The following is a 72,089-nucleotide window of genomic DNA, read 5'->3' on the forward strand; positions in this document are numbered from 1 at the left end:
AACAAAATTTTACTCCAAGCAGCTCTTATTATTTCTATTAATCAAAGTGTACCAAGTTTTGTTAGAAAATGTTTATGAACATACTTTTATATAGATTTGCTTTATACTGACTAAAAAACAGACATCTGTAATAAAATAAGAAATGGTACAAAGAGCTTTTCTTAATAATACCTTACTTTTAGTATTGCAAAAAAAATTACATGATAAATTTTGCACTAATTATACACTGACCCATAAGGTAGATATGATAATAAATAAATTAATGAAACAGATGATATTCATTAATTTTAGTATGAATTACATTTCATGTTAATGATTTAATTAGTTCCATAAATAAAATTATATGAATTTATTTCTTTTTAATATAAATTACTGGACTATTCTATATACTTGAGTTGCTATTTGTTCAATTAAGGGTATGAATAGCTAATCACACAAGAACTCGGTGAAATTGGTAATTTGATAAACTGAACTACGGCTCCTTTAGTGTGAATAAAAGAAACTTATCTTAATATTACTCATTACATTGTACAGAAAATTAACAACAACTTTCATGATTTAATGCTGTATGAAGATTTAAAAGTTGTATCTATTTATCGGTTAACAAAATTGATTTACAAAGTTTTATGTTTTATATGTGAATGAAACTGCAGAGCAAGGAGTAAAATTTGCCAAAAAAAACAATGATTGCTAAAAAAACCTTGACGCCTAGCAAGAATATTTTTTATAAAACTTTAATAGACACTAGAAGATTTTTCCATCATTTATACACATAAAGTTGGGCTTTATGAAACATTTTATAAAAGTGATCGAATGATCCATTATTTAAAGATATTTTAGAGAGAATATTTTAAATATGTGTTTAGAACATTTCCTTGTATATCGGATTCTCATCGGTTCTGATGGATTTTATTAATTCATAATGTTTGATTCAACTTCGAAGCATCAAGGACTATAAAAGGAGGACTTGGATATAACCTAAAATATCTAAATATAAACCTATTGTAACCAATGTAACAAACACGTTCAAAAATTTTTATTACGTGATGGCCTTTAAATGTGGATGGTTTTACAAGAGGTCTACTTCTTGCAAATGCATTTTTCCTGTAAAAGTAGTTTATATAAGCGAAGCAAGACAACGGAACGGTTTCATCCAGATATAAATGAGATAAAAGATGCTAGGGACAATCGACTATCAGAATTATGCATGATGCTGATTGCTTCATAGAGAATAACAAAATGCATTACATCGGAGAAGGAGCTATGTAGAGGTATGTAGAAACTTTACAGAGGAAAGGAACAGGAAATATAAAATATAAAAACTAATATTTGCATTTTATTTATATCAACACATTGTTGAGTAAAACACTTTAATTATACATTTGTGGTCTCTAGATCTTCAAGAATTTCGGGCTCAAACAAAGATAGTATCTCCATATAGATCGCCCTGATACAGTGATGTTTAGTTCATTTCGAGCTAAATGGTAACAAAAGTCATAATTGGTTTCAGGAATTGATTACGTAGTACTCAACCCCAATCTGGGGATTCTAAATAATTTCCTATCCAAGTTGGAGTTACATAATATACACCTTAATATGCTGTTGAGCCGTTGGTGGAAGACCGGATAACCGCACAGGTTTACTGAGCTTTGTTAACTTTTGTGTAACACAGATTGATCGATACTGTACTTGGATCTAGTTACATGTGGCCAAAAAGATGCGTATTCTATTGTCATTAAGTGTTTGTGCATGGCTGTTTTCTTGCTTCTTGTTAAAATATTTGAGTGATCTAAATCATGATTTGAGTGAGATGAAATGATTTGAGTTTATATAGCATTCTAATGAACGCACGCTTTCTCTCTTAAACAACGCTGAAGTCGATAGCCACTAATAGCATGGAATAATAGAATGTTTTTTACAGCGAGGGTATATATCAAAATTTTAGAGGAGTATACTTGAGTTGTAATATTTCCTTTACCAAACTTTTTCAATAAAATTTCTTTTGTTAATATGGTTGAGTACATCCAATTAAAATATCTAGCAAATCTATATATTTTCGTAATATTTTTAGCTATTTATAGACTTTATGCCATGCACTATTTATGGGGACCAACGGAATGACCTTTAATTATGCTATGTAAAGAGGTGAGTGCTGAGCGCTCACCTCCCTCAATCTCAAAAATGGCTGAATGCCTAAAAAATATTTGAAACTAAAGTTGTGGAAAATTTTATTTCCTAGAATAGTCATTAAAAATACAAATTGTATTAAGCCGCTAAGAAGCAGGACATTGAAAAAAAAGATTTTTGTGACAATTGACCTTTAATATCTTAAGACGAGCACATACTATTTTATGAGACCTTTGAGACAACTTTTTGAATGTCCAAATAAAAGAGCTTTTTTATGAGAGCTTATTATCTCTCATTGCGAAGCATTTTGGCTTATCTGGAATTATATATCGCTGATCAAAGTACATCCAATCACCTATAATAATGTTCACCAAAGAAACAAAAACAAAAGGAGAGGAAACCATGTTGTGAATAAAATAAAAAAATTTATCTCTGCATAAACTAATAGACAAAGATGAGTTTATTTATTTAAATGAATAATTTAAAAAATATATAAAAATAGAAATAGTATAAAATCAATACGTAATGGTAAAAAGAATTATAAAGTGAATTAAAATGGCTTACTAACAGGTGAATTGAAGCCACCAACCTGACACATAGACGGCCCTACTAGAATTATATCCATATATTTTTTAGTTAGCCCTAACGCTCGAAAGATGCATGTATAAGAGAAAAAATACAGCTGAAGCAAAAACTTGTCTTGATGCCGAGTTTTTAGACACTGCTTCAGAAAAATCAACCATCAAGGATTGGTATGCTAAGCTTAGACGTGGTGAAATGAGCATCGAAGGCAGTGAACGTAGTGGAGACCCAAAGGAAGTTGTTACCGTCGAAAACATTAAAAAATCCACAAAATGATTTTGAATGACCGTAAATTGAAATTGAATGAAATAGCAAACACACTAAAGATATCAACTGAACGTGTACATTATGTCATTGGCGAATATTTGGGTATGAGAAAGTTCTGTGCAAAATGGTTACCACCGGAACACACTTTTGACCAAAAACAACGACGAATTGATGATTCGGAGCAGTGTTTGAAGATTATTAAGCGTAATGAACCCGAGTTTTTACGTCGATATATGACAATGGATAAAACAACTCCATCATATCAAACCAAAGACCAATCGACAGTCAGCCGAGTGGATTGCACACGATAAGCCCGCTCCAAAGCGTGGGAAAACGCAACTGTGGGCTGGCAAGATTATAGCGTCTGTATTTTTGGATGCGCATGGAGTAATTTTCATATTTATATATAATTTTCTTGAAAAAGGAAGGACCATCAACAGCGACTATTACATAACGTTATTGGACCGTTTGAAGGACGAAATAAGTCACTGAAAACGATGGCCAAATACATGAACTGGGCTTCGAATTGCTTCCACATCTATCGCTTTCTTCAGATATGGCCCCCAACGACTATTATCTGTTCTCAGATCTCAAAAGAATGCTCGCTGGGAAGAAATTTTCGTCGAATAAAAAAGTGATCGCCGAAACTGAGGCCTATTTTGAAGCAAAGGACAAATCGTACTACAAAAATGGTATCGAAAAGTTGAAGGGTCACCATAATCAGCGTATCACCCTTGAAGCGAATTATGTTGACATATATGAATTCTACTGTTCTCTGCTCTACGATTCTGACTGTTTCTTACAACTAACTATTCTGTTTCTATGCTTGATTATTCTTATTAACATTTTCTTTCATCTTAATTCTGATGCTTGTGATGGTTTTGACTCTTCTTTGGCTAACTCTATTCTGTTTCTCACACTCTGTTCGGCACTTAAATAATTGTGATATTCTTTGCCTACTTCCGATTCTCACTCTCGATGCATCGTCTTTTATCGTTGAAGCTCCTCCCTCAGATTCTAGTTTGAATACCCCTTTCTACATCCCGATTTGCTCAGAATTTCGGACAAGGAAAATATCTTCCAGCTAGGAACTTCTCACACGGATGATCTCGGGCCTTCTTGAAGTTTTATGGTTAGAGCTATCATAAGACTTAGGCCTGGTACCTGAACTCGACAAAGAGCCGATGAGACATCGGTTTGTTGGGTTTTCTACGTACGGTGTCTTTCCTATCTTGGCCTGGCTTCACCAGACATTCGATACAATAAGATATATTACATTTTATCAAGTCATAATTATTTTCCCATGTCACAAATCATACTAAATTAGCTATATGGTCTAATAAATTAGACCACTAAACTATACAAAAGAAACACTATAATTTTCCTAAACATAAAAACTAAAACTCTATTGAAACCATTACTTCGGAGTAATACATTTTTACTTCTATATAAATCGCTGAAAATCAATCCTTCATTTACTTCACCAATACGATATAAAAATAAGTTCAGTTAAAAGGTCAACCGGACATAAATCTTGGTCGAGACCAGAACTAAAAATTGAAGAAGGAGACGGACTCGCCGGCTCACGGCCAATTACAGTTGTGACTAATGACAGTCCCATTTTTCTGGGATGGGGACGTCCCTTCGAGCCTCTCTAATGAAAATATAAAGCGATAAAACAATGAGAGACATTCGCGCCGGTTTAACCGAGCGGAATGATCGTTAACGAGGCTTCCAGAGTTTAAACTGTATTATTTGGATTATGCCGAGCACTCCAGGTAATATCTTGAAAACGGGCCGGTAATATCGAATAGAGCTAAGTAGTCTGCAAACAAATTTCTGGGTATTTCGTTGTTAATCCGGGCGATAACGAGATTACCTTTATATTAATTACGTTTCCAGGAGGTGGCAGGATGCCTGTTTGATAGTTGGCTTTCATTCCCGTTTCGTTAGCGAATGTCTGCAGCTGGAATTCTACGTACTTCCGTGGGTCTTGTCTGGAGATCTCGTGGCACACAACTAACGATTGTCTATATTTAACACACACGGAACAACCAACTTACACCATGACATGCGTGTTTTGATAAATACTTAATTTGTCATTATATTAGGCCTATAAATTAGTTTTGTTTTATTAAAATTTGAAAATGTATTGCAAAATATAAGCAAAATACGTTTAGTTCTTCAGTCAATTGACGCAATCCAGCTCGAAAGAACGATGTAACATATGGGCTGAAAAGTACTCTGCGTAATAAAGAAAACGCGGAAACTCTCTAAAAAATTTACTTTATTCATCAACGTAATCTCCATCAAGAACCACTCAATTATTCCAGCGTCGCTCTAACATTTCAATGGCACTCTTGTACGATTTATCTTTTGCCTCAGAATAGGCCTGAGTTTTAGTAATCAGCTCATGATTTGAACAAGATTTCTTAACGTTGGGTACTTTTTGAGCAGCCACTAGTCTCTGGGAGCTAAATCCCGTGAATACGGTGGATATGAGAGCAATTCGAGCTAACCGACTTATGACACGGTCCGTTTTGATGAAACTAATCTTTTTTCTTTGTCATACGCGGTCGCTTTTTGCAATTTCGGCGTCCAAACTCCCCAATAAGGCTATATAATATTTACTATTGATGGTATTTCCCTTCTCAAAATAGTCGATCGCTAAACGCCGAGGCCATAATCTTTCCAAATGGTCGTTGTGCTTTCGGGTTTTTTTTTCAGATGACGATCTTTTGGATTCCCGAGTGAAATCGCTGATTACCTTTAAATGTGACCAAACGGTGCTCAGAATCATCAACACGTTTTTGTTTCTGGTGAACAGTGAGCACACGTGGCAATATAAAACCAACACGTTCTTTTAATATCTTGACGATGTTAACTAAATCACGCAACTCTACTTTTTAACAATTCAAAACTATAATGCGAATATTTTTGATGTTTTCTGGTGATATCATATCATTTGAACGTCCACTGCGTTCTGCATCATCGGTGTCTCTATAACCGCGTTTGAAGTCAGAAAACCAACGTTTTATTGTTGTTCCTGATGGAGCGGAACACTTTTCAAGCCACTGCTTCGATTGAATGGTATTTTTCCCAACAGCGGAAATTTTCAGCCCTTGTGTAATAATTTGAGGTTTATCTGATCCACGAATTGACCCATTTTTGTATCTTTATAGGAACTGCCCAGAAAAGCCCAGCTCAGAGGGAACACGGCTTACATGTCCAAACAAATAGTCATCAGAAAAAGCAGGCTCTGGAGAATATGGCGGGTGTGGTAGCACTTTCCATTTTAATAGTCCAAAATATGTTTTCACTGGTTTTACAAGATGTTTTCGCTTAGTGCTCCACTCAAACGCACCAATTGTAGTTGATAGCGATCCCTATTGATTGGTGTCATCGAGTAATTTCTTCAAATCCTCGTCTTCAAATCTTTTTGGCTGTCCAGAAAAATCTTTGTTTCCGGTGTCAAAATTATCACTCTTCAAACGTCAAAACCAATGGCACATAGGCGCCATAAGCTTCGTAGAGCTTTCGATGACTTCGCAATATTCCCGCAAATGCGATATACTCTGTACAAGATCAAATATTTTTAGCGCAATGAGAGCATGTTTTTAAACATCTTCAAACACTGCTCCGAATCATCAACTCACCGTTGTTTTTGATCAAAAGTGAGCTCGCGCGGAACCCACTTTGCACAGAGCTTTCTCATACCCAAATATTCGTGAATTATATGATGTACGCGTTTAGTTGATATCTTTAAAGTGTCTGCTATTTCATAATTTCAATTTACGGTCATTCAAAATCATTTTATGGATTTTTTTAATGTTTTCGTCGATAACAACCTCTTTTGGGCGTCCACTGCGTTCACGGTCTTCGGTGCTCATTTCACCATGTCTAAACTTAGCATACCAATCCTTGATGCTTGATTTTCCTGGGGCAGAACTTCCAGGATCCGGAAACTCGGCATCAAGCCAAGTTTTTGCTTTAACTGTACATTTTCCCTTGAAAAAGCAATATTTTACCAACACACGAAATTCCTTTTTATCCATTTTTTTCACAATAACAAAAGTTACTTCACTCAAAATCCTCTAATTCACAAACTGATGATCCAACAGCTGTCAAATTTAAACACGCATCTTTTGAGGGTTAGGGCTAACTAAAAAACATATAGATATAATTCTAGTAGCGCTATCTATGTGTCAGGTCGGGGACTTTTCAATTGACCTGTTATCTTTATTTTATATGCCACTTTTACAAAATTTAAAATTCAAAATACCTTAAAGTCGCTGTAATGATTAGGATTAGTGACATACAGCATCTTCGGTAATGTAAACTACGAACTCTGCTGAAAGAAGACTCAACTAAAATAAAAGCTTGGAGCTCAGCCAGCAAGCTGTAAAATGAATTCGGAAAGGAATTTTGAAAGTGGAGCCTATTTTTTTTAGCCGTTGTAAAGACTTTTTGTTATATTTATGCAACAACAATTATTTAAGTAACCTAAAAAAATTTTATTAAGAATATATATAACTAGCATTAACCGTTATGTATCTTCAACTTGATGGTTCATATTTTATAATGATAAATTAGCTTAGTTATTCTAGATTTTATAACACTAAAACTAGATTCACCAATAAGCGGTAAATGTGTTAAAAGTGACATGTTGATCACAGCCAACAACACAATAAAATACAAATATCCAAAGAAAATAAAACGACATTTCGTAACATGGATATTTGACTTGTTATACAAACAGAAAAAAATTTAAAGGCGTAATCTAGGGGATGTAAGGCATAAATACATTTTGGGTTTAGGTGGATAATATTCGCTCGGTTTGAAAAATTCGGAAGCCATATATTGTGATTATTCGTCGACCTTTTTCATTTCCTGGCAATACTTCCACTGTAAGCCGCGAAAATCCTTTTCGGATTCAACAAACCTGTTGCATTATTTGTGACTCATTTTTTTTTATTAGCATGATGTGTATTTTTTTATGGATGCCCTTCTAAATTACCTTTTTTATTTGGTTCCGAATACGGGACATATAAATTATTAAATTATACATTAATGTTGAATCATATCAGCGTGTAGCTGGATATTATTAATGTACCAATTATGTTGGATATAGTTGATCTGATTATATAATGATGATATATTGCATATACTCTTTATATTGTATATATAAGGTATATCTATAAAGTATATTTGTATTAATTTATTGTATATATGTGAAGTATATATTGTATATACTGTATATATTGAATATTTTGAATATACTGTATATATTGCATACACTGTATATATTGTATATATTGCATACACTTTGTATATTGTATATATTGAATATATTGTGTATATTGTGTATATAGTATATATTGTATATATTGTATATATTGTATATATTGTATATAATGTATATATTGTATATATTGTATATATTGTATATTTTTGAATTGTTAAGGAGAGAAAACAATGTTTTAAATAAAATAGAACTTACTTTCTGCGTAAATTATTGTCTTCTTTGACGAAGTTTGTGTCTTATATATAAGTGTATATAATGAATAATATAAGAATATATAAAATTATAAAAGTGAAATTGCTACATAATTGTGAAAAGAAATATGAATTAAATGGCACTGACTTAATAATTCGTACGTCTGGTTAACACTGATTCCGTCATCGGGCCCAACCGAGGAGTATATATCAACAATCATTATATGCTTTTTATCTGCAGAATGTTTTTACAATTTTGTAAACAGTTTTCTTTAGTATTTGCTTCCATCTAAATTGAATCCATTTTTTCTTATTGCGTCTTCTATCATTTGTTTTATTTTTCTTACATTTCGTAGTTTTCGGTTGATTTATCATTAGACATTCAGACACTTGTTTTTGCATTTGCTCTAATTCGGAACATTTATCATCCTTTTCAATTCCGAAGGGTATAATAGAATTATATAGAGACATGTAAGTAAACAAATTATGTTTGAATTGAAGTATTTTTTAAATTCGATAGTCACTAAAACCAGAATAAGAACTTAGTCCAAAATGGATTAAAACTATAAACATGTTTCTTATAGATTTTCCAATTTAATAGCCTCTAAAAGGAAAATAAAATATTTATTTATTCCATGCCGTGAAATGAAAAATCTAAGAATGTTGCTCGAATGAGCCAAAGAAAAAAAACGCGAAAACGACCGAATCGTTCGCCGATAAAGGCATTGGGCATTGCAATGGAAAACGTTGAAGTTAACTGAAACTCCTCTCTAAATAGCTCCGTTTTGTGACTTTGTTTACTCAGGGGAAAAATCGAAAATTCTCCACTAAAATAAAAATCCGATGTAACTTTTATGAAATGACCGGGTTTTAACGCTCGATGCTCGTTGCTGGTTTATGGGTCCCGCCGAACGATGGCGCTCCGATAAATTATATATGAAAAGAAGGGGTTAAGATTTGCGTTAAAATTTATTTATTCGCCGTCGGAGCTCGTGTAAATCCCATGCAGTGCGTAAAACATCAGCCGGCAGAAATTTTGTAGGGCGCCGAGACAATTCGGCAAGCTGGATAGGACAAAACGTTCATTTTTTTGTATTTTTATTTGTCGAAAGATGAAAATAAAAAAGAACAATAAAAAAAGAAAAGCTGAGGTGTAACTATTTTTTATTTGTAACGTACTCATCAGTCTTTGATTAACAAGTTTTTCTTGAATTAATACTCAATAAATCAATGGTCAAAGTAGAAAAAAGATATTTAGCTTTTATTTATAATATTAAATTTAATAAATTTTCAAAGACTTTTCCTTCTGTTCAAATATTGTTTTTTCAAGTAATATTTCACATTTCATGTTCATTCCAAAAACAATTTATTCATATACATTTCAAGCACTAATTGAATATAAACCAAATGTGTCAGTAATTATTCTCTCTGATTTGTATCAAATTTTTGATTTTCTTTGGTATATGCTAGAATACATTACTCCACAAGCAGGTAAATTGCTCCAGGAAGGAAATAAAAATGGTAAATTTTTGCAAATACCACATTTTATTTAAAAAGGTATTGAATAAAACGAAATAATAAAAATATAATTACTATATGTCCAGCCATTATATTTTTATAAAAACATCATATTACACATGATTTTCTTTATAAATAAATAATTTGACAAATAATTGATTTAATGTTGAAACTATATATAAGGAGGGAAATAAACATTGAACATTTTTAGAATAATAAAAACACCATATTTAAATTAATTTAAATATTTGAACAATTAACAAGATCTCCAAAGACCATATAAATAAATATTTCCATAAAAAAGACCAAAATTATTTAGAACAAACCCAGCCAATATAGTTAAAACCAAATGAAAAAGCCAGCACTATACTGAAAGCAGTAAACTTGTCCTAAATATCTCCAAATATGATCAACTATGATCGTTACTATTCTTGATCAACAAGCCCCATTAATAAATTACCTGGAGCTTTCGATTAACATATTGTAGATTTTCTGGCCTAAAATGAATGGATTGTCGTACATTTAAACTGAAAGAAACCCCAGTTAACACATCATTATTTTTACAAGCTAATAATTTATTTACTTATGCTCTTATATAATAATGCATTGTATTTTCCTTGTCGTTAGATCATTAGCGTCTCGTTGATAGTTTTATATTTTGTTTATTTGATTTAGGTCTAATAATGTATCACTGTACACTGTTCTTGCATCTTAGCAAAATGCTGTCTCACAAAAATCATTTTATTCTCTGTTTTTTTTTTCAAATATTCATTCAAATCTCACCAAATTTTGGCATATGCTGATATCTCGATGTCATTGATAATGATGTCGTGTTATAAATTTGGAAGCTAACTTTCCCACTATAAATAAAATGGATGCTGTTTGAAATTTATAATTTTAAAAAACTTAAGTTTACATTCTACAGTTACTTGTTCTTCCATATTTTAAAATCAATGTATGTTAAACCACGACGAATAACATAACTAATTAATTATTATTACTATAGAATTATTAATGTAACTCAAAATCTAAGTATTCAAGATTTTTGTGTTGTTTTAACTTGATCGACAACACCGATCGACTCGAAAAAAATATTCTATGCAGGAGAGTGCACATGCGCCAAATCCGGAGATTTTGTGGAGTAACGTATTCTGTATATGCTTATTTTCTGTGTACTTTTATTCCGAGAATATACTTCAAAAGCTATTTATTGAATAGACTCTATATGTGACTCCTGAGAACTTTGTTGCTTTCCTCATTGTTTTCCTGTATTTCATATATTTTTTCTCTCTTAGGATCTTGGGATTTTTAGGATTGGCATTTATGATATAGATTTACCAGCTTCATCGGTAATTACTTGCCTGTTTTGCATATATCATTTTATTCTACTGACATTAACCTCAAAACTATAAAAAATTGCGTTCTCCAAAATAATTGAGTTAGAGATTTAAATTTTTTTTGAAAAACACAAGTTTTGTGCCTGAGAACTTGTATCTGCGGAACGCATCACTTTTCTTCTTTTATCAAAAGAAAAAAGCTGTTGAAAATTGTCATTTGCTGATAAAAAGCGGTTTCGACAATTTCAATGTGGTGATTTCAACGTTCAAGACAAAGAAAGTCCTGGTGGACCGAAAACGTTCGAAGAAATAGCAGTAATAATTTGCAGAAAAATATAATGTGCGCTTATTTTCAAATTAATGATTTCAAGCGAAGAGAATGACCCAAAAGATGAGAAGACGGATGCAAAATATGAGAAGATGCAATAGGCAGTTAAAAAATCGAGAAATCTTTAGTGAAATGCTTCTTCAAGGATATGAAGCGAAGTCCTTTCTGCACCGAACAGCAACGGGTGATGAAAAATGGATTTATTTCGAAAATATCGAGCGAAATAATGATGGTTTTCGCATGGCCCATCCACTGCAATGCCAAATCGCTTTGGTCGTATTTTGTGAGGCTAAGTAATGTCGTATAAAAACCTAATAATCAGTTAATACTAATCGATACCGACAACAAATGACTAATTTAAACTGTGCATTAATAGTCAAAGGTCTAAATACATAAAAGACACGATATAGTAATTTTGCAATATAACGTGTGGCTAAACCAGCCAAAGATGTCTTAAGATCACTTGATGGGAAATTCTATCGCACTTACTCTTCAGACCTGGTTCCATTATCGACTTTTTGCGTAAAGGCGACGCATTAAAAGCAGCAAATTTCAAAAAATTTGAAAGATGGCTCGCTGAATGATTGAGCTCAAAGGGGAAAATGTTCTTTTGGAATGACATTCATAAATTGTCTGATAGATGGACAAAATATATAGAATCAGATGGCTAATATTCTAAATAAATAATTGTATACTAACCATTGTAAATAACGTGTTTTCTTTAGCGAAAGGAATTCCAACACACTTGGTATGTGCCGCATTGATCCATAAAAAGTTGCCACTTTTCTGGAATATCCATATTTCCTTTACTATAGAACTAAGAATTCTGGCTGAAAAACTGAACTAATTGATTTACTGAAACTTGTTTTGAGGCCAGCCTTTAACGATTAAGAAGTGCTTGCGCACAATGGAGTGTGGTGATTTATAGTCGAATCGACAACATCCATATATACGGTGAATACATCAAAACTTCCCAAACAATCACATTAGTTTGTTGACGATAGAAAGTCAAAGTAATGGTTTGGTTAGGTACAAGTAGTACATGACGAACGTTTCCTATCCCATCAAACACTTCTCCAACCTCGAAATTTTTCGCATATTGTTGTGACAGGCGGTGGTACATTTTGAATTATTCCTCTTCGAATTTCATTAAACTAGGTTAGGTACCTTTAGTAACTTTAGAGGGAGTCTTTCCTAATAAGTACGTTATATTTTCTTGAAAAGGATTAATTTTATATGTATAGGAATAAAAAATACTCGTTTGGCATAGTCCTCATATTTTACTTTTAGAAAAAAAAGGCAGCAACATGTTATCTTGTTCTAGTAGATACAATTTCGCGACAACTTATAAATGATAAGCACTTTTTATAACATAAATATGACAGAACAAAACGCCATAATGTACTTTGTTTGTACTAACCTGCATCACAAAGTAATATTAAAAAAAATGTATACAATGCATTAAATAGAGATGTCCAAGTCATACAAGAGAATAATAAAATAATATGCATAGTTGGCTGTCTTTTTGTCGTCGCAACAATGCATGTTATACAATGCGTTACTACAAAATGCGAAAGAATAACTCATTATTAAAGAACTAGTAACAAATAATAAAGTAAAAACCATCATACTATATTTCTACTTTGTAAAATTTCGACAAAAATATAAAACAAACAAAAGGATTAACACCGCGACAGATAAATATTTAAAAGGATTCGAAGGGTTGAAAAGACTTAATTTTTTCAGGCGATATTTAATGTAAGCTAGCACTAAAGAGTCAAAGGTAGACAAAACATTGACACATCGTTACGGATTGCGAATCGTCGGCTAGTTTTAGACAATAAACAGGAGTCTCAATGAATTTTTCCGATTGTCGTTTGTTTTTGTGCAACTACAACACCTTTTTAAAATCTTATCTTAAATCCTCTATACTCTTATATATTACCGATGTGATATCTTCATCATAAGCTTCCAACACTATTCAACTTTCATTAGAACATTTTTTACATTAAAATGAGACCAAAAAATAAAGAATGTATCTATAAGTAATTGTTATAAAATGCTATTTATACATAATATATTTATTGTATTGTATATCCAAATATGTAGTAGCTTAGTAAATGATTTATAGCATAGTCAATGTCCATTGTTTTATGTCTTTAAATTTATTATTTTGCTGTATTTTTAATATTTTTAACTACTTTAAAATATTTCGTAAATTAATATTATGTCATCTTCTTACCTTTTTTTTGAAAATCATTTCACCTTTTATTTTAAAAAATAATACAGAATATATTTTACACTTTGAAGACTAATACTATGCAGATATCAAAAGTTAGATTATAAATAAGAAACAGAGTAACCCTCAACGTCGCCAGCAATAATGATAATATTCAAATGTCTCTAATACTCGGAACGCGCGCGCCAGCGTCCTGATGTGGATGGCTCTCCACCGATACCCAATACTCTACGCAAAACCTTTTTATTACCTCGCATGCAATGTAACCACCATGTTGACACTAGTTTCTCTCGTTTTGGATCTTTCCCATCGTATATGAACTTGTGGAACCACTTAATTCATTAAATGCTAATCTATGTGAAAGTTCTTTGAGAGTTTTGCAATTCATTTTCTTCGACTTTTTTTTGCCTTCCTGGCCGTTCTTTGTCATTAACATCAAAATCACTACTTTGTTTCATTTACCGTATTTCATGTTTTTTGTAACAAATTTCTTAAATTAAATCATGTGCGTTTATATACCACAAATAACTCAATGACACCTAATAGAAAAATATTACTTTTATGGGACGAATAGTTACGTTAGGCTGTTTACATTGATACTTCGCTTTTTTGCTAATAGACATCACTGATTAAAATGCAAGCAAAAATAAATAGTATCTATTGATTTCTACTCATTAATTAAAACTAATTAATTTGTATTACATTTTATTAATCTACATAAAAAATAATAAATTACATAGAAACAGTATTTTTAAAATTATAAAAATCTTGTTGCCGGACAACTGTTACAGTTCTGTAAACTCTGAATACATTGGATGGTACATTGTATCCAACTTAGGTATGAAGGTACGTTAAGATAAACGCCATAAACATCCGGCTGTCCACAATTTTTACCCCAAAGCACCAGTCCGGCTAAACTAAATTGCGTCGAGGTATCTGAACATATTAAAGGAGAACCGCCATCTTGCTGTAACATAAAATAACGTTACTTGTACCTATTCTAGAGTGTATTTCGGTGGTAACAAAAACAAGGAGGTCACTACAATTTGGTTATTGAATCGAGACGTCATTGCGGCGTGAATAAGTGTAGCAAACGTACATAATTTAAAATAAATTTTGTAATATATAAGAAAATATCTTTTAAAGCTGCTTAGTGTTAATAATGTAATTAGTGTGAATTAATAAAATAAATCATTGATGTAGTGTTTGGTGGTAAGGATGGCAGTTTTATATTTGACATATTTTCAATTATATAGTGAAATGAGGAACAATCTAAAATTTAATTAATTGTTGTATTATATTAAATGTAATTTATATAAACTCTGTAATAATCGTTTAAAATATATATTTTGAAATCCTTGAGTTTGTACCACTCTAGCAGTGAAATTCTACATTTTGAAAAGTTGACCAGCAATTTTTCTGTATTTTATCACCTTTTATGACGATTCTTTCACAATATCAATAAACCTACACTAACATAAATGTCAATAAACAAAATAGAAAAAATAAAAAGTAGATATGACGCTAGGAGCTTCTGCGGATGATGCACTAATAACAATTGATAGAATAAGACGATACAATATGACACTAAGATAATGAGAAAAGATAATGAATAAAATCAAAATGAAAATAATGGTAATGAGAGTTCGGGAAGAAATAAATATCCAAATTAAACCAAAAAGACTAGGTAAATGCATTTAACTATCGGGATTAGAAACCGAAGGGAGTGGAAGCCAAAAGGTAATGAACGCAAAGTCAGATAAACTATAAACTTTTTCTTTTCTGTAAGTAGCAAATTAAAAAAAAAGAATGATGATCAAAATAGAAGTCATACGTAGATCGCTGTAGGTTAAGAATACAGAGAAGCAAGATACAAGTAGTAGAAATTAAATGGCCACATATGAAAAGTATAAGAAGTAAAAAACAAGAAGATAACTCAACAATGAATCAGTAGAAGAGTATATAGAAAAGAGACAACTTAATTTTTACTTAAACTACTAAATATAGAGGAAACAAGACAGATAACGAGTGCCTGAGAAGCATAAACGGAAAGGACACAGACCAGCGGAGATGGATTAGAGTTACTTACCGTGCATGCATCTTGTTGAGCTTGGCCTCCTGCGCATATTTCATTTGGAAAATCCAAGTAGGCCGTAGCATACGCCGCACCCAGTACTCTAGTGAATGACGTCATACACTGTTGATTTGAAACAATCGGAACATGAACTTGTTTGAGAGTTTGAGTGGGCGCATCATCGACAGCAAAATTGGTTTGACCCCATCCGGAGACTAAACATGCGGAACTAACCGAACAAGCAAAAATATTACAATTATTGCGTTGTAATTTCACCCACAAAATTAGAAGAAAATATGTATATACCTTGGCGATCCTATATAACTTCTGCCTGCTTGAGATAAACATATTGGCATTACATTGAGTCCTAAATTCATTGGTGTTGCAAGCCTTAATAATGCGACATCGTTCTTCAAGTACGTCTGATTGTAGAAACTATGGATCCAAATTTGCTGAACTTGCGATGTTTGCGTATTGGAAAAATTGTAAGTGTTGTATAGACCCATCGTTACACTTACACTTGATCTGAAATAAAACAATTCAACGAACATGCTAACAAAGTTTATAAACAAATAATTAATTCCTAATAACAGCGAGCGTAATTAGTTTAACTAAAACATAACAATGCTAGTATAATTCTAAATGAACAAACAATAGTTTTAGATGCAAACAGGGAAGTTATATTAATTAAATCCTAAGTTGATAACTAATTGAAACTAATTATTCATACCTAACGTAGAAGATTATTTAAAAATCACAACTAGGATAATGTGCAACTATTGATGTTTAGTGAATAGTAGGCTCTCAAATAATTTCCGAGTCTATAAATGATCTATTTCCCTTGGTCACGCCATAAATTGAGAACGACATAACCGGTTTAATTCATCTTTTTTTTTTAGTTTTCTACAACTGTAAAAGATTGCTACGAAAGGAAATTGAAAAATTGCGCAGAAGGTTGGAAAATCTAAAACTTTATTTATTTATTTGTATATTATAGACCCTTCAGCCTCCGGGACTATTTAGGGTCTATCTGCATATATATAATATACAACACATTTACAGTATTAGTCAAAGTATACAATCTTATTACATGTATGTTGCAAGAATGACAAGCAAAACATGTAAAAACGTATAGATACATAGATATATGAATGCTGCAGTATAATGGTCGCATAATCCTTGACAGTTATAAGGATACAAGATACAAAAAATTCAAACTAACATGCATGATATTACACAGATGCACACTATTAAATTTGTAGTAATAGTCCTGTTATTAGATAGAAATTAATCAGTTTGTCTAGGTTCTCCAGCGTAAGGCACTGGTCCATCGTCGCTCCCAGGTTGACCAACCATCTTTGCGAGTTGTATCTTCGGCATTCGATTAGTATGTGTTTGGTTGACAATGAGGAACCGTATTCGACGCACAGTGGTGGACTACCTCCATTAATGAGAAACTCATGGGTCAGATTGCAGTGACCAATTCTGAGACGCTAGAATAAGCTTAAGTTGCGCCTGCTGATGTTAGTTGTGTTAAGGCCCTGATAATACTCCTTTTTCACCAACCAAAGCTTGTTGTTTTCTGTTAGATGCCATCTGAGTTGGTCTAAATGTTCAAAGAAGGAAATTTTCAGCAAGTGATCCCTACCTCTTCTTGGCTAAGTAATCCGCTCTTTCATTTTCAATGATCATCGAGTGAGAATGGAGCCACATAAAGGAGATAGTATTGCCGCTCCTTTCCAGTGTTTTTTTTTCCACGGATGAGCACTCCTAGCGGGTATAGAGGTAGATATAGTTGGAGGTACTTTAATCGTTTATTTTGTACAACTTGTACTGAGGTCAGGGCCCTATACATGGCAAACAGTTCAGCTGTCAATACACTGGATAAAACGGGGATTCTGAAGTGTCCTTCCGACATCACCAATGTAAATTCTGCTCACACATAATCATCGCTCTTGGAACCGCCCGAGAATATGAAAAGGTTTTCAGGATATTTCTTTCTATCTCTTTCTCAGGAAGTTTTATATTGTTTGAATTGGGTGCTGATAGTGCCAGAATCCGAACTATCCCTTGGTAGACTCCCCATGGAGAGATCAACAGTCACCTGTGACAATCGCCATGGAGGCAATCTATCCTCGGAGGTGTATGTCGGTGGTCCGACATACACCAATGTCCAATGTCGATTAATGTCCACCAAGCTGCATTCAGTTATAATACAGCAACCGACTACAGATCACAGCAAAGCATTGCTATTGGACAAGTGAACGTTAGGTCTCTACATTACTACATTACTCTAAGGCACCTAAGCTTAAATATTAAGTCCACAAACTGTATTGCGACAATGGCATAGTGAAATTAAGTGAGTTTATATTGGCATGGTGTTAAATACATTGATAGCTGTGAATTGCCAGAAGGAACCAGAAGTGAGCGTGTTTATTTATTTATCTTTTGATGAATAAATGTCAGTGCTGTCACTGTATATTCCAACCACATATCCAAAGCTTAATTTAATTAAAATTGTCAGTCATATCTTAAGTCCGAAAATGTGAGTATTTTTAATAGGACAAAACGTTGCGATAGAAAACGGTTGCATTATACAAGATCGCTCAAGACAACATGTAAGAACTTTTAATGTGCCAACAATTGACGAAGTCGCCATTGTTGTAGTGGGTAAAAGTTTAGAAAACCGAAACAATATTCGTTTTAACATAGAATCAGACTTGGAGAAAAAGTTCGAAAATCTAACCGAATGAGTCTGCCAAAATTGTCCGGTTGTTAAACATCAGCAAAATTCTTTAAAATATTAATTATAATAACTACAAGTTATATACCCCAATATACAGAAATTTTCCATTTTAACTTACAAAAACAGTATTTGTTATTCTGAGGTTATAAACCGGCAAACGTTATCTGAACGCTTTGCTTATTTTGTTAAATTTTAAATCGTCGCTTATTATTCCTGAGATTCAAAATGCCGAAGCCATATATAAGAGATTGCATATCTAATCAGTGACTTCGAACAGAAACCAGATAATGGAGTAAAAAATGTCCAATAAAATTATTTAAACAGGTAAGCACTTTCACTATTAAAGTTGCTGCGGTTTGATTGAAAATATTTTTAGCGTGTTGCAGCTGCACTGAATATTAGTGCGGACACCGTGACGGGACTCTCCCAACAAAAAAATATTGAACTGAGCTGGTTCTAGACATTGCTTTTAAAAGTATACAATTTTTAAAAGCATATAAAAAATCAAGGAAGACTTATTACTTCAATATGTGTATTTAGAGGAGACATGAACATTTCAGAAGAAGAGGACCAATATACCCAATGGTTATTAATGGCAAAATGATAATAAAAATAGTGTTAAGGTAACAAAAGCTGATGGAAAAAAGTTATAGTTGGAATAAAAATTAATTAAGTTTTATTAGTCTTAACATTTTTTAAATGATAATAACCCCTTCGATTTGGATGAACTCGAACAGGTACATTGAAAAAGAAATTGACAAATGATGGAATTGTGAACAAATATTGATTGGAATGATTGGAAATTAAGAGCTTATTTATTTACTTTGATGAAATTTTCTAAATATGTGATATGTGATATGTGATTCTAAATATAGATACAATACTGAAAATTTCCAAGGAAGGATGAGAGTGGAAACAACTGAAGGTGAGATATAATTAATATACGTAATTGTTCAGAATATAGATGAGCATGTGGTTATAAAGTGTGATGAGAGAAAAAATACTAAATGTTTTGTAGATATGGCAATTGCAATAGGAAGACTGCAGTGGTAAAGTCTAGTTTTGTCAAGAAAGATGTAAACGGGTAGTAACATAACAAACTAATGGAAACACAGTAATATCAAAATGACTTTACAAGAAAACACTGTACCTGAAAATAATAAGTAAGTGTAAATGGTAAATATACTCACTAATAAAAGTAATTAGGCGTATTAGGCCTACAGGTGCTACCACTACTTAAAAAATCGGGTCTGGAACTTTAACTCATAGGTGTTATGGAAAAAAAGAATGTAATTATAATAAAACACAACCCTAACCACCAAACTATAATAAGTGCATAATTAATTGTTGCCTTAAGCCCTTTGATAATATATGCATTAGATGAACTGTAATGTTATAATAAATTTTATTTTATAACAATAGTTTCTAATTAAATAATATAATTTTTTTATAACAGTATTTTTATTATTATATTTTATTTAGATTAAAATTTTGTTGAATGTCAAAGGCAAAATGAACTCAGAGTTGATGCGACAACAATGCCACGTTTTGACGTTATCAATTTAGATAACGTGAATTCACTACTGTTTTGAATAGAATATGGATTGCTGTTTCCAATATTATACATATATTTTGGAAATATATACGCTATACAACTATAATTTGGTCATATCAAAACAAAATTTATAAAAAGTGTATACAAAAAAAAACAAGTTAAATTGTGTTAGAAGATCAATGGTTAAATTTATATGAAACAAGATAAAATAAATGTTTACCTGCTTGATTTATATAAACCCAATTTTATAGGTCTCGCCTACTATATAAAAATTCCACGCGTGCTACTACACGCCGTTACATGTTCGCAAAAAAATGTTTGTTTTTTAATACCGTCCGCATTTTGGTAGACCGCACCTAACAAATAACATTTAAGCGCGGTAAAATAATTTAAATGATAAGCCCTTTGAGCTTACGCACACAAAAAAGAACAAACATTAAAATATACGATGGCCGAGACATCAAAGCGCAGCTGAAAAATAAACATTTAATCAAAAAAAGAATAGCCAAACTTTACATTTAAATCGGCCATTTTATGACAAAAAATATATGCCTAACGCTGATTGTTTCCGCCGAATTTTGTAATATTACGTTGCAAAATCAAATTCAACTCTAATTACACTTATCTCTATATATTAATCGGTTTAGCGAAAGTTTGGCCTCCCTTCTTTGGAGCCGTGATATTTGGCACGTTTAAAGCTTATGTGGAGGAATAATTTATAGGTATAAAATGTTTGAGTAATGCTGCGTACACACCGAGCCAACAAACGACAACGAATGGGTTCGTTGAGATATTTCTAGTTCTGTTTAGACGGTTTGACGACGGTCAACGAAGGTTTGCTTTTGCGAACACATTCGCTTGCAATCCATATACTGTCGGTAACATAAAAAAAAATGAATGGAATCGACGGTGCGATGAGTATATCCACTATAATCGCCGCCGGCGTTGAAAAAGTCGTGAAAATACAGATTCACGCCCAACGAACGTTTGCTTCTAATAGTGAGTACAGAGTTGAATCATAAAGAAATAGAGATTTAACTTCATAGGAAATTTTGGTGAAAAATTTCGCGACATCCAACATATAGATATCTTTAACATATTATTTGTTTTATTCGCTATGCTAAGATCCACGATGGGATCTGATTATATAGATTATATATAGAGAACAGCGTGGTTAGGTTTTTATAATGTATATATTATTAAATAATAATCATATAAAATAATTATTAATTTATTTTATTAGTATATACAAGTCGGTAGTTGAAATGCATTCTCGTTCTAGGAAGTGTCACAGATAGTGAGGAAATTCACCATCGTTTTCCGTTAAAAAAGTACCCGGCGATCTTTAAGAAATCAGTAGAAAATATTACAAATCCTAAGCTTGGTTGGGTTACCATGTCAGACATTTTTATGATACATTTAAACTTTCCTTTAAGTACTTATGAACAATTTCGTGATGGCAAAATAATACCACGAGCCCGGAATATGTACAAATGGAAGTGGATCAATATCAAAATGATATAGAAGGTAAATTGAAGAAGTCAGTCACATTTCTATTAATAATTGTTACCATTAATTTCTAAACTGTCTTATTATATTTGTAGTGCCTTTTTCCAACGTTCCAGGCCCACAACCAGGGCATTCGAAGCAAGTATCTTCCACATTTGAACAAATCCCAGAAGGTAATGGTAAAGTTTGTATGCATTCAGCCAGTATCCCTATTTCTACTCATTCTTACGTTAATTACTTGACTCTATAACTTTAGTCCAGATAAGAGCAAACAAAGTTTTGCGTTGTACCGTAGTGTACTTCTCAGGTTATTTAGTAAAACGTTTGAAAAAATAAATCAAGTGATATACAGTTATGAATAAATCGGTAGACCCACAAATTGAGACTATTTCTGTAGAGGTAAGACAATATCTCGTGCCCCAAGCTCCAAGAAAATTGTTTTATTATACTGTCAGTAGGTCTTTGAGCTATGTCTTATTTTATTCAGCGATTTTGCCACATCGATAATATAACAAAATTTTTGTCAAATGTTTAAAAAAAAAGTAAATTTAAAACCCTTCAATTGTAGGTTCTATAATGATCTTTCGGATAAAATATTAAAAGTACTAGCAAGATGTGCTATATACTTTTAACAGGTGAACAGAATATTAAGAGGGAAAGGCTCAAAGTTTGCCTTCAGTATAAGAAAACAAAAAGACAGAACTCTGATAAATCCTATTAAATTGATGGCACTAAACAAATATGAAAAAGAAAAAAGACGGAAGAGATAATTTTGTTTTGCAATGCACCAAAGTTTTTGCTTACGGTTATATATATATATATATATATATATATATATATATATATATATATAATATTTACATTTTATAGATATATTTGAATTGAATTTTAATTAATAAATATCTTTTAGAAAAATATTGTTTTTTATTTAAATTTGATTGGTCAATTAAATATGACGTCAAGGCTGTCACGTGCCAAACATTACTAATGAGCCAATCAAATGTCTTCAGAGTAAAATATTTTTCTTACAGGTGCCTATAATGGAGATTTAAATTAACCAATCAAATTATTTGAATGGCCTATTATGGCGCCCTCTGGATGTTGGGCGCAAAACAAAACTTTGCGCCAGAGTCCCCTATTGAGTTGCATCTCTATTACTCTATGAGTTGAACGAAGCGAACATTCGCGGTCTGCGCAAACACCTGCGCGAAAATTCGGCATAGATTCCGTGAAAATATATCTAATATATCGTAAAAATAGAAACCGTCCGCGGTGATCTAAATCAATTCATAGGGCGTTTCGGTCTCCAAAAATTATTTGACGGTTATCGTCGTTTGGTTCGGAATTCTGTATTCTTTTATTTATAACCATACTTTTCACAATGGCATGCCAAAATAAAATGTCTTATGAATTAATTTTCGACGGTACGTGTAGTGTTCCTTTCCTAAAAAGAAATGTTTATTGCTAAAATAATGTGCACCGTCTAATCATTTTTCTAGAGTATCAAGTTATTGTAAGTATGGCGGTAACATAATAAACCAAGTTATAATAGGAAAGAAAATACGATTAATATTGAAATTCAACTCATTTGAAGTTTATGGTAAGAATATAACATAAAACTCTTATGTTTATACGGTTTTAGTATTCTATTTATAGACTCGTGAAGAGATTTCAAACATTTAGAATTCTGTAACGATTACAAAATGATCCAAAATCACCAGAAGATATATCCAGTCCGAAGGGAAAAGAGTGTATAATTTTGTGTAACTTACGTATAAATTTCACTATGAGGTAGACATAATAAAACCTTAAGTTAAGAATATTACCTTTAATTGGGCGCACAAAATGTATAAATGGAGTCATCAGTCAATTCATCCGTCAATGATAAGGTCAGAAATTATATAAACATGAATAAATTCATACCTGTTTAATGCATGATATATTTTGTATATATTTTATTACTATTTTGAAGGTGAAATATTTGTTAACTGGGTTTAAATTATTTCAGACACAATGGCTAAGCATGAAAAAATAAAAGTTGACAAGTGCAAGATGATTTGGAGGGAAGTGCCAAGAGTATATTATGATAGAATCTTTTCAAATGATAAAGTAATAAATAAACTTGCTAACAATAATATTTGAGACATATCTTGGAAAAAATGAAGGAGTAACACTAGTGATACATCTGCTGTGTAAAGAATAACATAGGTAAGTGACTCTTTTCTCTAAAACTACTGCGTTTAATGAGTTTTGCTTTATATTTTAGGGTGAAGATATGGTAGTTTTCTTAGAAAGAAGCTAAGAAGCGATTGTTGAGTACAGTGCATTTAATGGGTGGCTACTTTTAGATGTTCGTCACATTTTAAAATGTTTGCACTGTTCTATTAGTAGTAATTCTAGTCAATTCTAGTAATTCTATGAATTAAATAAAATTAGTTGGCAAACTTAATACTTTCATGTTGTTAATAATTATTTTATATGGGACTTTGATTAAACATCTTTTCATTCACAGTTGTGAAATACTTTTTCCATATTATTCGACAAATTTTGTTCTAAGGAGAGTATAAATAAATGTAATTTCCTTTAATGAAAGATAAGAAAAACAATTCATAATTTTGACACGTTTTTTTTGTAATTAACAAAATAGAAATCAAAGTTAAATGTTATTTCAGATTTCCACAAGTAAAATATAAATATTTTAATTTCTTGTGTTTTTAATGAGGTTTTTATGTAATTATATGTATTATTATTAATCATTAATACATATAAAAGACATATTTATCGTTCAAAGACATCTTTATAGTAATAATAAAATTACAAGGAAAAACAGGGTTATTTTTTCGAAACCAAAACATATGTCATTCATATTCCCGCCAATTCTTCGCACGTTCGCTTAAATTTGTTGGCCTGATCCGAGGCTCCTGGAACTGCGTTCTGTTCGTTCGCAAGCGCTAAAAGTCATGTGGCGAACAGCGGAAATAAGCAAAGTTCATGCGCACTATGACTTTGAACCAATTTTGAAACCTGTTCGTCACGAATGTACGCCGAATTCAGTTCTGCTCATGGGCGTTCTCAATTTTCCCACGAAATTCGCCCCGAATGCTCAGGTCTGTACCCACCATAATAATAAATGCAATATGTACCTTTCATTGAAGGCCAATGGTTCGGTATCCAACACCGAATCTCATTCGTTGGCTTTCTTTGGCCAGGCCTGTACGCAGCATACGACAAATTCAACATGAACTACCTGTGAAAGACAGGAGAGGGAAAGATAAATGTAAGATTCCAGAATATTACATAATATAATAAGTGAATAATAATAAAATGAAATAAAATAATTAGTAATATATGTAAAAAACAATGCAATTTCATATTGAAATATATATAAAAAAGATAAGAAATTATTTTTTTATCAAATAATCCTGGTATATTTTGTTTTTAAATGTATGTTTTAAGTGAGAAACATGGATTAAAAGTTAAAGCTATATTTCATATGAATACATGAATGAAGTATGCAGAAAAAATTAAAATATCTACATAATTTAGCTAGATAATATAGATGTACAGATAGGACTCATAGAAGAAATTGCGTTCACATTAATATAGTAAATATTTTAAAAGGTTGATAATTTCTAAGGTTTGTAACTATTTGACCTTTTAATTTTTGAACCTTTAACCAATTATATTAATTATTTACTTCATAGACTAAGTCAATAGAACATTCAATTATTGTAAATGCATTCCTTAAATTCTCCTTAATATAAAATTAGAAAAAATAAATTCAATCTAGTTTCATTCATATCACCACTAAGAGTAATCATATACTTATCTATGATTTATATTATGAAATATGTAAATTCGTTCTTGAAATATGCTTAATATATGACATCTTATTATTTTAACAATTAATCAATTGTTCAGCAATCAATAAGCTAATAGATTATTTGACAGTCATGAATTTACTTTCTCTGGTATCATTTTTATTTTCTAAAACTTTAAGAAATATGTACCTATTTTTTTTTGTTTGTTATTTTAATATATTTATCTATTGAAAATGTCAAAATAATGTTTAGTAATATATCATCTTCAAATTATTCTTTATACTTTATTATGAGATCAATTTTTTTTTTCAAAAAATTACTATAAATTGCCACCCTATATAAATAATATACATTCTAGGAGTACGAGAATAGATTGCTTGAGAAAAGTCCACTTACTTTATTGCTACCTTTATGCTGAATTAGTAGGCGCAATCATAATTATATTCACAAAATCATTAAAAATGAATTGTATAAATATAAAAATTACCTGCAATATCAAAGCTATTTGAGAAGCTGATATATAAACGTGTTAAACATTTGGTAACAATACCAGATTTCCAGTTTGGTTTTCGAAATCACCATTCAACTATCGATCAAGTGCACAGAGTAACTGCGGCTATTGAAAGAGCGTTTGAAGAAAAGAAATACTGCCCTGCAATATTCCTGGATGTCTCACAAGCTTTTGATCGGGTTTGGCATTTGGGATTAATCTGTAAGATGAGCAAATTGTTACCGCGTAACTATTGTCAATTGCTGGAGTCATATTTATTCGGAAGAAAATTTAGAGTATCGCACGAAAAGGCGTTCTGGACATTTAAAAATATCTCGGCTGGAGTTCCACAAGGTAGCGTCTTAGGACCTCTCCTGTATCTGCTCTACACTGCTGACATTCCAACAACAAAAGAAACACTTCTTGGAACCTTTGCTGATGACACAGTTATTATGGCAAAAGATATATCTCTGCCTAGGGCAATAGAAAAAGTGCAAGTGGCAGTCAACAAAATCGACAAATGGACAAAAGATTGGAAAATTCAACTTAATAGCTCCAAATCTGTCCACGTTAATTTTGCATTAAGGCGAAATAATAAAAACTTAATTATATCACTTAATGGATGCCCGATTCCTCAAGCAGAATCAGCAAAATACCTTGGAATCCATCTTGACGGTAGATTAAATTGGAAGCATCACGTTAGACAAAAAGCAAAACACATTAGAACCAAAATAAAACAACTATACTGGTTAGTCGGAAGATACTCCCAACTTGATCTAAAATCAAAGAGGTTGATCTATAATACAATTATAAAGCCAATTTGGACCTATGGGGTGCAAATATGGGGTTGCACTAAATATTCAAATCAGTTAGTCATACAGCGCTGTCAAAACAAGATTCTTCGATTGATTACCAATGCCTATCGCTATGTAACCAATGAAGAACTGCACGATGACCTGGAAATCAAATGGATTTGCGAAGTTGTGCAGGATTTCGCCTTGAAACACGAAAGAAGATTACTAAATCATTCTAACGTGGAAGCAATACAACTGCTGGACAGCGCACAGGATGTCAGGAGACTGAAACGAACAAAACCATACGAACTTGTGTGAACATTTAGTGTGTATTATTAGTGTAAACTATAGCTATAAGTTAATAATTAATAAATAATTATAATTTTATAATTGAGGAATACATACTGATGTATTTTCTCGTACTCGTCTTGCTTGCTAATTAATCCAAGCACATAGGAAAAGTAGTAATAAATTAATTGTAATAATAATAATAATTAAGATTGTACTAAGCGTATCTAATAAAGATGTTATATAAAAAAAATATATATAAAAATTAAGCAAAAAATTTTCTCATTTCATTTATTCGCATTGTTTTCGAAAATATCCTGCTTTAGCTCAAAAATACTTCTTAAAAATAAATAATGGTCAATTTTAGTGAATCTTTTATGAGCTCCTACATACATACAGAAGGATTTATTACTTACATTTCAGAAAGGATGATTATAGTGCCAAACATGTAAGAGTTGTAATTAAAAAACGACTACAAAGTAATTATATATTTTAACATGTTTTAGCTGTCCTTGTTAATTGTAATATTTTTATGTTGAATAATACCGACTTTCCAAAACTCATATCAATGTATCAATCTTTCAATATGCAATGAATGATATCTTTCGTTATTTTCTTCTTCTCTTATTATATGGGTTTACAAGAAAACAGTTCTACGTTTTACGTAACATTGGCATTGAAATAAGCGTCCAGCAAAAATATGGGTTTGAGCATAGAAGAGGTTTAACATTACGTTAACATGTTAAAATCAAACGCGGTCAGTTTTGAACCAGGCACATTTCAAAAATGCAAAAATAAGTAATCAAACCCACATAACTTGCTATGTAAGCGACGGAATTGAAAATATCAATATATAAATTATTTTATGGTAAAAACAAGTATTTTATTGCGACCAACGAATCAACATACCACACAGGAAAACAACCAGAACTTGTTATTTCAAAATATATTTTAACAATAAATATGTAACAAACGAAGTGGCAATATTTGATTTGTAACATTTCCGGGAAACGCTTTTGGGAAAAATACGAGTGCATTTTGTAGGTTACCAGAGTGGTTCTCGTTCGAGAATTTTCAACGTGTATCGCTGATGAATTTTTAAATTGCTAGCGCTGGGTATATTGTTTCAAACAACGTGCCCGAGTTGAAGTTTTAATGTGCTTTTCGTCATTCAAGTGAATGCATTTCAAAAGTTATTGTTATTGAAGTTGGTGGCTTGTTTATATTCCCATACATTTTTATACACATTCGAATATCTGCCTCCTATTTCATTCAATTCAATTTGTGGGAATTTATATTGGCTATTAATTAGATAAAACGAAACTATTGTTTTACTAATCAGAACCAGGTACAACACGTAGTTTACAGAACTGCATACAGAACAATAAATTCATTAATTCTGACATCAGAATTAAACATTAACTATAGTTTTGAATTTGTTCAATTTATATACTATACACACAAGTTAAACAAGCCGCAGCGAATTTTTTATTAACGGACTTCAAAAAACGAGGAGGTTCTATGTTCGACTGTAAATATATTTTTAATGTATGTTCGTCGGTTTGACGTCGGTGACATATAAAAATAATAATAAAATTTTGTGACATACACACAAAATTAATTTACCTAAAAACAAATATAAATTAATATTTTTTCATTATTTAATTATTACATTGTGACTAGTCGTTTCAGACTAAACTACAATTTGTCTTTATGATAACTTAAATCTAGGTATATAACTAGGAGTACCCATCGGCCCTATCTCAGTCTCTGGAGAAATAATATTTATACATGTCACTGATGTATTTTTTATCATATGCACCTCACTAAACAACACTACACAAGATCCGATGGTTTGATTCTTTTAAGTCTATGTCCTGCCCTGGTGGTATTCAAAAGTTGCAATACCTCAATATTACCATAAGAATGGAGTTTTTCGTCATGCCCCCTGACAATTCTCTTGATTTCTTGACTGACTGTGGGTATCTGAAGGTCTCGATGTAGGTAGTCAGACCTGTAGTATTTGGGGGCACCCACATCTCAGAACTTTGTTCGAAAATTTGTATTTTGTTTATGTTACTCTTTGCAGAACATCCCCATAATTGAACTACGTATGCCCACATAGGTCTCAGTATTTGCTTATATAATAGCAATTTATTATGTATCGATAATTGTGATTTTCTTCCAATTAACCAATACACTTTCCTATATTACAGCGAAATTTTGCATCGAAATTCATTCCGAGATATTTAGCATTGTTGCTATATGGAATGATAGTATTATTTAATGTTATTGGTGCTTATATGGTCGGATTTTAGGTGAACTGTACATGTACAAATTTACTTTCATTAATTTTTATTTTCCAAGCTTGTGTCCAGTTATTTATATTGTCACTTGCCTGTTGTAATTTTCGTGTGGCTTCTTCACTATCCTCTCCGACAGCTATAATCTCAGTGTCATCAGCAAAGGAAGCCATCTTAATATTCTTCATTTGTGGTATATCAGAAGAGTAGAGTAGTTCAAACATTGACACCAGTACACTTCCTTGCAGTACACCTGCTTTAGTTTATTTTATTATAATATTCTCATGTAATATATTTGGGAAAAATAATTTTTTTTGTCCCCTTATTCAATTCAATTTTATAATAATATTCTTTTGATTGATTACCTCTTGTCACCCTTTTGGTAAAATAATAATTCCGTCACCGTAGAACTTCTGATATCTAGTTGAGAAATTGAATTAGTTAATTGTTGTAAGCCCCTTTTGAAATTTATTTTACACTCTTAAAAAGATATTGTCCCGGAACTAACGAATATTGCTTGACTTGGTTTGACCAGCATATTATTATCGCACGTAACCCACTTTTCATCCCTTCAGCAGCAATTGACAAATGACAGAGGCTTACTTCTTTTGGTATCCAACCTTATGTAAATGGTTCAAAATTATTTTAAGATCGATATAATGTTCTATAGCGATGTCATAAGATGCGTCATTAAAATTTCTATGTTAAAAATGAACAAACCAATTCTGAGAATGGAGTTTTCTCAAGCACTCGTACGTAAAAAGCAAAATATGACAAAAATGACATTCTAGAACCTCCAGTTTCAAAATGTTATAATTTTTCATTCAGTGAACGACCAGCGCTAACTTTATACCTGCAATGTTCTATGTAGACTTTGTTAGTTTTTTTCAAAAAATTTCCGTAAATTTTTATTATTTAATAACATATTTGCAATAATTTTATTACTAAATTATATGGCTTTAATTTACTTTACCATTCAAATACGCAAACTATCTCCAATAGCCGAATTGATGAATTATTTTCTAACCAGATATTATCTAAGAAACCAAGTCACTTAAAAAAAGATTATTGCTTGAGAAATTGCTGACAGTATAAATTATATCTGTGGGTATTTAATAAATAATCATATCCGATTTTCGATTTTCGATTAGCAATATAAAGTAAATGTTTGAATTTACGTAATTTTCTTTTTTTTTTTGGAATCGAGCTAGGAAATAAATCCATTGTAAAAAGAAGCGTTGTGTAACTTACCTTCAACACCTTCGCTTTGGATTAACTACATCGGACAGAAAAAGAAATTGAGAGATGGTGGAACCGTTAACAAGTATTTGATATATTAGAAATTAAGAATTTGTTAATTGACTTAAACAGTGATTCTATCAGTGAAAGATACTGAATGAAACTTTTTGTTATGTGCTTATGGCCGAATGCTGATAATTATCAACACAGGTAAAAACATAAACAACTAAAGATAACAATATAATTAATACAGGAAAATTATATAAATTATATTATAAAGTGTGAAATGTGTGTAAATGTGAATATATTAGGAATAATATAATATTTAAATATAACTGTATAAAGGAAAATGTACAGAGGCAATAACAGAAGAAACTCAGGAGAAATCCATAGAACAAAAGAAGGTTAGAAACAGAAACTAAACATAAAAATGTAAATATGCTCTATAATGAAAATAAAATTCTGCTGGATATACAACTCTTAATTAGGTAGATAAAGCCTCCAGCAGATACAGTTAACTAAATATACATACTTGAACTATACATCACAATGTAGTAAAACAACTCTAACCTAAAAACATATAGTTTATTGACAAAATTGTCACTCAGCAATAATGTATTTCCATTTAGAACTGATTTTCAATTAAAATCATCATAATCAAAAATGGTACTCATTCGCATCATTATGCAAATTCAAAATATGACAAAAGTGATGTTAAAAATGCCTTCTAGTAGACATCCCAAACGATAAAATGCCGGCACACCCTGAGGAGAACGATTAATTTTTGGATAAATCTTATACTATTCCATAAAATGTCCTTATTTAAACTAAATTGATTAACACTGGTTGAATATTTTAGTTTCAAAATTAAATACCTCTCCAACTCATTTCGGATACCCGAAAGTTTTCACCTAAGTAAGTACAGACTGCACCGTTCTTTTTATTTGCTTAATTCTCTCGAATGTCCCCTTAAATATTTGTCCGATGTCTAGACTTCCTTAGCAGTTTTAAGTTGTGGTTTTTATCGCGACCCATTCGGGTATTTTATAAGTTGGCTCTTGGCGTCCGGAGGGACCTTATTTTATTCTGCGGTGCCAAAATCTCGAGCACGTTTATGCAATTTAATACCAGCTCAGATTCTATCTTATATCAGCTCATTGTTAGAAGTGCACTTCCGCTTCCTACCGAACTCTACATTCTTATCATTCTACCCTTTTAAAATTAACATAAATTCAATTCATATAAATATATATATATATATATATATATATATATATATATATATATATATATGTGTGTGTGTGTGTGTGTGTGTGTGTTATGTCAGAAAATGTTATCAGAACAACACACCGAACTAATAAAATCGTACGTTACAGCCAGAATGTTTAGAGTTAAACAAGAAGAAGCTTACTCTACAATAAAAGAAGCTAAAGCAGGTGTACCACAAGGAAGTATATACTTGTGATATACCACAAATGGAGAATATTACAATGGCTACTTTTACTGTTAATACTGCGATTATACCTGTCGGAAACAATAGTGAAGAAGCCACACAAAAATTACAACAGGCAAGTAACAATATAAATAAGTGGTCAAATTATAGTGGTCAATATATGGTTATTATAATATATATATATATATATATATATATATATATATATATATATATATATATATATATCTATAATATAAAAATGAATCGCAAAATGTGTTGGTAAGCGCATAACTCAACAACGCCTGGACCAATTTGGCCAAATCTTTTTTTAAAATGTTCGCTGAAGTTCAAGGATGGTTTTTACGGCGAGAAAAATTAGAATTATTGCTGGAAAAATCCTAAAAATAGCCCTTTTCTTTTTCCCATACAAATGATTTGTAACTAAAACGTAGTCAATTTGAGCTTTATTGCTATGGAATAAAGTTCATATTAAATTACAAGCACTCACTGTTGTCTAAGCAATGTAGGTGTGTTCCTAACGTCAAAGATCATATCTATCAAAACAATGTGCGTGTGTGCGTTGGAGCACAGAATACATAGTTGGAGGAGTTTAATGTCGCGTTCCGAAACTCGCGTTTATTTTGTATTAGTTTCGGCACACGAGATAAAATGCATCAGTTTCCACGTCATTACATCAGTCAAACAAAAATCGCGTTACCAACAGTGTTTTATTATTTTTAATATCCAAATTTTAAATAAATAAAACAATTCGTACGGCTTAAAAGGATTTGACTTCAAGTCATATCAAATTTAAAAAAAAAAAGTTGTCTGTTACCTAATCTACTGAGTTTGCTTTTATCAACTGATACACGAAACAAATTCGTATATCGTGTTTTGTGCAGAGTGTTTAGTCAGTTAGTGTTTGTTTAGTTCGTGATTAGTGAAAAAATAATTTATATTTGATATGCCTCCTATAAGACGAAGCAATTTAGGTAGAAGAACCAGAAATGCTATAAACCAAGCTAATTACCGATCTAATCGTACTGCACAAGAACGTGACGACGGAAATGAACCTGAAAGAATTCGGATATCACAAACGCGTGAAGCGCGAGCGCGACATTCAACTAATAATCGCGCAAGTTTGAATCGAGCTGCTTTCAGTTACGATGTGTCAATTGACTACAGTAACTACCAATGTGTTGTTATTGGTTCTATGAACTTGGTTTGCTCACACTGTAAGGCATTAAAATACAAAAACGAAGCCAATGGATTGTGTTGCGCAAATGGTAAAGTGAAATTGATACCATTGGATCCACCACCAGAACCATTGTACTCATTGGTTTCAAGAATAGGAACAGATTCTATACACTTTTTGACACATATCCAACAATATAACAATTGCTTTCAAATGACTTCATTTGGGGCAACAAATGTAGTTCGGGAAAATTTTATGCCAACTTTCAAGGTATGTATTATAGCAGTTACTCATAATTATTTTAGCGAACAAAATTTTCTGTCACCAAAGTTAAGATGTGTTACCAATCTTCAATTTCTTAATCATTACGAAATATATCACTTAGTCATCATATTATATGGTGATTCAGTTTCAGTGACACTTTTATTATATTTTATATTTGATAGATATTAGTTAAAACTAAATATATACTTTTTAAGATCAAATATTATTTAAGTTTGATCACTGACAATCCATTAATTTATACCACACCATAATATTCTTTTTCTTTACAGATACAAGGGCAAATATATCACAGAGCAGGTTCACTGTTACCAGTGTCAGATAGCGACAACAAATTCCTGCAAATTTATTTTATGGGCAATTCACCACAAGAAATTGATCTGCGTTGTGCACATAACAATTTAGTAAAGAGGTCTATTGTAGAACAATTACAAACTTTATTTCATCAACACAATCAATTGATTATATTGTTTAAAACTGCCCTGGATCTGATGCCATCCAATAATCACAAAATTGTAATCAGAGCTGATAAAATACCTGCAGGTCAACATACAAGACGTTTTAATGCACCAACTATTGATGAAATTGCTATCGTTGTAGTTGGAGAAAACTTGGAATCCCGTGATATTGTTTTACATCGTCGGAATGATCAATTACAAAGTATAAAGGAAACACACCGCTCATATGATGCACTGCAATATCCCATTATATTTTGGCAAGGTGAAGATGGCTACGATTTCTCAATAAAAATGATAAAAAAGATGAACTTATTTAGAAGGTGTTTCCAGATGTTTCTCAAAATTACAGAAACCATGATTGGTTGAGCGAACGAGCTATACTGGCTGCAAAAAACATAGATGTAAATGAATTAAATTTCAAAATTCAAGAACAAATTACAGGCGAATTGAGGATATATAAATCAGTTGATTCGGCTACTAATCAAGATGATGTAGTCAACTATCCACCGGAATTTTTAAACTCGCTGGATTTGCCAGGATTGCCACCTCACAATCTTCAATTAAAGGTTGGATCGGTGGTTATAATGTTGCGAAATATCAACCAACCGCGTCTTTGCAACGGTACACGGTTAGCGATAAAAAAATTACTAAACAATGTGATAGAAGCAACTATACTCAAAGGAAAGTATAAAGGAGAAGATGTTCTCATACCGCGCATCCCAATGATTCCGACTGATGTGCCATTTGAGTTTAAACGACTACAGTTTCCAGTGCGGCTTGCTTTTGCTATGACTATAAACAAGTCCCAGGGGCAATCATTAAGTGTTTGTGGTATTAATCTAGAAAACCCATGTTTCTCACATGGTCAATTGTATGTTGCCTGTTCCCGTGTTGGAAAACCATCAGATTTGTTTATCTATGCGCCAGGTAATCAAACAAAAAACATCGTATACCACAAAGCACTACAATGATAATAATAATAATAATTATGATTCACATGATTAACAATAAAGCGATTACTTACTTTTAAATCCTTATATATGTTTTATTTAATTATTTTTTATTCACAACGCCCTATCACCAGGGTGATGGTTCTGTTCAGGAGAATTTTTTAAAATACGTAGGCACAAAAACTGCCACATTACAAATCTTTTTGACAGGACGAAGTCTGTCGGGTCAGCTAGTATATATATATATATATATATATATATATATATATATATATATATATATAGATAGATAGATAGATAGATAGATATAAATATAGTAAACTTTTAAATTCGATGGTTTTGAAAATATTCTTCATAAAACAATTTTCCATTTAGTATTATTGATTTATTCAGGGTACTAAGGGCTAATCATGCAATCCTCAATATTTAATTTTTAATATTCATTACTTTTGTTGTTTAATTTGAAGGTATTTGCTGTCGACGCCCATTAAACGCCTATAGTGATGCTACTACACCATACTCCAAGACGCTGTCATCGGTTGCACCCATTCCATATATATAAGAATTTCGGCATCAAGCACAAATGACCAAATAACTTTCAAACATTTAGACTGTTAATGAATCTACTGTTTCGAGATGTTTACATACGGTAGGAAAATTTCTAACGGATGATAAATGATTACCATACGAATTTTCTGAAAATGGTATTTCAAACTGTCAGGCGATGTTTCTTTGCTTACCACGTGAAAAAACTGGTTTTATGTAGAGACTAAATTAATAACATTTTATGTATTTTAATGTAACGAGTACTTACAAATTAGCAATTTTATGGGCTGCTGTTAACACATGGTACTGATCGATGAGAACTCCACCTCCGGCGTACCCATTCTTCACATTCGAGTTAGCGTTTCGAATGAACGCTTGCCAGGGAAATGCGCCAGGGGTGGCAAAACCATCATTCTGACTGGGCTGAACAGCAGGCGTTCCACAAATAACGTTGGTACATCTGACATAGCCAGAGGGACAATCGGTAAGAGCTGGTGGTGTTATTATATTTATCTAAATACGAATATAACTATTATAATAACAACCATAGAAAATATGTATTTTCGATATAACTAAAAAAAATATAAAATTTTTCACTTTCGTGAAACTATCTAATATTTATATGTATATTTAATGTAATCAAATATAATATAAATTATTAATATTATAATTTTCATCATTATATAATTCAATCAGTTCAATTTATGTGTTTTGTATTGTACCCGAAGAACAAGTACAGAAAGAAAATATTAGAGCGCGTTTGAGAATGGCGCAATCGCGTCAAGAACAAAACAAAGACAGGCTAACAATAAATATTGTTCACGTTGTAGCATTAAGAGATTAATATTATGTAATGAATTAATGATACAAATAATTATTACTTAAAATAAATTATAATATATAATTGTTGTTTGGTAATTTTTATACTCCCTAATCGTTCACAACTCTCCCTGCCTTTTTCATTCATATACCACATCCTTACACACTTCCAATAAGTTAGTTATTTTTTCTATACTAGAAATTCCCTAGAAATTATTTACATGGCAAAACGTTTGCCGGATCAGCTAGTATGTATATATATTTAATAATTGCATTGCCCAGCTACTACAAAATTTGGGGCTCAAAAATATACTATTCTCTTATATTTTCATCAGTTCAGTATATAGATATTGTAAACTGGATATACGAAAAAAAGAGAATCAAGCGATATATCTAAATTTTCTATACTATTGTTTTTCTTTGACAATGGGGAAATTCGTTTTTCGATATTAGTTCGTTTGTCAAAATGTAGATAATCTAGTCTCTTGTAGGCTATAAATGCTTATACTATTGTTGTTACGGTGAATTTGATTGTATTTTTATTGAAAACGATGTAAACTATCCTGCTTTGGAGCATTTTGAGTGCTATTAAATATTTGTAAAATCAATCAATAATTTTTGTTACATTTCTGGTACAATAACGAATTCCTTGCAAAAATACAATTTAATTATCCTTGTAAAGACAGAGTACTAATATTATTTTGGTTAAAATTTAAATAATAGGACAATTCATGGGCCCCAGTCATATTATAGTGATGAATCAGTGTCTCAACGTGATCTCAACAAGTCATCAACATCCCATGCTCTTGATTTTAAGGAAAAAGTTGATCAACCGCACAGTCGATCCAATCAGAATTAAGTAATCTAATTCTAGATGTGGGTTGGTCAGAGAAATTATGGAAATTCAACTGCCAAGGTTATAGAAATTAAATTTTCTACAGAATGATATCAGTATCTCCAAGTTTAAAAAAGATCAACCTCTGGTTAAGAATGTAAACTTAAGCTAATAATGCTTGCGTCATACTCGTTTTTCTCAACCCAAAACTATCGATTTTCATAACTATATTTAAATTATTACCAATAAATATATTCCTTTAAATAGGTATAAACTATTATTGCCTTGTTCAAGACGATTTTAGCAGATTAGCAGTTATTATTATGCTTTAGCACATCAAGTGTTCTGTAAATAATATGAATTACGCCGATCCTTAACATAACTCCGCAAAAATAGCAGCTATGCACTGACTGATGAGACCCCAATAAGTGATAATATAGTCACCAAAAACAGTGCATATAATCTATTATATCTCGGCTTGTAACATGGCTGGTTTAAACATTAATGCGTTTGAAGACAAGTCTAAATATTATAATACAGGATTTGACTTTGATTTGACAAAATTTTTAAAAAATTTTAAATTCTGATCCCCACTATGTACAGATCTCAAAATAAAATCATTTAGGGACCTTATTTAAGATATTGGGGATGTTTTTATTAGCTAACCCGGATCTTATTACTTAATGCGTTATGGACTATTCCAAACTAACGAAACAATCACAAGAGATCGCTATCTTCTTCAGAGTTCTAAGATTAACAAAATCGATTTAAATTGCTTACGGTTGGACTGCCGATATTTCCTGTCGAAGGAAAAATGGCAGTATTGCCTGGTGCTGTAGCGCCTGAAGGTATCGTTCCAGTTGGCGAGCCACTATTGCTGCTAGTACCTGGTACCAAAATTCTGGGATCGATAATGTTGATGTTGTCTCGACACAAAGATGGTAGTACACAGCTATAAGATCTTGTCTGCACTTGTCCAAAACTCACATCTAAAAATATTGGTATCATAAACCAAGATATACATGCCAAGTATATAAATATACGTCAATATATTTATTAAGTATTTTATAAGTAATTGAATCGAAAATGGATTAATTATTAATTTAAGACTATTAACTCTAGGAAAATTAAAAACTAAAACATTATTTCGTCAATGTCAAATAATTGGTAAACATTCCTAACTGTTCGAGACCTTTAGCCAGTAGTTAAAGAGAAATAAATAGACAGAATAAGGCAGCAACTTCCGTACAAACAACATCATATTTAAGAATAACTCAAAAAATTATATAATAAATGTAAAAGCTTTTCTTCTTAAAAGCGGACTTGTTATTTCTCCTATAATGAAGAAATCCAACAATAAAACTTAACCTTATCTCCGAATATCAATATAGATTTTGACAAAGTTTGACATAAAAACTTTATAAAAGAAAAAGCAGTATGTTAACATATTATACATCCAACAGACCTTTCGCAAGTAAAAAAAAAACAGCAATATTTTGACTACAATTACTATATAATAAACGAAATAAATTATAAACAATACAATATAATAAACGAAGACGCAAACTAACAGATCATTCTAGTTTGTAAAATATAACATTTTTTATCGTTGAAATTATTGGGTTCATTTATCAGTTTTTGCCAATAATGATATGTTATGAAATGAAATGTATTAAAATTTATAGTGTTATGTCCCTCGATTTTCTTTCAAATTAAGTTATTTCCAACTACAAAAATCATGCTATCATTTTTAACGATATCTATTAAGATATTCATATACACAATATTAAGGAATTTTAGAATACATATTCCATCGCACCTAACAAAACTGGAACCTAAAACTTGGAAAATTAATCACATTTGAAACTGAGAAGAAAATCTATCCGCTACAGAAATGAAAAACCATCAAAAGTTTATCTGATATCCAATAACAAAAACGGAGTACATGAAAGGCCGTTATTAGTACTTCGTCTTTCAGATGTTATTTTCGGTTTTATCTCGAAATACAACGGAAAGCTAACGTTATCACGGCGAAACTTACCCAGAAGGAACATGAAAACAACGACGAGCACGTTAAAGCACATGGCGCAATCAGATAGCATCAATCGTTCAGATAACAAATGTCAAATGGAGTTAGAGGAGCGAAATATTTATAATTTAGTTGGCTCGATACGGTCAATTTACGTTTTGCTTTACACTCGCTTAATAGAAATCCCCACAAATTGTTGTTATTATTCTCATACAATTTATTTTAAAATTACATGACGCACGTTACACTATGAATCAGCATTTATACATACATATATATATATATGCAGATATATATATATATATATATATATATATATATATATACATACATATATATATATATATATATATATATATACATACATATATATATATATATATATATATATATATATATATATATATATATACATACATATATATATATATATATATATATATATATATATATATATATACATACATATATATATATATATATAAATATATATATATGTATGTATATATATATATATATATATATATATATATACATACATATATATATATATACATATGTATATATATATATATATATACATACATGTGTGTGTGTGTATAAATTATACTTTTTCCCAACTTTCAAACAATTTAGGGATTCCATCTCAAAACAACGATATATCTTTTGACGCTCTCTTCTATGCCATCGTCTTCACTGACTTGTGACACGGTGCAGTGTCTTGGTGAAGCAGCACTTTCTTTTTCTTCGAATGCGGCCGTTTTTCGGCGATTTCGTCCTTCAAACGGTCCAATAACGCTGTGTAATAATCGCTGTTGATGGTCCTTCCTTTTTCAAGGCAGTCAATGAAAATTATTCTCAAAATATTTGGAGCAGGTTCATCGTGTACAGTCCACTCGGATGACTCTCGATTGGACTTCGAAGTGAAATAATGTAGCCATGTTTCATTCGTTGTCACGCTTGATCGCATTCCCACTTTTAATGTTCCCATACATGCTTTCACCAGTTTTGCAACATGGCCGAGCATTGTCACACTGAAAAATAACATAAGGATACAATAGTCTTTACTCTTGTTCCGCGTTTTTTGCCCGCAGTGCTAGGCTGAAATATATAAATTCTAGTCGGTCGCGATTCCCATTGATGGTGTCATTTAGTTTTTAATATCTCATGGTATACCACACCAAGCTGATTACACCAAATAGGTAGCATTCGCTTGAGGCCACGGATATCCGGCTATGTCATTAAAATTAATATATGACCAAATGATCCCTATGATTTTCTTTGCTGAATATAGTGTATAGAGATTTTGGTAATGGCCACTAATAATATGATACAAATAACCTTTCCGATTTTTCCGTTGAAGCATCATGTCACACATGACCAAACCCCACTGACTATATCTCTTGGCTTCAATTTATACGGTTCCAAATATCCATGCTATTCCCACGTTCTTTAAGCAATTAGAAATATTTTTTTGTGTTTATCCGAATAATTCTGCATATTCTTACGTTCGACATTGACCATCATCGGGTAATGTCTTCAAATCTTCACCTTAACTTTTTTTGCTGTCCGGAACGTTTACCTTCATTGATAAAATCGACTCCTTTGAAACGTTAAAAGCAGTATTCGCATATTGAAACCGATGGAGCATGGTTGCTATAAGCTTTACATGGCAATTCCTGAAGTAAAAGAGTTAAATTTCCCGTAAATGTTATTTAATCAGTACAAATTTAGATATTTTCAACGTACTGAAAAAATGTTTGTTCACACATCGACGAAATGACTGAAAAGTGGGGCTTGAACATGATGGTAATTTTTTTGTACAAAAACAAATATTTGTTTACTAAAATTGAATTTCTTCTTGTTACTGACAAATTGACCACCTGCTCTACTGTTTTCTTTGTTGATATATTCGCAATAAAAAAAATAATTAACTACAAATCAAACACCTACACCTAGTTCATCCTGGCTAACATGCTCTTACTTTCGAAGCTATGCATGTACTACTGATATCCGCTATCCGCTTCATCTAGAATTTCAGGTATTCAGGTAGTTATATTATGTACCTTCAAGCAAAATTGCATCGTGTTGTTATAAAAATATACCTGAAATAAATTGTAATTTATAGCTATCCCTTTAGCACATGATTTCACAATACATTCATATATTTATTCTTAAGGGTTATTTATTGCTATAACTATTTTTTGGTTTAATTATGTCCTATATCATTATTTGTATAATGTAACAGTTTAATATAATATATATTAAATAATTAAAATAGCTTTATGTGTTTTCACTATTAAATCATATTGAACCCATGTATCCATGTTCTTTTGGTATTCAGTTTTATAAAAGTGATTTGAACCCATATCATGATCGATAAAAAGCGATAAATCGCGAGAGCGATTACCTAGCTCTGTAGGTTCAAGTATTTCATCAAGTATTTCAACGATTGACTGGCCAGCGAGAGGATCATTTTTGACATGAAAATTCTGGAAATTTGAATTTTCTGGAATGAAAATTAGCAAACCAATGTTACCACCGACTTGCATTCAAATGACCATCACCATAACCGCTACACAATATTCAAAGAGCCATCAATGCAAGCAACATATAAGGAAAATAGTTTTTAACTCTTTCACTTAAATAAGAATGATGCTAGTCATAAGACTATATAGATATAAATCTATAATCTATTTCTATATTTATTAAATATTTCTGAAGACACGCAACTTTGAAGCCACGTAAGTAATAATAGAAACCAAATTACTTCCTTCTCAACTTTATATTCAAATTTATTGAGGCCACACATAATATGACAAAATTTGTATATAAAACAATTAGAAGAATAAGAAAAAATAAGAAATATAGATATTAAAGAAAATTAGAATTAGAGTACATTAGTAAATATCAAAATTATTTTGGATAACTTCCAACTAGGATAAGATGATTAAAAAAAATAATTTAAATTATTTCGTAAACTAAATAATGAGACTTCTACCTATTCGGATGTGTTGGAATCTAACACGATGAAGCAACCAATCGCTTGCCAAACTATTCAGTTTTAAGTGATAATTTTAATTGTATTTCGATATATGTTTATCCCTTATATATATAAAACTAAATATAAAATATAAATATATAACTATGTATATCTTATGTACTGTAACTATAAGGAAGGGAAAAAATATAATTGAAGCAAAAACTTGATGCCGAGTTTCCGGACACAGCCCCAGGAAAGTCAACCATCTAGGATTAGTATGCTAAGTTTAGACGTAGTGAAATGAGCACCGAAGATGGTGAACGCGGTGGACGAAAAAAGATCCACAAAATGATTTTGAATTATCATAATTTGAAATTTAATGAAATAGCAGACACTCTAAAGATATCAGCTAAACGTGTATATCATATCATTCACGAATATTTGGGTATGAGAAAGCACTGTGCAAAGTGGGTGCCGCACGAGCTCACTTTTGACCAAAAGCACCGACGAGTTGATGATTCGGAGTAGTGTTTGAAGATGATCAAGCGTAATAAACCGTAGTTTTTGCGTCGATATGTTATAATGAATGAAAGTTGGCTCCATCATTTCACTCCGAAGTCCACAGTCGACAGTCATCCGAGTGGACTGTACACGATGAACCCGCTCCAAATATTTTGGGATGCGCATGGAATAATTTTCATTGACTTCCTTGAAAAAGGAAGGATCATCAACAGCGACTATTCCATAGAGTTATTTGTTTGATCGTTTGAAGTATGAAATCACCGAAAAACGGCCGCATTTGAAGAAAAAGAAAGTGCTGCCTCACCAAGACAATGCACCGTCTCATATGTCAGTGAAAACGATGGTAAAAGTCCATGAATTGGGATTCATGTTGCTTCGTCATCTTCTGTATTCTCCAGATCTGCCCTCAGTGACTATTTCCTGTTCTCAGATCTCAAAAGAATGCTCATTGAGAACAAAATTTTCGTCTAATGAAGAGGTGATCGCCCAATCTGAAGCCTATTTTGAAGCAAAGGACAAATCGTACTGTAAAAATGGCATCGAAAAGTTGGAGGGTTGCTATAATCAGTGTATCAACCTTGAAGGGAATTATGTTGAATAAAAAAACTAATTTTGCCAAAAAAAATTATTTTACTATGGTAGGCCGGGGGTTTTCAATTGACCTGTTAATGTTTAAATTTTTTAAGCAACCTAGTTGGTTAAGTTTTTTTCAAATTTTCCTATGCAGTTTATATTTTAATTCATATATCTGATTTTTGTGAAAACAATTTAAAATAAGAAACATTTCAGTTTAAAAATATAAATAAAAATTCAGCTTAAAAACCAATTATACGAGGTCGGTATCCAACAATGTGTGAAGGTGATTTTAATTTAATATTTATAATACGATATGGACATTGCAATAATCGATGTCATTTAATGCAATAACGGGAAACAGTATTTCACAGGGCCGTGAGGGACGTCCCAACATATTTCCCGTGCTCTTGAAAGAGTAAACAAGGTTAACGAATAATGGCTTAGCTATTTCTGTCGATATAACTACAGCATCTAGTACAAAGTAGCATAAACTAATCTAATCTAAATATAGAATGATTAAAATAATTTCACCAAGCAGTTCTTAATAGTATAATTAAATATTGTATAATATTACTTTTGCGTCAATTAAATCGCATTTTTTAATACAATATCTATACACTAATCGATAGATTAAACGTTTCCACTAACTAGAATTTAATTAAATTACATACAATCAACTAGGTCAAAATAAAGGAATAAATAAAAAATAAATTCGTCAAATTAAAATGTTACCAATATTGAACTAAACAATATTTATACGCCTAACAGAAAAGTGTGAATTATTTGAAGAAATTAAATTTGCCTTTAATCGGAGCTGAGCAACGGCAACAAGCGGTTGGCTACTACTATGATAGCACCTAAACAAAGAAGATTATGAAGATGATGACTAGCATGAAACTCCTTACAATATTACAAACTATTACAAAATATGTTGTCAACAGTTATACTGAAACCTAAATTCCACGACAAGACTTTATCACGCTAAAATTCTTCGTTTCAACTCTTAATAAAAATAAAGTGTTAGCTGTCATGAAATCATTAAAGAGACTATTGTTTATATATAGTTTTTTTACGCGGAACCTGTAATAGATTAAAGAACTTTATAAACCAATAATGGATTTTCTAACCCGAATAGCGCAACAAAATTATACCACAATTTGGTAAAAAATAATTAAAATAAACTTTTGATATACTCGTTAAATTTGAATATATATAAGCGTTTGAAATCTGCGCTGACATAGTTGTTTTACTTAAACTGTATCGATAATGTGAGGATTCCTAAAGTAATTATATGTAGGTAAAAACTATTTAATTATGTCTGAAGTGTATTTAACGTAATATCGATGAAATAGCAGTATTAATAAGACTTGATAGCTTATTCTAACAATAGGCTACATGACTATTTTTCAAAAAATACTTTATGATAATTCAACGTATTTATCTTAGGAAGTATTGACGTTTGAAATAGTGTAATGTTAAATGCGCACTAAAGCGCTAGAAATCCGCACTGACATAATTGTTTTAGTTGAACTGTATCGATGATGTGAGGATTCCTAAAGTAATTATACATGGGTAAAAACTCCAAATAAATTCTGTATTTTCGTTCCAAGACAGAAACATCTTAGACAATTTTGGTTAAATCTTGCAAAGGGTATACCAGCCGGTATAGTTTGAATATAGGTAATTTATTGTAATTATTGTATTATACCTTTAATCATGTCTGAAGTGTAATTAATGTAATATCGATGAAATAGCAGTGTTAATAACATTTGAGGGTAGGCCTGATTCGTTTTATTCATGAAAAAATTGTTTATAGATGGAAATATATGATAAATAATTAATTAAAATCGAAGCACGCTAAAATATGTAAACGTTGGAATGCGGAAATGATAGTTGGGAAACGGTAAGTGACGTCAATATTTCGAAACGCTTGTGATTGGTGTTTACACTAAATTTTAGGATAAATATATTATTAAAATTCCCTATATTAGAGTATATTATTATTATAAATTAATTTTTGTGGTTCTTTATTACAACCTATTAAATTATCGACTAATAATATTCAAAATAGAGTAGCGCGCTGGCCACTTGGAGAAGAGCAACATTGTTTTAGTAAAAAATTTAATTCTGACCACAAATTTATGTTCTATGTTTGGGTAACAGTTCTTCTATCAATTCAATATTAATTATATTATTAATATTTCCTGAAATTATTTCAGTGTTCACAAATCTATAACAGTCCATAAATCATCTAATATGTCTTTAATTCATGACAGTAATACTTACAAGGATCTAATTCGAAGACTTACTACACGAAACCCCATCTAAAACTAACAAAGAACCATCAGAAAGCTTAACAATTGATGAGCGACTTAATTCTAGATATCTACATGTGATTAGGGATATCTTAAAGGATAGACTATGGCTAAAAGATTAATAACTCTTTCAATATTTATTTGCTTTCCAGACAAAAAGGAAAGTTTCCTTTGGCGTATTCTGATTGGCGATGAAGAGTATGATCTACTACAGAAATCCCAAAAGCAAAAATTTCTGGCTTAGTCTTCTCCTTGTAGAAGTCTCGATGTGTGATCAGCAATATGTAGTGTGTAGTGCAGATGTCTACTAGGAACTGTTGAAAACAGTGAACAGGTCCGCGACCTGCCAGATAGATGGCGCTACTAGAATTAAATCTATATGTATTTTAGTTAGCCCTAACCCTCAAAAGATGCGTGTATAAATTTGAGTTCTGTCGGATCATTAGTTTGTGAATTATAACATTTTGAGTGAAGCAACTTTTGTTATTATAAAAAAGAGGATGAAAAAGGAATATCGCGTGATGATAAAACATTGCTTTACGAAGGGAAAAAACACAGTTGAAGCAAAAACTTGGCTTGATGCCGAGTTTCCGGATACTGCTCCAGGAAAATCAACCTTCAAGGATTGGTATGCTCAATGTAGACGTGGTGAAATGAGCACCGAAGACGATGAACGCAGTGGACGCCCAAAAGAGATTGTTGCCGACGAAAATATTTAAAAAATTCGCAAAATGATTTTAAATGATACACCACTACATATACAGCCACTCTAAAAATATCAACTGAACGTGTACATCATATCATTCACGAATATTTGGGTATGAGAAAGCTCATTGCAAGGTGGGTGCCGTGCGAACTCATTTTTGACCAAAAACAACGACGAGTTGATGATTCGGAGCAGTGTTTGAAGATGATCAAGCGTAATAAACCCGAGCTTTTGCTACGATATGTGACAATGGATGAAATATGGCTTCATCATTTTACTTCAAACTCCAATCGACAGTCATTGGAGTGGGGTGCATATGATGAACCCGCTCCAAAGCGTGGAAAAACGCAAGAGTCAGCTGACAAGGTTATGGCGTCTGTATTTTGGGATTCGCATGGAATAATTTTCATTAACTACCTTGACAAAGGAAGGACCATTAGCAGCGATTATTACATAGCGTTATTGAACCGTTTGAAGGACGAAATCGCCGAAAAACGGCCGTATTTGAAGAAAAATAAAGTGCTGCTTCACCAAGACAAGGCACCGTGTCAAAAATCCATGAATTGGGCTTGCAATTGCTTCATCATCCACCGTATTCTCCAGATTTGGCTCCCAGCGACTATTTCCTATTCTCAGATCTCAAAAGTGTGCTCGCTAAGAATAAATTTTCGTCGAGTGAAGAGGTGACCGCCAAAACTGAGGCCTAGTTTGAAGCAAAGGACAAATCGTACTACAAAAATGGCATCTAAAAGTTGGAGTATCTCTATATTCATGTATCACCCTTGAAGAGAGTTATGTTGAATAAAAAATAATAATTTTGCTAAAAAAAAATTGATTTACTAAAGTAGGCCGGTGACTTTTCAATTAACCTCTTAGTACTTTCGACGCAGTCTTGCAAGAAATATGTGAAAAAGTTTTATATGTTGTAAGTATTTTTACATGTTTCTCAATATATGCCTTTTAAAATTGTGAAGATAATCACAGTAAAAGCAAGCATCTAATAAGAATGGTTATATGGTATTAAATTAGTATATAATCATACTATAGATATACGTGAAGTTTGCATACATAATACAAGATTGTCGTCAAAATTGCTAGAACTATTAACATTGTTTGATTGTGCACTAAATATTTCAACACTCCATAACTCGCTTGAAAAGATAATACATGTGACGTTCAAACTATTACAATATATTCCGTGTCTATGCAATTTCCTGTCCGGTAATAACAGAATTACCTATGTCAACCGCATCTGTTTTAGTCATAATAGTTTAAGTGAAAATTCCTACGTAGTTCGAAAACTATACTTAACATCGCGTAACTATAAATAACTGCTATTATTGCTCTTAGCATTTCAGTTGGTGCCCATTTTATGCTTGGGTAGTGTTTTAGTTTTTGCTGCACAGTCTAAATAAATGACACAGGCACATGTTATGCCTACTTTTAATATTTTTATTCTTGTATCGTCTGAAAAGTCATTTTTGTGAGCTCTATATAAAATATCTTATTATAAGATCTATTTGCTATTTCAACACTATTAACACTAAACCAAAAATAAAAGAAACATATTATATTAAACTTGACTATAAAGGGAAATGTAATTTCGATTTTTTAAATGTTGTTCAAATCGAATGTGTCTTCTCTATAGTTATGTTACATTAAATGACTTTACCACTTTAAAGTAGCATATACAGCTGAATATATAGGGCGAACATTTTTGTGTTATATGCGCTACAAATAAGTAAATTTCAATAAGATGAAATGCGCCCCAATCAAGCAACCAGATATAGCCGTCAGACGGTTGACACATAATATATAAACAAATATTTTAGGCTCTCTTTTCATTAGATAACAGGTCAATTGAAAAGTCACCGGTCTAACACATAGATCCATATGTTTTTTAGTTAGCCCTCAAGTTTTTTAGTTAACTCAATAAATTTCACAGCTGTCGGATCATTAGTTCGTAAATTATAGCATTTTGAGTAAAGCAGCTTTTGTTATTGTGAAAAACTGGAAAAGGGAATTTCGCGTGTTAATAAAATATTGCTTTTTGAAGGGGATAAATACAGATGAAGAACAAACTTGGCTTGATGCCGAGTTTCCGAACACTACCCTAGGAAAATCAACCAACGAGGATTGGTATGTTAAGTTTAGACGTGGTGAAATGAGCACCGAAGGCTGTGAGCGCAGTGGACGCCCAAAGGAGCTTATTACCGATGGAAACATAAAAAATCCACAAAATAATTTCGAATGGCTGTATATTGAAATTGGACAAAACATGAAACACTCTAAAGATATCAACTGAAGATGTGCATCATATCATTCACGAATATTTCGGTATGAGAAGGCCCTGTGCGCGAGCTCGGGAAGTCCAATCGACAGTCATCTGAGTCATCTGAGTGGACTGCACACGACGAATCCGCTCCAAATTGTGGGAAAACGCAGCAGTCGGCTGGTAAAGTTATGACGTCTGTATTATGGGATGCGCATTGAATAATTTTCATTGACTATCTTGACAAAGGAAGGACCATCAACAGCGACTGTTGCATAGCGCATTTGAAGAAAAAGAAAGTGCTACTTCACCAAGATAAAAAACGATGGCAAAAAACTATGAATTAGACGTCGAATTGCTTTTTCATCGACCGTATTCTCCAGATCTGGCCCCTAGCGACTACTTCCTGCTCTCAGATCTCAAAGGAATGCTCACTGGGAAGAAATGTTCGTCGAATGACGAGATGATCGCCGAAACTGAGGCCTATTGTGAAGCAAAGGACAAATCGTACTACAACAATGTTATCGAAAAGTTGGAGGAACGCTATAATCAGTGTATCGACCATTGAAGGGAATTATGTTGAATAAAAACAACTAGTATTTCAAAAAAAATGTGTTTTACTAGTGTAGGCCGGGGACTTTTCAATTGATCTCTTAGTTCTTTTGACACAGTCTTGCCAGAAATATGTGAAAAGATTTTGGTTTTGTAAGTATGTTTATATGTTTCTTAATATATGCCTTTTAAAAGTGTGAAGATAATCACAGTACAAACAAGCATCTAATAAGAATGCTTAAATGGTATTAAATTAATATATAATCATACTATTAGGTATACGTGAAATTTGCATACATAATACAAGATTGCCGTCAAAACTGCTACAACTATTAACATTTCAACAATATTTCAACAATCCATAACTGGCTTGAAAATATAATATATGTGACGTTCAAACTATTACAATATATTCCCTATCTATGCAATTTCCTGTCCGGTAATAACAGAAATACTTATATCAACCGCATCTGTTTTAGCCATAATAGTTTAAGTGAAAATTACTACGTAATTCGAAATTTATACTTAACATCGCATAACTATATAAATAACTGATATTATTGCTCTTAGAATTTCTGTTAGCGCCCGTTTTATGGGTGGTGTTTTATTTTTCGCTGTACAGTTTAAATAAATGACAAAAGACACATCTTATGCCTGCTCTTAATATTTTTATTCTTGTATCGTCTGAAAAGTCTAAAAGTCTAAATATCCTTCTCAACCAGCAATATATCTGCAATTAGCTATTAATAAATATAATGACCTACAAATCCCAATTAAATGCTATTGTAACTTTTACCTTTTTCCTTCAATTTTTATTGTCTTTACTCTTTTTTTGTTACTGTGTTGCCAAGAGTGCCACAAACCATTTTGAAATATTCAAGTTTCTTATATTATTTTATGCCTTTAATTGAATTCTTTTAAGGTAATATCTGTTTAAGTTCCATTAAATCTCTCCGAGGGTTATCTTTACACCATTTAAACACTATGCCCTATAAGAGTGTATGATCTTACATTCCTCAAAATGCTGCATGTCCCTAATTCTTTTATGTATACTTTCCAGAGAGACATTTTCTCTAAAATAATTTTATTAAATTATGTTAGTATCGATATGAAATAGTTTGTGTACTTACTGTTCTTAAACATTTCGTATATTTAGTCTCGAAAAGAGCCAATAACAAGATAGTCCAGATTAGCCACCCTCTTTGTATGTAGACGGGTTTTCTTGGGTGAATCTAACGTATTATTCTTCATTTGGTAAGTGATGATATTCACAGTACCCACAGTAATATTTAGCACGATAGCAAGCCGCTAAAAAAACATTTTCAATAAAATTATAGGGACTTATATTATTTAATATCATCAACCTCTCTAATGGAATTTACCGGCAAAAGGGGGCCTCCGTTATCTCGTTCGTTTTCGAACTAACCTATTAAAGCCGCAATCAATTTGTGACACTGAATATCTATTGTTTTCGGCATTTTCAAACAAAATAATATGATATATTACGGAGCGACTAAAAATGTATCAAAATAAAGGGCTAAAATAATGTTTGCCGGTTTATAATCTGCAATAATTATAACTAATATTGTGAATAATTTAGCGCACATCTGACAACCGGACGGCGACCAGCTGTCAGACGTATGCAAAATTCTTGAAAGCAATAGTGATAAGATGTTTTAACTCTTACCTATTAATTATTTTGGATGTATAATTAACTGTAGTTTTTAGATGTAGTATAATGTTAAAATAAATTATATTTGGTAATATTTTTGTTCAATTATTTTATTTAAATTAGAATTTTTTGTATGTCAAAGCCAACTGAATTAAAACTTAGAGTTCATGCAGCAACATTGTAATGTTTGAACGTCACAAATATCCATGACGCATTACTAAAAATACTTTGAATAGACTATATGTATACTGCCTAAACAGTCAAAATACAACCAAAGGTTAAACACGTGTACGTTCTAAATATTATTTATTGAAACTCTTAGAGGCAGGTTCATTAGCAAAATATAAAACAAACGCAGGGAATGAATTAATGTAAACACGTATGGTAAATGTTGATTTATCCGTAGTGTGTCGCATCAATTATTTATCCGTCCATATTAAATGGTATATAAATCTACGTAACGCAATATTCAAAAGCAAATGTTAACAGGAATTCGACAAAAAATTTCCTACACTCTTTTTCATAAACTCGCTTTCATTACAACTATCTGATATAATAATCACTACATAGTATAAAACAAAGTCGCCTTTTCTGTCCCTATATCCCTATGTGCGCTTAAATCTTTAAAACTACGCAACGGATTTTGATGCGGTTTTTTTCAATAGATAGAGTGATTCAAGAGGAAGGTTTATATGTATAATACATGCATAATATACTAAGGGAACATTGCTAATTTTAGAGGTTTCTAACGTGATGTCGTAAATTAACCTATTTTTTAGGCTTATTTAGCAATTAGCAAAAACGCTGCTTAACCCTACGAGTTAGATCAAATTAATGTACTACAGTATTGTACACCATAAAAAGGTCTACAAAAAAGTCCGCGATGGTATATGTTTATCTTTTAGGGATAACCCACATTAACCATTTTTATTGTTTACTTTTTACGTGAGAAAATGGCTTATTTACGAAGCTATTTTAAGCAATACGGCATTAATCCTTATCGAGTTAAGTACCTTAAATACAGTGTGCAATTAATATAGACCAATATGGTTCCTTACAGCATGTAAATTAAACAAATATTTTCGGAGATATTACAAATTTAAAATTTGCGTTTAAAAATGTGTAATGTAATAAAAATTGTATGAATTTAGATATTCCAAAGATAGCAGGAAATCTTCATAGTAAGTATAGGGGAAGAGGAATTGTTTTACTCCAAATTTAATGCGTGCAGGCCAAGGGCAGTAATGAATGAACCAAAAATACTGGATCGATTTTAATCATGTTTTCATTGAGTGACATAGGCATATATATTTTATGCCCGTGCAAAGTCGGAGCGGGCCGCTATGTTTTTATATACAACGTTCATATTTTTTCTGTAGTGTATTTAATTTAGTATCAGCATTGCACCCGTGCGAAGCCGGGGCGGGTCGCTAGTAAAATATAAATAATAAAAATATTATGTTTAATTCTAATAAATAAAGCTTTAGTATTAGGTTAAGATTATATTTGTAAATAATTTATTTTATTAATTTGTTTTTTAAATAACTCCGAAAAATATTTGCTTCAACTAGCAATCTATATAATCCATAGAAGACGTAGAAACAAATGATGACTTGATGTGAACAATTCATAAGCTCAAAATTAAAAATATTTTATACTGTTGGTCTTACTTATAATCCTTATAATGTAATATCAACTTGGAGAATATGTTCCCCAATAAAAACAATAGTAACAAATTATACAAAAAGAAAATAAGAAAGTAGAAATATTATTTGGAAATATTATAAGCTCAAGTTTAATGTCAGTCCTCATCAAAAGTCAGTTTTCATTAAAAGTCTCTTAGAAGTCCTCTGAAAGCACGAAAACTATTTTAAGACCTCTCAATACAAAATAAATGCAGAAAAAAAGAATACAATTTTGTTTTATTCAAAGTTTCATTCAAAGTTTCGCATATTATTGATGCTCTATACCACTTCTTCAATGACTTATTAACACCGCGGTAGATATAATATTTAACTAAAAAGTACGAGATGTGTTCAAAGAAATGGAAAATTTTGTTTTTTAGTTAAAATTTAAAATATTGTTTAAGGCACCTCAACCAAAGGTTAAACCTTTTTGGTTGTTTTTATGAGCATATTACTATTACCATTAGCATTGCCTGAAATGGCAGTGTTTGGCATCAATATACCACTCAAAATACGAACTTTATCTTTAATGACATCAAGATATGCATTTACACTAATTCAAACAGTGATATGAATGAGAACATCAGCTGAATATCGCGATATTAACGCTTAAATCATAACATCTGGAGACTTGTTGAACAAGGTCTGGATAATATAGCGAGTGAGATAGTACTTCTCATTTTAATGCTTCCAAGATATGATACGATTTATTCCATACAAATTCAGACATTTTCAATGGACCGAAAAATACACACTTAGATGAATTGACACATACTGAAAAGTAACAACATGTATATATTAGTACTGATGTCTGTTATTGTATTTACATTTAAAGAAGCCTTAGTTCAACCAATATCTAAGAGAGATAACAGAGATAATATTTTTGATAAAATTTTTACATTGACAAAGCAATTATATTGAATAATTTCAAATTTCAAAACATTCCAAACAAATTGTGTTCAAATCAGAACAAACCAATGCTGCGTAAGTGTTTTAATGAGATTTTTTGATTTTCTAAGATTAATCAGAGTTTTTGTGTCGATTCATAATAATCATTGACACCTTTAAAGCTCATAAACTTAAAATAAAATTTTGCCGCAATCATATTACAGAATCATCGCTGGTAAAAATATGTCAGGCTAAAACGAAACTATATTGCCAAATATTTCTGTTATATGTGAGAAATGATTTTATTTCTTGTTAAATAAAACACAAATATTCAACAAAGATTATAATGGTCACTATCTTGACAATATATAAGATATACAACTATGATTACAATAACATTCGTCTATAAACTACATCGACAAGATACTCTCAACGACTGTTCCGTATTTTCTTACATATATTTCTAGCCTTTTCTTCTCAAGGAATACTCTTAATATGATCTTCAAAATGAAAAATTATTCTAAAACAGTGCAGAGTAAAATAATGAAATAGGAGAAGTCCAAGAATCAAAATACTAAAAAAAATTACTGTTTATGCACTATTATAATATTATTTTTTGATTATATCAAATCATAATGTTATCTAAGTTAATTAATAGGTCTAGTTATGTCAGTCGAATAAAATCAAACGATAGTGGTCAAGGCGACATGATAATTCTCTTACTGTTACTGTTATTATAGTCATAGTCCAAAAAGTAATAATTTAAAATCCGACAAGGAAAATGATCCTAGTGACGCCAGTAACCAAACTGGGTAAAACCGGACATCTTCTGGATTTATCTCTAAGTCAATCGATAGGCTTAATGCCAAAGACTGTGATCCGAAGCCCATGTTAAGCAATAGGTCTAGGCCCGATTAGCACCAGTTGATAAAAAGGAGACTTCAAAATATAACAAAAAATATATACTTTTCGATAAATATAATTTTATAAAATGTTTTGGGATATCTAAAAAAATCAGCTGTATAAAAATATTCATAGAAGTATCTGTTGGTTTCCCTCTACCGGCGTAAACTCATCTAGTTTACGCGCCACTCACTCCTTTACACCACAAACAAAAAGCCCGCTGTAAACTGGTACCGAAAATCACAGATCGATGCCTCCCGCAACAGCTAAATAAAAATCTCTCGTGATACAAGAAAACAAAAAGTCAGTCGAAACACTTTCGGGCATCGTCATTACAGATGAGTTCACCTTTATCCTTTCTGTCGTTTTTTCTTGCTCGTGCGTTTCATTTAAATAAAAAAAGATCTTTTCTTATTTTTTTTTGCATTATGTCTAAAGAAATCCCTTTTTCAGATCTGATTTTCTTTTTTTTTTATTTCGTATTTTGCCGAGACGATAAGGATATCGTTGTCTCTATGCTTGTATTTCTTCCAATTTTGCGCGGATTTTCATTTCAAATTGACATGTCATTGAATTCTATTTCCCTATAAAATGAAATGTTACTTACATGAAAGACAGGACCAATTTCAATCTCAACGTATAGCGTCAACTGACTGCACTTAACTAAAAATAGTCACTTATAAATAAAAAGAGCTGCAAATATTTATTTATTTCACAATTATTTCTGTATTCTAAATAGAAAAATAGTCTGGGAATTTAAATTAAAAATGCAATCCCATTAGGGATGCTGAAAAAATTCGACATACATTTTAAAATCGTTATTCGATAACATATTATTCGATATTTTTTCAAAAAATTATCCGTGGTTTTAAAATAAAGCAACGAACTTTGAATTTCATGTTTCGATATATCTATATTTTTTAGAATCATATTATATCGATATATCTCCACGGTCGATGTCCCTAAACCGACGCGTCTCCTTCCAAAAGAGACAGAAATGCTGTCTGATATGTGTGGACATGTATTTGTAATGTATTTGTGCCTCAACTAGTGATGGGGTACTTGCTGAAATATATTTAATTTATAAAAGAGCGATAATATCTGTTTGAATTTGATCTATTGCTTGAACTGTCAGTATAGTTTATCCAATAAAATAGCCAATGCACGTCTTCAAAATGTATGACGTAACCATGTTTCAATGTTCCTGCATCAGCTTAGAATTTTGGTTTACAGCATTGGCAGGTTTGTAACCTCTTATTATTATCATTAAAGTTTTGAAGAATTTTGTATACATTTGATAATAAACCATTACCAACACAAATACGATTTTATAGACTCTTTCGGTTACATGTTCTGACGCATCAGACAGCAATTCTATCTGTTTTTAACTAGGGTTGAGAAATGATAATGTGAAATCTGTTCCGAGTTTAAAACGAATTTTACATTTTTACAAACTGCCCTTGGCAGAATATTCGACTTCTCCTATAACGTTTATTGGCTAGTTTCTTGGGAGGCCTATATATCTTATATCATATACAATGATGTTCTTGTCTGAGGGCATATAACAATGTGTACCTTAGGTTGTTTGTCTTAATTTTTTGAAATACCTTCCCAAATACGCAATTAAACATTTGAAAAGGCCTAATTAACAACATATAATTAACGCCAGTTTTGATTTCTCGTGTGTATTGGATGTATTTACTATCTACAATATTTAGTTCGTGCTTTGCAAGCCTACTTATGATATTTAAGATAAATTAATTTAAAATTAACCATTACTCTAATTACGATTACCTCTATGATAATGTTACACTGTCCCAGCAGAATCATTTCAAGAAATAACATTTCTTCAGCAAAAATACATTTCTCTCAGCTGTCCTATATTTATAGTTCAGATATCGAGTCCATCGAATTTCGTATTATTCATATTGGACTCCTTCATTTAATTAGATTATTGAACATCTGAGAAATTGAAACTCTAGACCATAACCTTGAATACAAAGATGCAAAAAAATAATACCAACCAGTGGCCGCTATATTTATATATAAAAATATCTAAAATGTATTTAAAAACAAATTTGGCACCAAAAGATAAAATAATTTTATCTAGTTGAACAACCAAATCTCCATCTAACTTTTGTAGTATTCAAAGAAATATTAATTACTAGAATCTTAATATAACTGGTAGTGTGGAAAACTAAGGAACTCAAATATTAATTTATCTAATGCTACATAAGAAGTGAAGTGTTGCTTAGACAGATCACGACTGCTATGTGGGAACAAGTATCAATCAGCAAGAGCATGGTTTCGAGAATATAGCGAGTGAGATTGTACTTCTCATTTTAATATCTCCAAGATACGAGACGGTTTACTCCGTACAAATTCATACATTTCAACGGACAGAAAAAATACACATTTCGACGAATTGACACGTACTGAAAAGTAACATAAGAAATGTGAAGTGAATGAGACTTCAACAAATTGAGAAACAGGAAATATAAAATTCATTTTTTAACTAATATACTATTACTTACTAATACAACAAGCATATATTAGTGTAGATGTTTATTATTGAATTTAGAGAAGCCCTAGTTCAACCAATATTTAAGAGAGATGGCATATTTTTCATAAAATTATTATATTAACAAAGAAATGGTATTGGATAATTTCAAATTTCAAGTCACTTTAAATAAATAGTTTGTATATAAAACAGAACAAACCAGTGTTGTGTGAGTGTTCTTATAACAATTTTTTAATTTTTTTAATATTAGAGTTTTTATGTCGATTGATAATAGTCATTGTAATCTTTAAAACTGATAAACTTAAAATACGATACTGCCGCAATCAAATGACAGAATCATGTCTCGTAAAAGTATATCAGGCTAAACCGAGACTATATTGCCAAATATTTCTGTTATGTGTAAGAAATTATTTTATTTCTTATTAACTAAAACAAAAATACTCAACAAAACGTTATAGTGGTACTATCTTGACAATATACAATGTAATACAATGGTGATTACAATAACATTCGTCTATAAACTACGTCAAAAAAATACTCTGAAGACTGTTCGGTATTTTCTTACACATGATTCCAGCATTATTTTGTGGAGAAATATTCTGGATATGACCTTGAAATTATTCTAAAAATGTGTAAAGCAAACCAATGAAATTGAAGAAGTTCAAGAATCAAACTACTATCAATATTTTAATATTTTGACCACACATTTAATGCATTCTTATAAGATAATCATTTCTTGAATAAGACCAATATGATTTTCTTAATAAATTAATAAAACAATTGCCTTGATACTCTCGAGTAACTGCCTTCTTACTAATAATAACTGTAATTGATCCATTAAAATTATAGCCCTTAAATATTTACGACAGCCAGTTTCAGTTGCTTTATATTTTTAACCTATTAAGGGACACTAAAATAGTTGTAAAATAATTAACATAACATGGAAAATTGTTTATATTAAATAAATTATTTGCAGGCTTATCTGGCACAGTGGTAAAGGCGACAGGACGGTCCTCCTGCTGTTGCTATAGTCACGGGTCCGAATCCTACTGGGACATGGTCGTTAATTTATATTTGTGGTTGTTTAACATTTATAATTGTCCTTAGACGAAAGTGCAAAGTCGGAATAAGAAAATGATCCTAATCACGCCAGTAACCAGACTGGGTAAAACAGGATGTCTTTTGGCATCATCTCCAAAGTCGGTAGGCTTAATACCGAGGACCGCGGTTCGTAACCCACGTTAAACATTAAGTCCACTCCAATCAAAACCAAGTTGGTAAGAAGGAGACTTTAAAATATACAAAAAATAAATAAATAAATAATTTAGTTAGTCAAGCAAGTAACTCTAAATCACGCACATTATTCCATTATTTTTACTTTGTGAACTGTAACAATGTTAAAAAGAACTTTTGTTTCTTTATAAAAAAGAAGTACGTAATATTAAATTGTGACAAAAGAATTATGATTAAACTTATATATATATATATATATATATATATATATATATATATATATATATATATATATATAAGTATAATCATAATATATAATCACAATTCATAATATATATATATATATATATATATATATATATATATATATATATATATATATATATATATATATATATATAAGTTTAATCATAATTCTTTTGTCACAATTTAATATTACGTACTTCTTTTTTATAAAGAAACAAAAGTTCTTTTTAACATTGTTACAGTTCACAAAGTAAAAATAATGGAATAATGTGCGTGATTTAGAGTTACTTGCTTGACTAACTAAATTATTTATTTATTTATTTTTTGTATATATTAAAGTCTCCTTCTTACCAACTTGGTTTTGATTGGAGTGGACTTAATGTTTAACGTGGGTTACGAACCGCGGTCCTCGGTATTAAGCCTACCGACTTTGGAGATGATGCCAAAAGACATCCTGTTTTACCCAGTCTGGTTACTGGCGTGATTAGGATCATTTTCTTAGTCCGACTTTGCACTTTCGTCTAAGGACAATTATAAATGTTAAACAACCACAAATATAAATTAACGACCATGTCCCAGTAGGATTCGGACCCGTGACTATAGCAACAGCAGGAGGACCGTCCTGTCGCCTTTACCACTGTGCCAGATAAGCCTGCAAATAATTTATTTAATATAAACAATTTTCCATGTTATGTTAATTATTTTACAACTATTTTAGTGTCCCTTAATAGGTTAAAAATATAAAGCAACTGAAACTGGCTGTCGTAAATATTTAAGGGCTATAATTTTAATGGATCAATTACAGTTATTATTAGTAAGAAGGCAGTTACTCGAGAGTATCAAGGCAATTGTTTTATTAATTTATTAAGAAAATCATATTGGTCTTATTCAAGAAATGATTATCTTATAAGAATGTATTAAATGTGTGGTCAAAATATTAAAATATTGATAGTAGTTTGATTCTTGAACTTCTTCAATTTCATTGGTTTGCTTTACACATTTTTAGAATAATTTCAAGGTCATATCCAGAATATTTCTCCACAAAATAATGCTGGAATCATGTGTAAGAAAATACCGAACAGTCTTCAGAGTATTTTTTTGACGTAGTTTATAGACGAATGTTATTGTAATCACCATTGTATTACATTGTATATTGTCAAGATAGTACCACTATAACGTTTTGTTGAGTATTTTTGTTTTAGTTAATAAGAAATAAAATAATTTCTTACACATAACAGAAATATTTGGCAATATAGTCTCGGTTTAGCCTGATATACTTTTACGAGACATGATTCTGTCATTTGATTGCGGCAGTATCGTATTTTAAGTTTATCAGTTTTAAAGATTACAATGACTATTATCAATCGACATAAAAACTCTAATATTAAAAAAATTAAAAAATTGTTATAAGAACACTCACACAACACTGGTTTGTTCTGTTTTATATACAAACTATTTATTTAAAGTGACTTGAAATTTGAAATTATCCAATACCATTTCTTTGTTAATATAATAATTTTATGAAAAATATGCCATCTCTCTTAAATATTGGTTGAACTAGGGCTTCTCTAAATTCAATAATAAACATCTACACTAATATATGCTTGTTGTATTAGTAAGTAATAGTATATTAGTTAAAAAATGAATTTTATATTTCCTGTTTCTCAATTTGTTGAAGTCTCATTCACTTCACATTTCTTATGTTACTTTTCAGTACGTGTCAATTCGTCGAAATGTGTATTTTTTCTGTCCGTTGAAATGTATGAATTTGTACGGAGTAAACCGTCTCGTATCTTGGAGATATTAAAATGAGAAGTACAATCTCACTCGCTATATTCTCGAAACCATGCTCTTGCTGATTGATACTTGTTCCCACATAGCAGTCGTGATCTGTCTGAGCAACACTTCACTTCTTATGTAGCATTAGATAAATTAATATTTGAGTTCCTTAGTTTTCCACACTACCAGTTATATTAAGATTCTAGTAATTAATATTTCTTTGAATACTACAAAAGTTAGATGGAGATTTGGTTGTTCAACTAGATAAAATTATTTTATCTTTTGGTGCCAAATTTGTTTTTAAATACATTTTAGATATTTTTATATATAAATATAGCGGCCACTGGTTGGTATTATTTTTTTGCATCGTTGTATTCAAGGTTATGGTCTAGAGTTTCAATTTCTCAGATGTTCAATAATCTAATTAAATGAAGGAGTCCAATATGAATAATACGAAATTCGATGGACTCGATATCTGAACTATAAATATAGGACAGCTGAGAGAAATGTATTTTTGCTGAAGAAATGTTATTTCTTGAAATGCTTCTGCTGGGACAGTGTAACATTATCATAGAGGTAATCGTAATTAGAGTAATGGTTAATTTTAAATTAATTTATCTTAAATATCATAAGTAGGCTTGCAAAGCACGAACTAAATATTGTAGATAGTAAATACATCCAATACACACGAGAAATCAAAACTGGCGTTAATTATATGTTGTTAATTAGGCCTTTTCAAATGTTTAATTGCGTATTTGGGAAGGTATTACAAAAAATTAAGACAAACAACCTAAGGTACATATTGTTATATGCCCTCAGACAAGAACATCATTGTATATGATATAAGATATATAGGTCTTCCAAGAAACTAGCCAATAAACGTTATAGGAGAAGTCGAATATTCTGCCAAGGGCAGTTTGTAAAAATGTAAAATTCGTTTTAAACTCGGAACAGATTTCACATTATCATTTCTCAACCCTAGTTAAAAACAGACAGAATTGCTGTCTGATGCGTCAGAACATGTAACCGAAAGAGTCTATAAAATCGTATTTGTGTTGGTAATGGTCTATTATCAAATGTATACAAAATTCTTCAAAACTTTAATGATAATAATAAGAGGTTACAAACCTGCCAATGCTGTAAACCAAAATTCTAAGCTGATGCAGGAACATTGAAACATGGTTACGTCATACATTTTGAAGACGTGCATTGGCTATTTTATTGGATAAACTATACTGACAGTTCAAGCAATAGATCAAATTCAAACAGATATTATCGCTCTTTTATAAATTAAATATATTTCAGCAAGTACCCCATCACTAGTTGAGGCACAAATACATTACAAATACATGTCCACACATATCAGACAGCATTTCTGTCTCTTTTGGAAGGAGACGCGTCGGTTTAGGGACATCGACCGTGGAGATATATCGATATAATATGATTCTAAAAAATATAGATATATCGAAACATGAAATTCAAAGTTCGTTGCTTTATTTTAAAACCACGGATAATTTTTTGAAAAAATATCGAATAATATGTTATCGAATAACGATTTTAAAATGTATGTCGAATTTTTTCAGCATCCCTAATGGGATTGCATTTTTAATTTAAATTCCCAGACTATTTTTCTATTTAGAATACAGAAATAATTGTGAAATAAATAAATATTTGCAGCTCTTTTTATTTATAAGTGACTATTTTTAGTTAAGTGCAGTCAGTTGACGCTATACGTTGAGATTGAAATTGGTCCTGTCTTTCATGTAAGTAACATTTCATTTTATAGGGAAATAGAATTCAATGACATGTCAATTCGAAATGAAAATCCGCGCAAAATTGGAAGAAATACAAGCATAGAGACAACGATATCCTTATCGTCTCGGCAAAATACGAAATAAAAAAAAGAAAATCAGATCTGAAAAAGGGATTTCTTTAGACATAATGCAAAAAAAAATAAGAAAAGATCTTTTTTTATTTAAATGAAACGCACGAGCAAGAAAAAACGACAGAAAGGATAAAGGTGAACTCATCTGTAATGACGATGCCCGAAAGTGTTTCGACTGACTTTTTGTTTTCTTGTATCACGAGAGATTTTTATTTAGCTGTTGCGGGAGGCATCGATCTGTGATTTTCGGTATCAGTTTACAGCGGGCTTTTTGTTTGTGGTGTAAAGGAGTGAGTGGCGCGTAAACTAGATGAGTTTACGCCGGTAGAGGGAAACCAACAGATACTTCTATGAATATTTTTATACAGCTGATTTTTTTAGATATCCCAAAACATTTTATAAAATTATATTTATCGAAAAGTATATATTTTTTGTTATATTTTGAAGTCTCCTTTTTATCAACTGGTGCTAATCGGGCCTAGACCTATTGCTTAACATGGGCTTCGGATCACAGTCTTTGGCATTAAGCCTATCGATTGACTTAGAGATAAATCCAGAAGATGTCCGGTTTTACCCAGTTTGGTTACTGGCGTCACTAGGATCATTTTCCTTGTCGGATTTTAAATTATTACTTTTTGGACTATGACTATAATAACAGTAACAGTAAGAGAATTATCATGTCGCCTTGACCACTATCGTTTGATTTTATTCGACTGACATAACTAGACCTATTAATTAACTTAGATAACATTATGATTTGATATAATCAAAAGATAATATTATAATAGTGCATAAAGAGTAATTTTTTTTAGTATTTTGATTCTTGGACTTCTCCTATTTCATTATTTTACTCTGCACTGTTTTAGAATAATTTTTCATTTTGAAGATCATATTAAGAGTATTCCTTGAGAAGAAAAGGCTAGAAATATATGTAAGAAAATACGGAACAGTCGTTGAGAGTATCTTGTCGATGTAGTTTATAGACGAATGTTATTGTAATCATAGTTGTATATCTTATATATTGTCAAGATAGTGACCATTATAATCTTTGTTGAATATTTGTGTTTTATTTAACAAGAAATAAAATCATTTCTCACATATAACAGAAATATTTGGCAATATAGTTTCGTTTTAGCCTGACATATTTTTACCAGCGATGATTCTGTAATATGATTGCGGCAAAATTTTATTTTAAGTTTATGAGCTTTAAAGGTGTCAATGATTATTATGAATCGACACAAAAACTCTGATTAATCTTAGAAAATCAAAAAATCTCATTAAAACACTTACGCAGCATTGGTTTGTTCTGATTTGAACACAATTTGTTTGGAATGTTTTGAAATTTGAAATTATTCAATATAATTGCTTTGTCAATGTAAAAATTTTATCAAAAATATGTTATCTCTCTTAGATATTGGTTGAACTAAGGCTTCTTTAAATGTAAATACAATAACAGACATCAGTACTAATATATACATGTTGTTACTTTTCAGTATGTGTCAATTCATCTAAGTGTGTATTTTTCGGTCCATTGAAAATGTCTGAATTTGTATGGAATAAATCGTATCATATCTTGGAAGCATTAAAATGAGAAGTACTATCTCACTCGCTATATTATCCAGACCTTGTTCAACAAGTCTCCAGATGTTATGATTTAAGCGTTAATATCGCGATATTCAGCTGATGTTCTCATTCATATCACTGTTTGAATTAGTGTAAATGCATATCTTGATGTCATTAAAGATAAAGTTCGTATTTTGAGTGGTATATTGATGCCAAACACTGCCATTTCAGGCAATGCTAATGGTAATAGTAATATGCTCATAAAAACAACCAAAAAGGTTTAACCTTTGGTTGAGGTGCCTTAAACAATATTTTAAATTTTAACTAAAAAACAAAATTTTCCATTTCTTTGAACACATCTCGTACTTTTTAGTTAAATATTATATCTACCGCGGTGTTAATAAGTCATTGAAGAAGTGGTATAGAGCATCAATAATATGCGAAACTTTGAATGAAACTTTGAATAAAACAAAATTGTATTCTTTTTTTCTGCATTTATTTTGTATTGAGAGGTCTTAAAATAGTTTTCGTGCTTTCAGAGGACTTCTAAGAGACTTTTAATGAAAACTGACTTTTGATGAGGACTGACATTAAACTTGAGCTTATAATATTTCCAAATAATATTTCTACTTTCTTATTTTCTTTTTGTATAATTTGTTACTATTGTTTTTATTGGGGAACATATTCTCCAAGTTGATATTACATTATAAGGATTATAAGTAAGACCAACAGTATAAAATATTTTTAATTTTGAGCTTATGAATTGTTCACATCAAGTCATCATTTGTTTCTACGTCTTCTATGGATTATATAGATTGCTAGTTGAAGCAAATATTTTTCGGAGTTATTTAAAAAACAAATTAATAAAATAAATTATTTACAAATATAATCTTAACCTAATACTAAAGCTTTATTTATTAGAATTAAACATAATATTTTTATTATTTATATTTTACTAGCGACCCGCCCCGGCTTCGCACGGGTGCAATGCTGATACTAAATTAAATACACTACAGAAAAAATATGAACGTTGTATATAAAAACATAGCGGCCCGCTCCGACTTTGCACGGGCATAAAATATATATGCCTATGTCACTCAATGAAAACATGATTAAAATCGATCCAGTATTTTTGGTTCATTCATTACTGCCCTTGGCCTGCACGCATTAAATTTGGAGTAAAACAATTCCTCTTCCCCTATACTTACTATGAAGATTTCCTGCTATCTTTGGAATATCTAAATTCATACAATTTTTATTACATTACACATTTTTAAACGCAAATTTTAAATTTGTAATATCTCCGAAAATATTTGTTTAATTTACATGCTGTAAGGAACCATATTGATCTATATTAATTGCACACTGTATTTAAGGTACTTAACTCGATAAGGATTAATGCCGTATTGCTTAAAATAGCTTCGTAAATAAGCCATTTTCTCACGTAAAAAGTAAACAATAAAAATGGTTAATGTGGGTTATCCCTAAAAGATAAACATATACCATCGCGGACTTTTTTGTAGACCTTTTTATGGTGTACAATACTGTAGTACATTAATTTGATCTAACTCGTAGGGTTAAGCAGCGTTTTTGCTAATTGCTAAATAAGCCTAAAAAATAGGTTAATTTACGACATCACGTTAGAAACCTCTAAAATTAGCAATGTTCCCTTAGTATATTATGCATGTATTATACATATAAACCTTCCTCTTGAATCACTCTATCTATTGAAAAAAACCAAGTCAAGTCAAGCAAGTAACTCTAAATCACGCACATTATTCCATTATTTTTACTTTGTGAACTGTAACAATGTTAAAAAGAACTTTTGTTTCTTTATAAAAAAGAAGTACGTAATATTAAATTGTGACAAAAGAATTATGATTAAACTTATATATATATATATATATATACATATATATATATATATATATATATATATATATATATATATTATGAATTGTGATTATATATTATGATTATACTTATATATATATATATATATATATATATATATATATATATATATATATATATACAAATTATTCTTAGATAGGAAATACGATTCCAAAACAATTACTTCATTACATTCTTACTTCTTTATTATTACTTCTTCAACAAATTTTTATTATTATTATTATCTATAGTGATTTAACAAATTAAATATATCCTAAAATTTAGCTTGAATCTGTTATTAACTGTTATTTTGCACCTTAACAATATTACACTGTCGAAATACGTAACAGTGACATATTGAAACGCTTTAACAGGGCTACGAAAATTGTTCCCTTTATTTTATTTTCATTGTATTACTTATTTTTATCAAGGGGTATCCCAGTCCAGAAGTACGTATTTTAGACAATTTTTTTAACTGAAATAACAAACACAAGCAATATAATATCGAAATAAATCATTCTGAAAAACGAGACATTTTGCAACAAACTTTTTGTCAATTCCGAGATTTTTTAATAGTAAGCACTAAACAAATCTGGTTACGTATAACTTCACGATAAAAGAATGTATGGAGAAGGCTAACGCCAAATTTGAAGTAAATCGATTTAGTAGAACACCGAAAGACAGAATGGGAGTAGAAAGAGACTTAGGCGAAATAAAAAAATATATAAGAACAAATATAATATAATAGATATAAAGTAGACGGAGAAAACCTATCGCCTGTACAATTAGCTCCGATCTAGCCGATTTAGATGCCGTGTCACAGAGAGAAAATAATTTAAATCTTGAAAAATCCTCTTAAGAGTAGAATACCCCTTAAAATATGATTAATATATTTTTGGTTACATTCCTTTTTAACTCCTTTCTACGAAATAGTCTCCTTTTTATGAAGTAGCACTTATCTGGCATTGAGCCTACCTACTGGAGAGTGACCAACATGATGTCACCCAGCCTGGTTGCTGGCACGACTGGAATCATTTTCATTGTCGGATTTTGTACTTTTGCCTTGAGGAAAATCACAATTAAAAATAATCATAAACATAAATTTACCACCATGTCCAAGCAGAATCCGAATTCGCAACAGTAGGAGGACCTGTCATCTGTTAAATTAAAATATTATGCTGTTACAACACCAGCTGAAATATTCCATTTTTTAAAATGTAACACTAACGGCAACTAATTAAGTTCGAAATTCGAAATAGTTCAATCTTCTTTAACGGCTTAGAGCGCCCCAGCGTAAAACACGTGAAAATTTTTAATAAGAAGACTTAATAAAAATCCAGTCAGATTTAGGGTCTCGCTTCGGCAGCGAATCAATAACTCGATAAAAGTTTTAGACGTTCCTAAAACTTTAACGACTTAATGGAAAATTAGCATACGATAGTTCAACGAATCATTACCAAAGTCGATAATAAATTTCGTGTTTAATTCAATTCACGCCAAGCTTCCTCAGCTTTTGCAAGGTTAATGCAAGGTTTGCAAAGTATATGATGGTCATTTTCATTCACTTTCGGGAAAAGAGTGCGCTTTTGGACAGTATCGGAGTATATTTAAAAATTATTTTTAAACTGAATGCATCCTGGACAGTTTGCAACCATTATTATGAAGAGTTCTGACACATTGTGGTTTTTTTTTCGATATCATATAAATTGCTCAGCCAAAAACTGTACGTATATCTCATTAACATTCCTTTAATTATGTACTTTAATAACATAGATCTGCAAAAAAATTCTTGGAGCTGCTTTTTTTTACGCAATTTTGATGTGTTGAATCCTAATGATATATGTTATACGACTTACTACATTAAAATATAAATAAACTTGAAAAATATTAATTTATTTACAAACCATTAACGACACATATTTTTTAAAATCTAATATACGTTCCACGAGAACATACTAAAACCTTTTCTTTTTCGCAGTGCCCCTTTTTGTATAGTTTGGCTTGTAGGAAGAATCTGGAAGGTCTCAGTGAAGCGTACAAGAGTAGCCTCCATTTTCCTTAGTATTCTTTCTCCATCTCTTTAGTGTCCTAGTAAAACCGTTTACCTTGTTCTTCATTAGCGTCTCCCCAATTTTCCGGAAAGTAACAGACGTGGGAATTAATAAAATTTACTTTTTTAGAGTAATTTTGCAGCCTAAATCTTAAGTTTCTTTTAGCATTCTTTTGACGGTTTGTTTATAGTTAAGGTCTTTCTGATTGCCTAAAAATCTTTCAACGACTAGCTTGAATTCAATGCATTCTCTTTTTGAAGGTCCGTCATGGTCGTGATGAATTATAGGTCAATCATATCATTTGTAAATTCAACAATCAAGAAAAAGCTTAAGCATTTACCGATCATCTAGAAACAACTTCAAACCAGACGAAACTGATATTGAGTATAATTTGTCGGACATATAATGCGAAAATTTGTCTAAAGAAGTGACATTGATCAACAAATGGCCAATTTATGACTTAACAACAGGACTATTGCTGCAAAATATACCAAGAAAGGAAATTATAAAACTGAACTTAAAAAATCCTATGAAGTATGTAAGAACCGAAACAACCCACTGAACTATTGAACTCTTACATTACAGCCAGAATGTTTAAAGTCAAACAAAGTGAACTTTAATCTACAATAAAAGGAGCTAAAAGAAGCGTACCTAAAGGTAAGCCTGCTAAAGGAAGCATGTGCAGTTTACATATAAGCAGACTACACAGGTACCAATAACAATAAATAATACTATAATTCCATATAGCAACAACGCTAACTATCTCGAAATGAATATTAATGCAAAACTTCGCTGAAAGTTAAAAAGAAAAGGAAATAACTGAAATTAGTAACTATAGTAATACTAATTGGTAACTGTAGTTATAACTATTAAACAAACTATTATTGAAAACTATATGGGCATACGGAATTGAATTATTGGGATGATCCGCAAAAACTAATATAAGTACAATACTATTGTTCCAGAATAAAGTCCTGACATGTATTTTACATGGTCCGAGATACTAAGGCACTGATACACCGAGACCTTTAGATATCCAGTGTCACTCAGAACAGGACACAGACTCATTAGAATCAAACCATTTGATCTTGTGTAGAGTGGTATAGTGAGGTGCATTTACTAGAAAAACGGCAGTGTTATTACATCATTATTATACTAGAGACTAAGATAGGGACGATGACTCTTACCAAGATTTAAGTTATTGTAAAGTCAAATTGTAGGTTTGTCGGCAACGACCAGTGACAATATAATAACTAAAAAAAAATTAATGTGGCTAATAACTAATCCCACATCTGCATCATCTTAATTTACAAATTAATTTGTTACTACTGTTCTGTTGTACTTACATTAATACACAAACAAAGCGAGTATGGGATTAATACATTAGTATATATTTCCCAAATTAAAATAAAATTAACTACGGTTAAAGATACACTTATATACTAAACAAGTTGTGTGGCAGTAACCTTGCATAATGACTTTCCTGAAAATGTATAGATGAGAATTTGAATTTTCATTTGCATATTTAAGTAGGTGCAGTTAATTATTAGTCAGGTTTTTAAATACTATGCCTAGATATCATCAAAGTTACAATCTGAACATATAAATGTTCATCTAGAAATATTGTTCAGTTCTAAATTAGTAAAAGTAAAAAACCAGTAAAGATTTTCTCATTAGAATCATATAATAATTTCTCGGCCATGCTTCACACAGGTAACATATTTATTGGCAGATGCGATGGTTAACAAAGTCCACATTTACTGATGGTACTGCACTATTCACAAATAACAATATTGAAATAGCTGTCAGTAATATTACGGAGTGGATAAGAAACGACTAATTAAATGGAACGCTAAGAAGTCTACACGTATCGATTTCTCATACAAGAATATCCATATTCTGCATACGAATATTTGGACCAGAGACTGGACTGGATGTTAAAAAGGAACGAGACGAAGTTTGAATCCGGCTCAAAAACTTGTCGTTATCGACTATGGAATTGCACAAAGAAATCCAATACTGCTGTACGATGCAAACTTATCAGAAGAAAGCACATTGTTGCGGCATTGTTAATGATCCATGGTTTATTATAAATAGAGACACCCACAAAGGTCTAAGAATAGCAACGTGCACCGAAAAAATTTAACAACTTTCGAAAAAACATTAAGTGAAAATAAAAATATGGAAGTACTAGAACTATTCGACAACAATGGTTTTACTCGACGCTGGAAGAAACAAAAACCTTTTGAACTAATGTAGTTAAATTATGTACGAAAACTGGGCTACGTTTTAAAACCATGTAGAATGCACCGGTGGAGGTATATGCATCAAATAACAGTGAAGTTTGAACCCGAAATCTTAGGTCTGGAATTGAACAAAATGAAGGTATGTGTCCCATGTGCTATTTAAATAAAAAACAAGACCACGGATATTTTTCATAAGTCATTTGAAAGGTCCCCGGCATGACACATAGATGGCGCTACTAGAATTAAATCCATACGTTTTTAAGTTAGCCCATGTTATTGTACAAAAAATGGATAAAAAGGAATATCGCGTGTTGATAAAATATTGCTTTTTGAAGGGAAAATATACAGTTGAAGGAAAAACTAGGCCTGATGTCGAGTTTTCAGAGACTGCCTCAGGAAAATCAACCTTCAGTCAAGACGGTGAACGCAGTGGACGCCCAAAGGAGGTTATTACCGACGAAAACTTTTAAAAAATCCACAAAATGATTTTGAGTGACCGTAAATTGAAATTGAATGAAATAACAGACACTCTAAAGATATCAACTGAACGTGTACATCATATCATTTACGAATATTTGGGTATGAGAAAGCTCTGTGCAAAGTGGGTGGCGCGCGAGCTCACTTTTGACCAAAAAGAACAACGAGTTGATAATTCGGAGCAGTGTTTGAAGATGATCAAGCGTAATAAATTGTCTGAGTTTTTGCAATCGATAGTCATTCGAGTTGACTGTACACGATGAATCAGCTCGAAAGCGTGGGAAAACATAACAGTCGGTTGGCAAGGATATGGCGTCTATATTTTGGTATGCGCATGAAATAATTCTCATTGACCACCTTGAAAAAGAAAGGACCATCAATAGCCACTATTACATAGTGTTATTGAACCATTTGAAGGACGAAATCGCCGAAAAACTTACGCATTTGAAGAAAAAGAGCTGCTTCACCAAGACAATGCACCGTGTCACAAGTCAGTGAAAACGATGACAAAAATCCATGAACTGGGCTTAGAATTGCTTCCTCATACACCGTATTCTCCAGATCTAGCCCCTAGCGACTATTTCCTGTTCTCAGATCTCAAAAGAATGCTCTCTAGGAAAAAATTTTCGTCGAATGAAGAGGCGATCGCCGAAACTGAGGCCTATTTTGAATTAAAGGACAAATCGAACTACAAAAATGGTATCGAAAAGTTGGAGGACCCTATAATCAGGAGGGAAGCTATAATAAGTTTATCAGCCTTGAATATGGGAATTATGTTGAATAAAAAAAACTAATTTTGCCTACCATAATAAAAAACATTTTTACTATGGTAGGCTGGGGACTTTTCAGTTGACCTGTTATCCTGTTTTAATTAAGTCTAACTTTCAAGAGTGCTTATATTTATTCATATTTACGTTATAAAACTTTGTGTAAAATTAAAACCTTCGTTTTTTTGAACACATGTTATATTTAACTTCCTCCAGTATAATAGCAAATTTATTTCTTCGCTTACCTTAAAATCAATATATATGATAAATATTTAATTATAATGTATTAAAATTTAACTTTTGTTATGCTAAATTGTATTTTAATTGTTATATTTTTAATTAGAATATATCTAGAATTTATTTAAAATGATTAATTAAACCTATGTTTTAATGTAGTTATTTATCCGACACGTCATACCCTTATTTATATTTAATTAAATCCTCTTTGTTAAATATATTTTAATTAGTAAAGCTATTTCATAAATTTTATTATACTGACAAATAATTATGGTAGTAAAATTATATAAATAATTAATTTTAATGCTAATTAAAAATACACAGGAAGAACTAATTCAAACGATGAGTTTTATTTAGAAAAATACATTGGCAAATAATTATCAGACTTAAATAACATAATTAGGGTAATTTAATTTATTAATGTTCCATTAAATAAAGGATATATTTTTTTATTATTTAATTAATATATTGCTAGTAGTCGTTTCCGTCTAACCTATAATTTGTCTTTATTATAACTTAAATCTAGGTATACAACTAGGAGGACCCATCGGCCCTAACTCGGTCTCTGGTGAAATAATGTTTATACATGTCACTGCTGTATTTTTTTTATTATATGCACCTCACTACACAACACTACACAAGATCAGATGGCTTGATTCTTTTGAGTCTATTGTTCTGTTCTGGTGGTATCCAATAGTTGCAATATTTCAATATTCGTATGAGATTGGTGGAGCCTTTCGTCATGCCCCCCTGCAATTCCCTTGATTTCTTGACTGACTGTGGGTATCTTAAGGTCTCGATATAGGTAATCAGTCCTATAGTATTTGCGTGTAGCCACAATACCTCTCGGGACAT

At 31.3% G+C, this 72,089-nt stretch overlaps 1 protein-coding gene across 1 annotated transcript; it reads right to left on the reverse strand.

The window, feature by feature from the left end:
* Nucleotides 1-14,586: 14,586 nt before the first annotated feature.
* Nucleotides 14,587-39,407, reverse strand: LOC143190022 (chymotrypsinogen A). The gene is made up of 6 exons (XM_076394073.1): nucleotides 39,275-39,407; nucleotides 38,014-38,222; nucleotides 35,848-36,092; nucleotides 16,275-16,493; nucleotides 15,984-16,197; nucleotides 14,587-14,861 (listed from the first exon to the last, which is right to left on the reverse strand). The coding sequence occupies exons 1-6, from the start codon at nucleotides 39,333-39,335 to the stop codon at nucleotides 14,652-14,654; spliced, it is 1,158 nt and encodes a 385-aa protein (XP_076250188.1). The 5' UTR covers nucleotides 39,336-39,407; the 3' UTR covers nucleotides 14,587-14,651.
* Between the last annotated feature and the right edge of the window lie 32,682 nt (nucleotides 39,408-72,089).

Source organism: Rhynchophorus ferrugineus, unplaced genomic scaffold (genome assembly GCF_030347505.1).
Source record: "Rhynchophorus ferrugineus isolate W39M unplaced genomic scaffold, kcgeb_rfMv2 rfM2, whole genome shotgun sequence".
In the NCBI taxonomy this organism is placed as follows: domain Eukaryota; kingdom Metazoa; phylum Arthropoda; class Insecta; order Coleoptera; family Curculionidae; genus Rhynchophorus; species Rhynchophorus ferrugineus.

Excerpts from the sequence above, each read along its gene's own strand:
- LOC143190022 (XM_076394073.1), bottom strand. The coding sequence starts at position 39,335 with ATGCTATCTGATTGCGCCATGTGCTTTAACGTGCTCGTCGTTGTTTTC. Across the intron at positions 16,494-35,847 it reads GCCCATAAAATTGCTAATTT|ATCAAGTGTAAGTGTAACGA; the intron begins GTAAGTACTCGT and ends GTTTTATTTCAG. Across the intron at positions 14,862-15,983 it reads CTCAACAAGATGCATGCACG|CAAGATGGCGGTTCTCCTTT; the intron begins GTAAGTAACTCT and ends TTTATGTTACAG.